A 72089-nucleotide genomic window follows, 5' to 3' on the forward strand; every position below is an offset into this window, starting at 1 on the left:
GATAGAGCGGGAGAAAGCACACAAACGTGGCCAGATGTTAACGTTAATGAGCAGGCGGACAGCTACGTGAATGCTCATTGTACTCTTCTTTTAACTTATAAACTGCTCTTTTAAATAGTATGTGGGGGGTGGTAATGCGGGTCAGGGAAGGCCAGGAGCAAATGAATCCAGGAGCAGTGGGACAAAAGCAGCGATATTTGAAAGCGATAGGAAAACACCTCTCAAAATGACAGCTCAGGGCGGATCCCTGTAGGCGTCTCCAGTCAAGTGGAGGAGTGACCCCGCCCATAGCTCCCAGAAGCCCGCGCGGGCCTCCGACAGTTCGGCAGCTTCTTCCTGGCGGGTGGGGTGCCGCCATGGAGGGCGATCCTCCACCGGTGGAGGAACGGCGGCGGCTGCAGGAGGAGCTGTCCGAGTTCGTGGAGAGCTGCTGTCGGAGGCTGGAGGAGGTGACCGCGTCCCTGGGCTGGAGTCTGGATCGGATGGATCCCGGGAAGGAGGTCGCGGCAGAGGTAAGCAGTGCGGTGTCCCTTTGGGAGCCCTGGGCCTGCGGTCTTCTCTGGTGGTGGAGGAATCCACGCTGGGGCCGCGAAGGGAAGGGCGTGGGAGCCCTCGCCCGTGTGCAGAGCCGCGTTGGGCTCCTGGGACGGGCTGGGAACGCCTCTGACTCCCCGGCCGGGCCGGGGGCTGGGCGCTTGAGGGCCCCCGGAGCGTTCCTCACCCACCTCCTGTGCGGCGTACCTACCGGGGAACTTCGGGTTTAAAGAAAAGGTGAAAATGCTCTGGGTAAGGAGGGAATAGCAGGTCTGGTATTTATGTAGAAAATACCTGAATGGGCCTCAAAATGCTTGTAGCAGAGGTGTTGGCGGTTTGCTTTGTCATCCGTCACGTGGATTCCGCAGTTGCACCAGATTCCGTGTCTGGAGAGCTTGGGAGTTCAGTTCGCCTTTCTCTGCATTAAAATTGTGCGCTTCTGACTGGGACACTGCTGATTCTAGAATTATTAAAGAATATTACTAATAGATGGTGACTAGGAAGTCTTCTGGACATTATAATTGTTTTGAAAAAATGTAGGGAAGCGTATTAGAGTGACAAATTCTGATTTTTTTTTAAGGTGTGGGAGGAAGGAAAGTGTTCCAATGTGGGGTAATTCATGATGTCTAAGTTCTGAGTTTACCATGCTGGAATAATTTCTTTCAGATTTAAATTACATAACTAATTGCCAAGAGGCATTGTTAAGTATATTTGATTCATATTGGGTTGGCCAGAAAGTCTGTTTAGTTTCTATAAAATAAAAGACACATTTTCAATAACTTTATTGATTTGGGTATTTTGAGTATGTCAGCTATCTCCTGCATGGTATAATGATGATCATTCTCAATTAATGTCTCGATTGTATCACTGTCAACTTAAGCTGGTCTATCTGACCGTGGAGCATTCATTGTTCAGCAAGAAACGAGGAAACTTGGCAAATCACTTTTGACATGTTCTATTAGTCATAGCACCTTCTCCACACACTGCATAAATCTTTTTTCTTTTTTTGCATTTCAGTTGCGTTTTTACCTTTCTTGAAATAATAAAGCACAATACTGAAAATGTTGTGTATTTTCTTCCATCTTCAATATTAAAATGGTTACACAAAAATTCACCAATTTGATAAGCTTTTTAAAAAATTGCACCCTGACATGACAGCTGTCACAATCAATCTTAACAAAATTGTTTCAAATGAAGTTAAAGACAACTAAGCACTATTAGAGCCATTGTGCAGAAAAAATGTAACAAACTTTTTGGCCAACCCAATAGATTTTTTGGCAGTTATCACTATATAGTGAAAATTGAAGCTGTAAGTCTTCCATTAAGTATATATCAAGTGGCAGAAGGCTACTGGTTAGATCTACATGAAACACCAACATTTAAAGGGGGTCAGATGGTGGTATATACACACAATGGAATATTATTCAGCAATAAAAGAGAAGGAAATCCTGTCATTTGCGACAACATGGATGGACCTTGAGGAAATTATGCTAAGTGAAATGAGTCAGAGAGAGACAAATGCCATACGATTTCACTTATGTGGAATCTTAAAAAAAACAAAACAAATTAATAAGACAAAACAGAAACAGACTCAGAGAGAATAAGCTGATAGCTGCCATAAATTAAAAAAAAAAAGAAAATATATGTGTAACCCAGGTATATATGGTCCCTCTGGAAAAAAATAGTAAAGAGGAATAGGTTGAACAAGGAAAACCTTTTTAAAGGTGACCAGGTAGAAGGAACCAGAGAGTATCAGGATGACAGAAATAGACAATTGGATTGTAAGCATTCACATGTAAGGACTATGACATGTGCTTTGACTATAATAGTAAGAAGGTTGTTAGTGACCTGCTGACTGGTAGATGAGGTTGTTGAGGCAGTGAATGTGAACAAATCTTTCAAAGCTGGGCTTTGACAGGGTAAAGAGAGAGGGCAGGGTCTATAAGGGGAAGATTTAAAAAAATTTTAATATGCACATATGCTCAACCTGGGTATTGGGAGAAGTTTGCAGAAGAGGACATAACTGGATAGTACCACTTAATTAAGTAGTAAACATTTAATAGTATAATTATTTAAATCTTTAAATATTATGTATCTTTTTTCTTTGATTCTATTTGGTTTTTATAGGAGGAAGTTGTGATATGCCCTTATGATTCCAATCATCACATGCCTAAATCATCTTTAGCAAAGCACATGGTATCGTGTAGGTTGAGGAAACTGGGCTACACGAGAGAAGAAGAGGTACTGTATATTTATTATGTATATGTCATGTAATCCATGCATTCATAAATTCACAATATATAGAAGCTATAGTGTGAAGTTTTCTCACACTATATTTCTCACACTATATGTTAAAAATAATAGTCATTTGTGGGGTAGAATGGTACTAGCCTAATTTTGCAAATTATTGCAAGAGCTATTTAATTGATACTAATTTACTGCTGATTTATGTCAAATCTTAAAATAAGTTAATCATCTGATCCTTGAGAACACTAAGTTTTGTTTTACTTTTTACTGTTTAGGATGAAATGTATAATTCTGAATTTTTTTATGAGAATGTAAAGATACCATCAATCACTTTGAGTAAGTATTAATAGATTATAATTTTAAAATACCTTACTATATATCTGTATTGATAATTCATTTTGAGTTATCAAAAGAATAGACTTTATGATTAAGTACACTTTATACCTCAAGAGAATGTAGGACTAATTAATGTGTGGTGAAACTAGTTTTTGTAATCTGAAATTTAGAGACCAGGCTTATATTAATAGTTAGTGAAAACCTGGCAAAGCTTTGTGCAGTGGGACAGACACATTTCTTCACCATTATAACAAAAATCTGGCCATACAACAGTTTGAAGATAGGACTGAAGATGGAAATGTGTTCCAATAGGTTGAAATCTTGGGCTCTAAAATCAGAAGGGCCTGATTCAACTCTTGGTTTTGTCACTAACAGATGTGAGGCTTTCAGCAAGGTTTATTAACCTGTTTGTTGCCTAAATTTCTTTATAAAATTTAGAGAGGGGGTGATGTAATAGCACTTTTGTGAGTATTAAATATGATATATGTAATAGTCTTAGAATAACACCTACCTGGGATTCAAGAAATGTTAGGTATTATTGGTTTTGAAAATTTGTAGCTGCTACTGCTTTGTGCCTGATTATAATGTTTTCTGAACCACCTGAACTCTGGTTACTTACTGGGATGTAGACAGATCTGAAAGAATTCTGTATGCAGTGATTTGAGTATTTTCTCTCTTAAAATTCTCAAAGATTTCTTTATCTAAATTAGGTTGGAAACCAATTGGTAATTTTGTGGACACTGATGATTCATATTGTGTTTATGGATTTTTTGACAGATAAGGACTCACAATTCCAGATAATTAAACAAGCTAGAACTGCAGTTGGAAAAGATGGTGATTCTTATAATCAAAGTAAGTGGCATCATAGTTTGAGCTAATTAATGAGGCAAACTAGTTTTCTCCCACAAGCACATTAGTAATTTTTAAGAAAAATCTTGTGAAAACAATTACATGGAAAAGGTTAAGTTTTACATTTAATATTAGACTATTATGCTTGGTGTCACCTTCATTTGTTAGATATTTTCTGCTCAAATGCATGAATTTCACTAGAACACCATCTTTAGCTAGGGCTTCATGCTTTGGAATTACCTGATAGGTGAGATTGCCTTGTAGATAATTTTTAAACTTACAATTATTTAGTAAATAAATCCTAGTTAGTGAGACTGGTTCACCCTGGGATTTCCTCTCTCTTTTGAGAATTAGCCCATTGTTAAATGTAAGAATATTGAAATGCAGTATAAAAGGAAAACTTAGGCTAAAAGATATTAGTCTCCACAGCTGTCCCTAAGAATAAAGCACAAATACAAAGCGTTACATACAGTTTCAGAGGGTGTGTGGATCCATTCATGCCCAGCCTTGGAGTTGGGTTAAGAGTTTCTGCCTGGGACTTACTTAGCAGAGACTAGGTTAGAATTTTTAAGTGTGAGCTTTTAGGAAATTGAAAGAAAACTGGAACCATTGAAAACATAGAGGTAAACGAGTAAATAGAGCTAATAGATGTTTTAACCTGGATATAAAATCCAACCTAAACACGACTGGCTCCTTTTATAAGGATTTGAGTATTCTTTTGAACCTTCTGAAGGTAGCTTTCCCTGGACATCTTACCTTTTTTCCCCCTCACTCTTCTTTCTAGCTGAATTATATTCACCAGCCCATTGTTACAATTTGTTTTCTCCCTTGTTGAAAGTCAGGGTCTTAACCCATTTTTCTAAGCCAGTATCTGGGCTTGATTTCTCCCTAAATTGCACTGTGGCTTTGGAAAGAGGAAATCTCATACCCTTAGTCTACCTTACCTTGGTTTCTCACAATAGCCAGATGCACATTTCCTGTTTTGAAGCTCCCGTTTTTATGTACTTATTGTGCTAAATTCCACATTTTTCTCTCTGAGAGTAACATTTGACTTTCGTTTTATTTGAAAAGAGAAGAAGCTGTGATCAGTCAAGCCTTTTTTGGGCCCCTATTATTGGTTCTACTCATTGCTGTTGCTCAGTTAATCAACCAATTAAAATATAGAGGATTTTTTTTGTGTGTGTTTTTGAATGGATTCATTGTCATAGGACTTTTTTTGGCCTTACCTAGTTAGATAGATATACTGAGTTTATATGAGAGCTTAAAAAGAGCTCAGAGATCATCTAATCCAGTGTTTGCTTTTAGAGATATGTAAATAAACCCCATAGAGAAGATCAGGTTCTGGTGTATTTGTTCTAAAGGTCCTCAGTACTTTATATTTTAAAAGAGTTTTTTTCAAAGCTCTGTTGCATGTTTTATTACTTCTTCACAACAAACTTGTGATAGGTTGGAGGAGTATTTTCCCCTCCATAGTAGGTGAAGCAGTAGAGGGACGCCTAAGGGAATGAACACTCGTGCTAGATAATAGGAAAGCTGGATCAAGAGCCAAGTTCTAAATTTTGGCACAAACCTTGTATTGAGTTATGCTGCATTCTGTTAGAGACTCTACATTCAGTGATATTTGTGGAGTCTAGATTTACTCAAATGTATTCATTATTTATGTCATGATTAAGTAGAAGAATATCATAAACTTCAAATCTGTACATAGTATTTCTGTTAGTACTGCTCATTGTTTATTCTCCTTTGGGTAAGCCTGTTTTAAAGAAATAAAGTAGCTGCTTGGTCTTGTACAAAGGACAACTTTTCTAAGGTTTTGCTTCCTTATCTGTAATATAAAACTATCTCTGGTGTTATTTAGAGCAATACAGATAACGAATGCTAAACTAGCCTTGACTAATCATTGGTAACTGTTTTTGTCTAAGTAGTTTAATTTCTAAGCAAATTAATGTATTGAAAGCGATATTAAGATAGTGAAATGGGTGAGAATTTATATATATATGAGTACTTCTCTAGAACATTTTCTAATATTCTGAGTTTTTTATTTATATAACTGAGTAATAAGGCAGATTTGGACATTGTGTTTAGTTCTTTACAAAACCAAAGAATTACTTTGAATCCATACCTTCAATATATAATTAAGAGGAACTTTGATTTGATTTTGAGTTTTTGGCACTAGCTTAAATTAAGATTTAATTGTTAAGAATTAACTATTTTTATATGATCTATAACCCTCTTTTTAAAACCTTTTTTCATCTTATGTACAGTTCTGCAGTTTCTCAACAGAGATTTTTTTTTGTGGCTTACTTATGTCTTAGACATTTTACCATAATACAAAAGTGATATATTTACTTTGAAGGAGGATGACTAACATGAACAATTTTACATTTTCCCATATAATTAATATTTTGTTTGTTATTCACTAAGTTATAAGTTTTTTGTATATTTGTTTTCATTTCATTGATTTTATTAAGTCTCAGTTTGTTAATCGTTGTGAAAGCTTAAATAACCATTAGATCTACGTATTTTTGAATATAGTTACTTTGGTTGATTTTATAACTAAAATATTAATTTTAATTATAAACAATTATTTTATATTTAGTGGTTTATCATGTTCCTTCAGTATTAAAGATTCAAGTTGCCGTACCTTAGTTTCATGACCTATACAATTGACCCTCGAACAAAATGAGTTTGAACTGCACAGGCCCATTAATAAATACATGGATTGTTTTCAATAAATACAGTTGGCCCTCTGAATCCATGAGTTTCACATCCACAGGTTTGGTATCCAAGGAGGATGCCAAACCAGTAATTTTGATCCACAGTTGGCAATCCAGGGATGTGAAGGGTGGACTGTCTGCATTGTTCTACGCCAATTTATATAGGGCTCTTGAGTGTCCACAGATTTTGGTATACATGGAGTTTCCTGGCATCAGACCTCCTTGGATACTGAGGGCCGAATGTAGTTAAATTTTTGGGGAGTCAAGTTATACAAGGATTTTGACTGCATGGGGAAAAGCAGGGTTGGTGCCCCTGACTACTGCTTTGTTCAAGGGTCACCTGTACTTGAGTCATGGCCATGACTTAAAGATCAGGTACTATGGCTACATAACCCTAAAAAGACAGGATTATAGTGGTTCTAGAGCTAATCTGTTCCTACCACTTGTGAGATTTTGACAAGTCATTTTGCTTCTGTGGGCTATACTTTCTTTTATCTCTAATGTTAAGAAATTGACTCCATATGAATTCTTCCTGAAATTCTAAATCTATATTGAAAACAATACCTCTTGTTAATATTTAATATTGTATTTCATATGTTTAAGATGCCCTATGATGGCGAAAGTGACTAACAAGCAAGAATTGAGAAGTAGAGTTATTAGAAAGTTTCAGTTTGGGGTGACAAAATGTTCTGGAGATGGATAGAGGTGATGGTTGCACAACAATGTGCAGGTACCAGTGCCAATGACCTGTACACATGAAAATGGTTAAAATGGTACATTTTCTGTTATGTGTATTTTACCACAATTTTTTTTTGAAAACTGCTGTCCAAAAAAAGTAGGTAGAAGGTCACAGAATTTGTATGATTACAGCACATTGAGATGTACCCCTAAATCATAGAAACTTGTGTTTGAAAATTGGCACTTTATGGAAATGTAAGCTTATTTAATTGTGTTTACCCATTTTTTTGGTCAGAAATATCTGTGCTCTGAACGATTCAAATGCAGTTTGTTGTTTAACTTTTCCTGTACTTTTTCTTTTTCAGTAATTGGGGTGAGTATAAAGAGGAATTAGGAACCTGAATGTACTCCTTATTTAAAGATATGCAGTATCCTTTTTGCAAATGATATCCTTTTAAAAGTTTCATTCAAATTTCTAAACTTTAATTCACTGTCAAAATATTACAGTCTTGATTTGGAATTTTAGTTGAATTTTAAGGAATTTAAGTATCAATCTTCACCATACAGAAATTTAAGATGAATAGTGACAACTCCAGTATATTTCAAGGAGGAAATTATATTTCTTTGTTTGAAAATAATAGTGGAGCTTGTTTATAATACAGTCATGCACTGCATAATGACATTTTGGTGTACAACTAACTGCATATAAGACGGTGGTCTATAAGATTATAATGGATTTTAAGTTAAGGTTTGTTTGCGATGTTTGTCCAAAGAAAAGGCTGGACCCGACCAGGATGTTGAATTTACTGCTAGCTCTGGATGGTTTAAATAGACAGGGAAGTTCAGTATGTTGTCTACCTGACCTGCACCCTGCCCCTGGCTGGGGTCTGCAGTTATTGAAGGAGTGAGGAGAGCCCAGGAGCTCCCTGGTCCCCCTCATACTCATTCCTGCAACACACTCCAACACATAAACTCAGCTCCCTTTGTTCCCTTTCTCTTTTATCTCTCTCTCTTCCTAGTCCCATTTCAACCCCCCTCCCGCCCCTGTCTCTTTCTCTTTCTCTTCCCTCCTCTCTCGTCCCCCTTTTATTCTCATCTCAAGATTTGTCTGTGTCTCTTTAGGTCTCTACTTCTGCTATCCCTTTCTCTCCCCTTCTCTTTCTTCTATTTCTCCCTTTTCTGCCATCCTCCTGGTGTCTACTTTCTCTCCCTTGGTGCCTCCCTCCACAGCCCACCCCCTGCCTCCCCAAGCCACACATATACTTTATCTTTTATACAGTATTTTCACTCTACCTTTTTTAGGTTCAGCTATGTTTAGATATACAAATACCATTGAGTTATAATTGCCTGCAGTATTCAGCACAATAATAACATGCTGTACAGACCTATAGCCTAGGAGCAATAGGATATATCACATAGGCCTAGTAGGCTATACCTTCTAGGTTTGTGTAAGTACACTCTTATAATAGTCTTACAATGATGAAATTGCCTAATGAGGCATTTCTCAGAACCTGTCCCCATCATTAAGTGGCGCATGACTGTACATCAGTGTTTTCTAATCTTTTCTCATTTTTCTCCCAAACTTATAACTTGTATTCAAAGGGTTAGGTTTATTAAAGCTAACTTATTTTTATATAATGAAATGAAATGTTTTAATATATGGATGCACAAAAGGGCTTTTTCTAGTAGACGTAGCATGAAATTGATTGACTTGGAAGGGAATCCCTCTTCCCCAAATTAAAAATCCTTTGACAAGTACAAATGTCCTTGTGTTGTTATCTTTATAGCTGTTAAACCACAGACTCAGATTCAGTGAAGCTATCCTCTTAATTTGTAGACAAATGTAAAGTAATCTTTTGTGTGTGTGTTGTAATGCTTAGTTCATAGTATGCTTTTATTTGATTTTTTTTCTTGTATCTTAGGAAGCCAACGAGGTTAAACTTTACCAAATATAAATATCTGGGAAGAGCTACTGATATTACGTTGTTCTATGAGCCAGTTATTACTGTAGGGTAACCTAGCAAATATTAAAAGGATTTATTTGGTAGCTCATGTTCTTTGCATTAGTGAATACCAAGTTCTGGGACTATCATTTTAAATTGCTTTATTTACAGTTACAATAATTTTTTTATTTCTTTGAGAAAATTTGAATCTCAAAAATTTTCTTCAATGTTTAATACATCATATCAAGGTATTGTATATACTTTTTTCCATTAATGAGCAGATTTTAGAAAGTTCTGTAACTTTGTGGGGCACTGCTGTTAACTTTTTCAGTTAACTTATTAGTTAAGCCAATATGCTTCTTTGGAAAATCAAACCAAGTTTACTCTCAATTTAATCTGTCTTTCTCTGGTCTGAGGAGGTGTGGGATTTCTGTTACCTAACTGGTTTTTTGGTCCCTAGCTCGGAGTCATTGCCCAAATGGGATATATTTTGAATATGGAACAGCTAGCTTGATGTCTCATGTAAAAATGTTTTTAAATATATTTTTCATATTTCCATAATTTAGTTTCAAAGGAACTATAAAGTTTGTTACCTATTAATATTTTCCCCCCAGCTTTTATGGGAAAAAAACATATAAGTAGAAATGAAGTTAATATGTACTTTTATAATATGGCCAGCCTTTTAAAAATTGTTACCCAAAAAGTTTCCTTGTGAGCACATTGTTTTACAGTAATTACTGCCTGCCTTCATGAGATCTGTCTTAACTTTGTTGGGGAGAATAGCACACATCTACAATATCCTCTATGTGGATATAGCATTCAGGATAGAGTCATTGTTTTTCATTTATCACACAGATTGATATTTTGTAATTTAAGGATTACTGTGAAAAAAAATCGTGTTAACACTGCATTATTATAGTGCATGTTTAAAGATTAGTAGTAGATTTTAAGTCTACATTGCTTCATGTATTGTTTATTCTTGTGGTTTTATTTTTACTTTAGGGATTTATTCTTCATTACCTGTTGAAGTTCCTCTGAATCACAAACGATTTGTTTGTGATCTGACCCAAGCTGATCGTCTTGCCCTCTATGATTTTGTAATTGAGGAGACAAAGAAGCAGCGCTCTGATTCTCAAATTATCGAAAATGACAGTGATCTCTTTGTAGACTTGGCTGCAAAAGTCAATCAAGGTTTGAGATGAATATCATGGTTTTATATTTCTTAACTGTCACTCCATTTTTTCAGTATTATTAAGATGATTTTTTCAGGCTACTTTGAGTATGAATAGGATGGTTTTGTATTGTTTGATATTTACATGAAAAAATGTTTATTCAGTACATGAAATTTTGCTCTGATTTTTACATTAAGCATAGCTTCCTCCTGTAAGAAGCTTACATACAACTGTGCTGTTGCTTTCTTTAATCTATGTACATAAACGTTCTTGTGTTTAATGGCTACAGAAAAGGAATGGTGTAAAACTTAGCTCACTTACATCATGTGCAATTTTTAGAATACTTTGGTGACCTACATTGAAATATGTTGAAATGTGATTGTGGTGTTCCTTCCTGATAATTTATAACAATTTAAAAGTTTCTAAGGATATAATTACTTTATTTTATTCTTTTATTAGATAATAGTCGAAAAAGTCCAAAATCTTACCTTGAAATTCTGGCAGAAGTGAGGGATTATAAAAGAAGGCGCCAGTCCTATAGAGCCAAGAATGTTCACATAACCAAGAAGTCGTATACTGAGGTAAGCTTTACACAGCCTTGTAGAGTTTTGTTGAGAGCAGACATTTCCCTTAGGTAGTTTTCTGAGACTGTTCTAAGGATTCCCACAGTTCCTTAGACATTTTCTGGAAAAAAAAAATGTCTTCAAGCTGGCCACACCTGCTTTGCATTTGTTCCATCACTTTCAGACCTACCCTCTATCAAAGGCTTTTTAGGGTATAAAAATCTTATATAAATACCTACTTTTGAGAAAGTGGTAGGAGGATTTTGACTTTCAACAGACCTGGGCTTAAGTTTTGATTCTGCTGTTTGTCATTGGTTGTTTGACTTGGGCAAGCTATTTGAGCATTTTAAAAATTATTTTTTAGGCCTAAGTAGTGTGGCTTACTTGGTTGGAGCATTGTCCTGTGAACCAAAATGTTGCAGGTTCGATTCATGGTCAGAGCATGCCTGGATCATGGGTCCAGTCCCTAGTCAGGGTGCGTACAAGATGCAACTGATTGATGTTTCTCTCCCACATCCATATTTCTCTCCCACTCTTTCTCCCTCCTTTCCCCTCTCTCTAAAATCAATAACATGTCCTCAGGTGAGGACTAGAAAGTAAAAAAAGAATTGTTTTTTCATCACAATAATTGATTGAAATTATACATGTGGATAAAAATAGCACAATAAATAGCTATTTTTTCCTTTTTAAAATATATTTTATTGATTATACTAGTACAATTGTCCCATTTTTTCCCCTTTATTCCCTTTCATTTTGTACATCCCCCTCCCACCAGCATTTCCCCAACCTTAGTTCATATCCTTGGGTTGTAGCGTACATATAAGTTATTTGGCTTCTACATTTCCTACATTATTCTTAACCTCCCTCTGTCTATTTTGTACCTACCATTTATGCTTCTTATTCCCTGTACCTTTTCCTCCTATCTCTCCCCTCCCCCTCACTGATGATAACCCTACATGTGATCTCCATTTCTGTGATTTTGTTCCCATTCTAGTTGTTTGCTTAGTTTGTTTCTGTTTTTGTTTTTTTAGGTTCAGTTGTTGATAGTTGTGAGTTTGTCATCATTTTACTGTTCGTAGTTTTGATCTTCTTTTTCTTAGGTACGTCCTTTTAACACTTCATATAATAAGGGCTTGGTGATGATGAACTCCTTTAACTTGACCTTATCTAAGAAGCACTTTATCTGCCCTTCCATTCTAAATGAGAGCTTTGCTGGATAGTGCAATCTTGGATATAGGTCCTTGCCTTTCATGACTTCAAATACTTCCTTCCAGCCCCTTCTTGCCTGTAAGGTCTCTTTTGAGAAATCAGCTGACAGTCTGCTGGGAACTCCTTTGTAGGTTACTGTCTCCTTTTCTCTTGCTGCACTTAAGATTCTCTCCTCATCTTTAATCTTGGCTAATGTAATTATGATGTGCCTTGGTGTGTGCTTCCTTGGGTCCAACTTCTTTGGGATCCTCTGAGCTTCCTGGATTTCCTGGAAGGCTATTTCCTTTGCCAGATTAGGGAAGTTCTCCTTCATTATTTGTTCAAATAAGTTTTCAATTTCTTGCTCTTCCTGTTCTCCTTCTGGCACCCCTATGATTTGGATGTTGTAATGTTTAAAGATGTCTTGGAGGTTCCTAAGCCTCTCCTCAATTTTTTGAAATCTTTCTTCATTCTATTATAGTTGAATGTTTATTTCTTCCTTCTGGTCCAAATCATTGATTTCGGTCCCAGTTTCCTTCCCTTCACTGTTGGTTTTCTGTATATTATTCTTTATTTCATTTTTCATATCCTTCACTTCTTCCTCTGTTTTGGGACCATACTCAACCATTTCTGTGAGCACCCTGATTACCAGTGTTTTGAACTGTGCATCTGATATTTTGACTATCGCTTCATCACTTAGTTCTGTTTTTGGAACCTTGATCTGTTCTTTCATTTGGGCCATATTTTTTTGTCTTGATAGGGCCTATTACATTGTAAGGGGTATTCACCAGGGTAGGGCAATGCTGATTGCCCTGGGCAGGGCAGGGCATTGCCAGGGCAGGGCAACTCTGATCGCTGTGTTGTGGTGCTGTATGGGGGGAGGGGTCAGAGAGAGAACAATGCCACTTGCTTGGCTCTCCACAGGCTTTCAGTCACTTCCTCCGCTAACCAGAAGCAAATTGGGCCCTCCTGGTGCTGATTCCCAAGTGAGAGGGTTTGTGTACATTCTAGGACCCTGTGGGTCTCTCCAAAGAACTCTCCTGTAAGGCTGGGAGTTTCTCCTGCCACTGCAACCTGTATAGGTTTTTCCAGGTAGAGGTTTTAAGGCCTTTTTTTCTGGCGCTGGAACCCTGGTCTGCACAGTCTTTCTTGCTTCCTGGTTTATCTGCACACAGCATGTGGGACTGCTGGGTCCGCCAGCCACCACCTCGCCTCCTCGGCCCTCCAGCTGCCACCTTATTGCATGTCCTCTTTGCCCCGGCTGCTCATCGCTTACCCTCCTACTGGTCTGGATGAATGTGTCTTCTTTAACTCCTTGGTTGTCAGACTTCCATACAGTTTGATTTTGTGGCAGTTCTTTTTGTTTTTAAAATATTTGTTGTCCTTCTTTTGGTTGTGTGAGAAGGCAAAGTCTATCTACCTATGCCTCCATCTTGGCTGGAAGTCCAATAAAAAGCTATTTTTTGGGGGGGCAGAAATTTTAGTGTGCTTTTATGTACTCTACTAAATAGGCTTAACAAGTGAATGTCTTGTTTTTAATTTATATAATTATATAGTGTATATTATAAAATTGTATAATTAATTACATTAATCTCTTGATATATATCTAGATTTACATTCAGATGTTATTTAGTGGATAGAGTTGAATTTTTTGGTACATGAATTACCTTGCCCAGACTCTAAATAATTTTCTCATTGAATTATTCCTACATTATTGTTCCTACATTATTTCTCATTCTCTCTAGGATTTAAAAGATTTTCCACAGTCTGGCCTCATGCTACCAAGCATTTTCTTTTGCTTTAGTCAAGCATGTCTCTTAGACTGTATCTGAGTACACAGCTTTATTCTCAACTACATGTCTTAATACATGTTCTTTTCTCATTTGAAATGTTCTTTGTTTTGCTATTTAAATCTTTTTTTCTATTTTGTAAGTTCCAGGTGCACACTTTATATTTTGACATCTGTAGACACTACAAGTGGTCACTGCCAAAAGTCTAGTTAGCATCATCACCACACAGTTGACCCCTTTCCACTTTTCACTTACCTCCCAACCTCCTTCCCCTCAGCAACCACCAATTGGTTCTCTGTAACAGTGAGTTTGTTCTTGTTTATTTGTTGTTGGTTTTTTAAAAAATATATTTTATTGATTATGCTATTACAGTTGTCCCATTCCCCCCTTCATTCCCCTCCACCCTCTCCCATCCACATTCCCCCCTTTAGTTCATGTCCATGTGTCATAAGTTCTTTTAGCTTCTACATTTCCCATACTATTCTTGCCCTCCCCCTGTCTATTTTCTACCTACCATCTATGTTATTTATTCTCTATACCTTTTCCCCTCTCTCCTCCTCCACTCTCCTGTTGCTCACCCTCCATGTGATCTCCATTTCTGTGGTCCTGTTCCTGTTCTAGTTGTTTGCTTACTTTTTGTTTTTGCTTTTGTTGTAGGTGTAGTTGTTAATAATTGTGAGTTTGCTGTCATTTTATTATACATGTTTTTTATCTTCTTTTTCTTAGATAAGTCCCTTTAACATTTCATAAAATTAGGGCCTGGTGATGATGAACTCCTTTAACTTGGCCTTATCTGGGAAGCACTTTATCTGCCCTTCCATTCTAAATGAAAGCTTTGCTGGATAGAGCAATCTTGGGTGTAGGTCCTTGCCTTTCATGACTTGGAATACTTCTTTCCAGCCCCTTCTTGCCTGCAAGGTCTCTTTTGAGAAATCAGCTGACAGTCTGCTGGGAACTCCTTTGTAGGTTACTGTCTCCTATCTCTTGCTGCCTCTAGGATTCTCTCCTTCATTTTTACCTTGGCTAATGTAATTATGATGTGCCTTGGTGTGTTCCTTCTTGGGTCCAACTTCTTTGGGACCCTCTGAGCTTCCTGGACTTCCTGGAAGGCTATTTCCTTTGCCAGATTGGGGAAGTTCTCCTTTATTATTTGTTCAGATAACTTTTCCACTTGTTGCTCTTCTTCTTCCCCTTCTGATATCCCTATAATTTGGATGTTGGAACGTTTAAAGATGTCCTGGAGGTTCCTAAGCGTCTCCTCATTTTTTTGAATTCTTGTTCCTTCCTTCTTTTCTGTTTGGTTGTTTCTTTCTTCCTCCTGGCCTACTCCATTGATTTGAGTCCCAGTTTTTTTCCCATTACTATTGGTTCCCTGTGCATTTTTCTTCATTTCACCTAGTGTAGCCTTCATTTTTTCATCTAATTTGTGACCAAATTCAACCAATTCTGTGAGCATCCTGATACCAGTGCTTTGAACTGTGCTTCTGATAGGTTGTCTATCTTTTGGTCACTTAGTTGTATTTAATGTGGAACTTTGATTTGTTCTTCTGTTTGGGCCATTTTTTTTTTTTGTCCTGCTGCGCTTGTTACATATGAGGGGCGGAGCCTTAGGTGTTCACCAGGGCTGGGCAACCCAGTTGCTGGGTTGTGACGCTGTATGTGGGGGCAGGGTCTAAGAGGGAACAATGGTGCTTGCTCTGCTGTCTGTAAAGCTTCAGTCCCTTCTGCTGCTTCCCCCAAGCAAACGGCCCTTCTGGTGCTGATTCCCATGTGGGTGGGCTTGTGTACATTCTAGGACCCCATGGGTCTCGAACGAGCTCTCCTGTGAAGCTGGGAGTCTCTCCCTGCCCCTCAACCCCCACAGGTGTTTTTAGTCAGTGCCCTGAGGCTCTATTTCCTGGTGCCAGGACCCTGGGTTGCACAGTATGTCTCACTCCCCAATTTCGCCTGCTTTATCTGCGTGGGAATGTGGGACCACCTGGTCCGCCAGCCGCCTTGCACACAGTGCCTTGCTTCACAATTGCCACCTTGCTGGGTCTGCCTGTTGCCACCCCAAGCTGGGGGTCTTTCAGCTGTGGCCTGTGTGCCTAGGGTCTACCTGCTACGGTCTTGTACACTCAGGATGCCTTATGCGCCCAGTGCCACCATTTTTTGTGCTGCGACCCCTCTCTGCCTGCCTGCCCAACTCTGCCCTTTCTACTGGTCTGGATGAATGTGTCTATTTTAATTTCTTGGCTGTCCGACTTCCATACAGTTCAATTTTCTGTCAGTTCTGGTTGTTATTTTGTTTCTAAATTATTGCTGTCCTTATTTTGGTTGTGTGAGGAGGCACAGTGTGTATATGTACACCTCCATCTTGGCTGGAGGTTGTTGATTTTTTAAAAGATTTCACTTATGAGTGAAACCATATGGTATTTGTCTTTCTCTTTCTGATATATTTCACTTACACCCTCAAGGTCCATTCATAGTATTGCCAATGGCAAGGTCTCATTTCTTTTTTATGGCTCAGTAGGATTCAGTGTATGTGACATCTTTCTTCATTTATCCATTCGTGGGCACTTGGTTGTTTCCAAATCTTGGCTGTGCTGCAATAAGCGTAGTGGTGCATATATTTTTTCAAATTAGTGTTTTTATATTCTTAGGACAAATATGTAGAAGTGAAGTAGCAGGGTAATATGATAGTTTTATCCTTAATCCTTTGAGGAATCCCCATGCTGTTGCCCATAGTGGCTACACCAATTTATAGCCTCACCAACAGCAGGATGAGGTTTAACCTTTTAATTCATATTCTATCTGACACTGGTTATTTCTTATGTTTTTGATAGTAGTCATTCTGATATCTATGATATCTCATTATGGTTCTGATTTGTATCTCCCTAATAATTAGTGATATTGAGCATGTTTTCCTGTGCCTATTGGCCATCTATATGTCTTTGGGAAAATGTTTGTTCACATCTTCTGTCCATTTTTTAATTGGGTAGTTTGTTTTTTGTTGTTGAGTGGTGTGAGTTTTTGGTATATTTTGTATATTAGCCTCTTATTAGATATATGATTTGCAAATATTTTCTACCATTCAGTAAATTGCCTTTTCTTTTTAATGTTGGTTTCCTTCATTGTGCAAAACTTTGTAGTTTTCTTTGTTTATATTTGCTTTTTCCCTTGTGTTTGGAGAGCCACAAAAACATTTCTAAGACCAATGTCAAGGAGATTACTGCCTATGTTTTCTAGGAATTTTATGGTTTCAGGTCTTACGTTCAAGTCTTTAATCCATTTAGAGTTAATTTTTGTGTATGGTGTAAAACAGTTGTCTAGGTTTATTATTTGCATATGGCTATACAGTTTTCCCAACACAATTTTTTAAATAGACTGTTCGTTCTTTATTCTATGTTCTTGGCTCTTTTGTTATAAATTAATTTGTGTGTGTGTGTATATATATATACACACACACACACACATATATACATATATATATGAGTTTATTTCTGGGCTCTCAATTCTCCATTGGTCCGTGTGTGTATGTGCCAATACCATATACTGTTTTGATTACTATAGTTTGTAATGTAGTTTGAAATCAGGGAGCATGATACCTCCAGGTTTGTTCTAATTTCACAAGATTGCTTCTGCTATTCAGGGTGTTTTGTGCTTCTTACAAATTTTAGAATTATTTGTACTGGATCTGTGAGATATGCCATTGGAATTTTGATAGGGATTCCATTGCATCTACAGATTGCTTTGGGTAGTATTGACATTTTAATGATATTGATTTTTCAAATCCATTTATTTGTGTCTTCAGTTTCTTTCATCAGTGTCTTTATATTTTCATTGTACAGGTCTTTCACCTTCTTGGTTAAATTTATTCCTAGGTATTTTATTCTTTTTGATGCAGTTGTAAATGGGATTGTTTTCTTAATTTATCTTTCCAATAGTTTGTTATCAATGTGTAGAAATGCCACATATTCTGTATGTTGATTTTGTATCCTGCAACTTTACTGAATTCAGTCATTAGTTATAACAGTTTTTTGGAGTCTTTAGGGTATTTTATATATAGTATTATGTCATCTGCAAGTACAATTTTAGTTCTTCCTTTCTGATTTGTATGCCTTTTATTTCTTTTTCTTGTCTAATTGCTGGGGCTAGGACTTTCTGTATACTATGTTGAATAAAAATGGTGAAACTGGGCATCCTTGTCCTATCTCAGAGCAAAAGTTTTCAGCTTATCACCATTGTATATATTTGCTATGTGTTTTTCATATATAACCTTTATTAGATTGAGATACTTTTCCTGTGTATTCACTTTGTTGAGGGTTTTTATCATAAGTGGATGTTGAAATTTGTCAAGTTCTCTTTCTGCATTTATTGAGATGATTATATGATTTTTATTCTTCATTTTGTTAATGTGCACATTGATTGATTTATGGATGTTGAACCATCCTTGCATACCATGAATAAGTCCCACTTTATTGTGATATGGGATCTGTATTATTGAATTCAGTTGGCTAATATTTTATTGAGGATTTTGTATCCATGTTCATCAAGGATGTTGACTTGTACTTTTCTTTTTTTGTGGTGTCCTTGTCTGGTTTCGGTGTAGATAATGCTAGCCTTGTAAAATGTTTTTGGAAGAGTTCCTTTCTTTTCTGTTTTTTAGAAGAGTTTGAGAAGGATAGTTATTAAATCTTGAACCTTTGGAAGAATTCATTAGTGAAACTATGTGGTCCTGGGCTTTTATTTGTTGGGAGGTTTTGGTTATTGTTTCAGTTTCTTTACTAATAATTGGTCGATTCAGGTTTTCTTCTTCTTTATGATTCAGTCTTGGAAGATTGTGTGTTTCTAGGAATTCACCCATTTCTTCTAGGTTGCCAATTTGTTGGTATATAATAGTTAATAGTAGGTCTACTATCCTTTGTGTTTCTGTGGTATCAATTGTAACAATTTCTCCTACATTTCGGATTTATTTGAACCTTTCTTTTTTTCTTGGTCAGTCTAGCTAAGGTTTTGTTCATTTTGTCCCTTTTTTCAGATAACCAATCTTAGTTTCTTTGATTTTTCTTTCTGTTTTAGGTTTTTTTTTTTTAGTCTCTATTTTATTTATTTTCTCTCTGATCCTTATTCCTTCCTTACTTCTACTAACTTTGGGCTCCTTTTTTTCTTTTCTAGTTTCTTTAGGTGTAAAGTTAGTTTATTTGACATTTTTCTTGTTTCTTGAGTTAGGCCTATATTATGAACTTCCCTCTTAGAACTGCTTTTGCTCTGTCCCTTAGATTTTGGTATGTCATATTTCTGTTTCCATTTGTCTCTAAGTGTTTTTTGGTTTCATCTTTGATTTTTTTGATGATACATTGGTTGTTTTTTAGCATGCTATTTAATATCCAGGTTTTTGTCGTTGTTCTTAAGTTATCTTCTTGTAATTCATTTATAAGTTTCATACCATTGTGATTAGAAATGATACTTGATATGATTTCAGTCTTGAATTTATGGAGGCTTTTTGTGGCCTAATTTGATTTATATTGGAGAATATGTGCACTTGAGAAGAATGTGTATTCTGCTGCTTTTGGATGGAATATTCTGAATATATGTGTTATGTCTATCTGGTCTAATGTGTCATTTATGGCTAATGTTTCCTCATTGATCTTTTGTCTAGGTAGATGAGCTATCCATTGCTCTAAATGGGGTATTAAAGTCCCCTACTATTATTGTATTGCTTTCAATTTCTCCCTTTAGGTCCATTAATGTTTGCTTTTATATTTCAGTGCTCCTATATCAGATGTGTATATATTTATCAGTGTTATATCCTTTTGCTGAATTGATTTCTTTATCATTAAATAGTGTTCTGCTTACTACAGTCTTTGTTTTAAAGTCTATTTTATCTGTGTATAACAACACCAGCTTTATGTTTGTTTCTGTTTGCATGAAATATTTTGTTCCATCCTTTCACATTCAGTCTGTGTCCTCACTTCTGAAGTGAATCTCTTTCACACTCTTGTTTCTTTTTTTAAGATTTTATTTATTTTTAGAGAGAGAGGGAGGGAAGGAGAAAGAGAGAGAGAAACATCAATGTGTGGTTGCCTCTCACACCACCCCCTACTGGGGACCTGGCCTGCAACCCAGGAATGTGCCTTGAACTGGCGACCCTTTGGTTCACAATTGGGTACTCAATCCACTGAGCCACACCAGACAGGGCCACTCTTGTGTCTTTTGATTGCTGAATTTAGTTCTTATATTTAAAGTAATTATTGATAAGTATGTATTTATTGCTACTTTGTTAATTGTTTTCTGGCTGATTTTATATTTCTTCTCTATTCCTTTCTGGCTTTCTTTAGTGTTTTGTTTAGGGTCCTTTCTCATTTTCTTTTGTGTGTTTTTGTTATGTTTTTTCTTTGTGGTTACCATGAGGATCACTTTGAATGTCCTATGTATATGGTAGTCTCTTTTAAGTTGATAGTGACTTAAGTTTGAACACATTCCAAAGCTTTACATTTCCTGCCCATGTTTTATATTTTTAATGGCACATTTTATATCTTTCTGTGTTTTCCTTAATTATTTTTAGTTAATTTTACTTTATCTTTTAACCTTGATATTTGCTTTATACATGATTGATCTGCTACCTTTACTGTATATTTACTTTTTCAAGTGATATTTTTACCTATGTATGTTTTCTTATCTATTAGTGCCTTTTTCACTTAGAAGAGTTTCTTTAACATTTCTTGTAAGGCTGGTTTAATGGTGATGAATTGTTTAAGCTTTTGCTCATCTGGAAAGCTCTTAATCTCTCCTTCAAATGTTACTTTTTACCTTGCTGGGTAGAAAATTCTTGGTTGGAAATTTTTTCCATCAAACACTTTGATTATGTCATGCCATACCCTTTGGCCTATAAGTTTCTGGTGAAAAAAATATGCGATAACCTTATAGAGTTTGCCTTATATGTAATAAGTTGTTTTTCTCTTGATGCTCTTAAGATTCTCTTCATCCTTTACTTTACTGTTTGAATTATAATGTGTTTTGATGTAGTTCTCTTTGGGTTCATCTTATTTGGAACTTTCTTGGCTTCCTGGATCTGGAGTCTGTTTCCTTTCCCAGATCAGGAAATTTTTTTCTAATTTTTCTTTAAAAAACCTTTTATTATAATTATAGTTTTTATTTCTCACCTGAGGATATATGTATTAATTTTTGAGAGATGAAGGGGGTGACAGAAAGAGAGGGAGAGAAAAAGAAACATCTATGTGAGAGAGAAACATTGATTGGTTGCCTTCTGTACGTGCCCCAACTGGGGACTGAACCTAAAACATGGGTATGTTCCCTGGCCGGGGAATCAAACCTGCAGTCTTTTGGTGCACGGGACGATGCTCTAACCAACTGAGCCACTCAGCCCAAGCCCTTCAAATAGCTTTTATGGCCCTTTCTTTCTTCTGCTTTTGGGACCCCCTATAATGTGAGTGTTATTCCACTTGATATTGTCCTAGAGATAACTTAAGATATCTTCACTTTTTAAAATTCTTTTTTCATTTTGCTGCTCCGAGTGCCTTTCATTGCTTTCTCTTCCTACTCACTGAGTTTTATTTCTATTTCATCCAATTTGATGTTTAACTCCTCTAGTGTATTTCCAGTCCAGCTCTAACTTTGTTTGGTACTCTTTTATGTTTTCTACCTCTTAAAGTTTTCACCATACTCATCCACAGTTCAGTGAGCAATTTTATGACTATTACTTTGAACTCTTTATCAGGTAGGCTACTTATCACTGTTTAATTAAATTTTTCTGGATTGTTTTGTTATTTGGTTGGAAACGTACTTGTTTCCTCATTTTGCCTGACTCTCTGTATTTGTCTACATATTAGACAAACCTCTCCCAGTCCTGAAGGGGAATGGCCTTGTGTCGGAGACGATCTCCTCTCCTCAAGCACAATCCAGATTGTGCTGTCCTCTCCAGAAGCACAGTCTCCTCTTTTCCCCAAAGCCAGGCACTCATCCTCAGCCAGGGTGCATCCTTTGTGTGGGTGTGCTTACCCTTGGCCTGTGGCAGAGACAGCTGCAGTGTGAGATGGGCAGGTTGCAGGATATTCTTCTGGCCAGGCTGTGGTACAGCTGCTACATGGGTAGGGTAGGCTGTGGTGTGCTTTCGTGACTGGTTATAGTGTGTCTACCACTTGGGGTGGGCAAGGCATGGGTTCTTGCCTGGCCTGGTAGTAACATGGGGTGGGAGGATCACTCTACCCATGCTGGCAGGCCAGAGGAATGGCACCCAAAATGGCACATACCAGCTCTGTCAACAATAATGGGATGAAATTGCAAAAATGGTGCTAGCCGGTGCTTCTGCCCCTGGGGAAAGTCTTTGCAGGTTCTTGCCTCTCTAGCACCCAATTTAAGTTTTCTAAGTGAGTCTCCCTCATGTTCTAAGCCTTTTCATAGTGTTGCTTTTGTGCTGGATCTCAGGGTGAGTAGGTCTGCACAGGATCCCTTTAAGAGGAGGTTCTCAATTCCTTACTGTTCTGTGTTTCTCCTGGACTTAATCTCCATTGATTTTCAAAACTAGACATTTTGGGGGCTTGTTTTTCTGGTGCCAGATCCCAGGGTTGGACTGCCTAATGTGGGCTATAATCCTTTCACTCTTCAAGGCATGTTTCCATATTTGTTTGGATTCCGTCTGTTTGTAGGTAGGTCACCATGCCTTGGTGAGACCATGTCTCTGCCTCTCTCTTACCCATCTTGATACATCTTTATCAAGTGAGTTTTTATGTTTTCACTTTTTTAACTTTTTATCTTTTTTATCCAGTGATGCATCTTTTTTAGAAATACTTTTATTTTCACTGTTTAAAATCTTGATATCCACTGTTTCCATGAGGTGTAATTGACTCTAAGCCATCCACCAACTTATTGCACTTATGATCTATACCACAAAGTTTAGCACTTAATTTTATGCTGTTCTTTTTTGCAATTAAATTATCCATTTTAGACTTCTCTCTCTCAGTAGACGTCTGGAACCATGTTATAATACCATACCGATTCTTACAGTCCCTTAAATACTTGGTTGTACATAATTTGTTTCTTTTCTAGTCTCACACTTTGCGATCAAGCTTGTGGTGCTGCGTGCTAGTGTTCTTTATAATTTTATGGTTTAACTTTATATTATGGAAATATTCAAGTGTATACTAAAGTGGATGGAATAGTCTAATGAGCCCTTAGGTACCATCACCTAGTTTCAACAATTATCTACATAGGATCACCTTCTTTCATTTATGGTCCCATTTACTACCTTTTCCCCCTGCCCTGTTGCTTGGTAATTTTGGAAACAGATCCCAGATATCTTCCATCTGTAAATACTTTAGTGTTTATAATTTTTTATTGATTTATCTCTGATTGGGCTTTTTAACATTTTATCCATTCCTAGTTTCATTTATGTGATATAATTTTTGTTTGCTCTAAAGTAGAACCTGAACTTTGACAAATGTCAGTAAAAATTTGTTACATAATATAGTTACTATGCATACCATACTACTCTGGGGTATGTAAAGATAAATGCACACAGACTCTACCTGTGAGGAGCTTGTTACAGTTTAACAAGTAAAAAAGAACTTTCAAAATACAGATTGTGATTAAGTGCTAAAATGAGGTAAGATCGGAGTGTGGGGGAGGAAGGATCAATTTTTTAAAGGGAATGTTGGTATAGGCTTCAAAGAGAAGATAGTATTTGAGAGAAGGGGAGAAGCAGCAAAAGGGGTAAAGGAATGCCTGTTTATTGGCTCTTTCCATGTGGTGGCTCTGTGGAAACCATGTCCAGTGACACTTGGGCATAGAAGTACTAGTCAGGGAGTCATATTAGGGAAGTGCTATAGCTGGAATTGGAATTCAGGTATGTGTGACTCATGTCGCTCCCTGAATTAGACATTGACCTATCTTCGATTTTCCACAAGAGAATGGTGGATAAGGGTTTTCCATGTGGAAGGACTAGAGTTCCTAAGAATGGATAAAAGTATAGGAGTTTTCCAGAGACCCATTAGTAATCCAGGGTGACTAGAATTTAGGGATTTTGAAGAAGTATCCAGAAGGAGATATAGCTGGCTTCTACTGTGTGGTATAGTGAAATCATGGAAGGCTTCAAAGACTCTGTTAAGGAGTTTGGACATTAAGGAGTTATTTTATTTCAGGGGCTGATGAAAATTTCTTAGAGGTGGAGAGTCATAGTGAAGTATAGTGTGTGCCTTGGAGATTGCCCTTGTTTCCCATACCTTTCTTCTTAAAACTTTCCTGATTAGACATGAGGGAAACAACTGTAATTTTCTATTTAAGTTTCACCTAAACAGTGACCAGCCCTGTGCTTAATGATGCCATAGGATAAATAGGGAAAAGAAGAGTTTTAAATGGTTCGTAAGTGGTTGATTTATAGACTCATTGGGAAAGTATCTGAAGTGACTATAATGTTTCATGTTTTGTCTGTCATCTTGACTTAATTATGAGGTTTTTTAAAAAGAGTTTTATTTGTAAATAATCTCAAACATAGAAACAAATTGCAAAACTAAAATAGTATAAAGAACTCCTGTGTCCTTTATACAAATCACCTATTGTTAACATCTTGCTCCATTTGCTTGTCATTTGTACTCTCTTTATCATTACATTTTTTGCTTTCTCTCTTTCTCCATCTGTACATTAATGTTTTTCTTAACTGTTTAAAGGTTCCATACATCATACTCCTTTTTCCCTAAATACTTAATATGTCTTTCCTAAGAATAGGGGTATTTTCTTACATAATCATAGTATAGTTATTAACTTCAGCAAATTTAACGTTGGTATAATTTCACCTACAATTCACATTCCAATTTGACTGTTGCCTTTTTTATGTTTTCTAAACTCTGCACATTCCACAGTCCATTGTATCATAGCTTTTAATAAATATTTTGTTGTCAGCAGAGACTTTTTTCTTGCATTATAGTCTTAATTTTTTGAACAGCTTTCTTATCTGAAATTCTGTGCTTAACTCTCCTCAGGTGATTCGGGATGTGATAAATGTGCACATGGAAGAACTCAGTAATCAGTGGCAGGAAGAGCAGGAAAGAGCAGAGGATGATGCTGAAAAGTATGTCATTGTGTTTACTGGTAAAACTGCTCTCTTTTTAAACTGTTACCTGTAATTGTTCAACTGAATTTTAGCATTTCCAAGGCCATTAGTAGCATGCTATAATTCATCAGAATGCTTATTGTTTCTTGTCATTGCTCAGGATTATTTACAACTGAGTTGTAAAACATGTTATAGAAACTTTGTTTCTTTGATTGCCCTTTTGTATGGAATGTTAGATTATACATAGTTATCATTGGTGTGAAACAGAATATTGGACTTTAGGCTGGTCCATACTGAAGACCAGTGGTTAAAACTAACTGATTAATATTCTTTTCTATGTTTCAGGAATGAAAGGCGATCAGTTTCAGTAGATTCACGGCAGTCTGGTGGAAGCTATTTGGATGCTGAGTGTTCACGACATAGAAGGGATCGGAGTAGGAGCCCACATAAACGAAAAAGAAATAAAGATAAAGATAAAAACTGGGATTCAAGAAGAAGAAAAGAGAGGTAATCCATCACTGTATCATCCAACATTGACTTGTTTACCTTTGAAGAATAGATAGTTTCTTCTGCTATAGACCATGCTGAAAACCATATAAGAGTAAATTATGGTAAGGGAAGTAAATAGTCCTGTTTCAGTTACATAAACACAGCTGTGGTGACATAGTTGTCTATATGCCCAATTGGATATACAGGTTTCCCTGTTTTCTTACTTATTTTCTAACTAGAGCATATGAAAGTAATGTCTAGGTAGAAAGTTACCTGTGTTAAAAAGGTGTTTGCTTTTTTTCCTCCTCTTCCCTCCCTGCCTCCCTCCCTCCCTCTCTCCTTCCCTCCCTGCCTCCCTCCCTCCCTCCCTCCCTCTCTCCCTCCCTCCCTGCCTCCTCTCCCCTCCCTTTTTCTTGCTAATTCCTCAGGTAAAGGGTATATAGTGTCAGGGAGAAGATCCAAACTTTAATCAGTCAATTTTGCCCTTATTTGTATTCCTGATAAAATTTTGATAGCTGAGAGATATGAACTAATAGTAAAATAATAAATTTAAAGTGATTGAGGTCTACTCCTATATTTTAGCTCCTTACTGGACATCTGCTGAGATCTGAAGCGCAGTGGGGCTATACCTGAACTTAACTTTTTCTTTGCTCCTTTTTCCCCAGTATTTTTTATCCTGGTTAGTGGATGATCATTTGTTCATTTAAACCAGAAATCAAGGAGTCATGTCAGATACTCCTTTTTTATTACTTACCATCTAGTCCTAATTGCTGTCAGTTTTACCTGAGGGCACCTAATATACACCTTCTCCTCTGTCATTATTGCTGTCCATCTGGAAAATGATGGTAGTTTTCCCAATTGTTCTACCTGTCTCGAAGCTTGTCCCTTATGGATTTATCCCTACCCTACTGCTTGAGTGAATTTTCACCTCTTAAAACTCTTCAGTGGAAAAATTCACTCTCCTTAGCATGGCTCTCAAGACCTCCAGGATCAGGGCATCTACCTGCCTGTACTTCTGTTTTGCCACTACCCATGAAACACATAGCTTATGCTTTCACCAGCCTGAATTACCTGCCTTTCCTCATCCACACTGTGCTGTGTCTGTGCCTTCCCATGACAGAACATGTCATGTTCTGCTGCCTCATTTTTTTTTTAAACCTGCTTGGTAAACTCCTCATCTTTTGAGACCTAGCTTAGTTATTCCCATGAAGCCTTTTTTTTTTTTTTTTTCAGTACAAATAGAGCTGATCTTTTCCTTTTTCTTCCCTGTCTAATTGGCACATACTTTCTATTGAACTTAATTACTACTCTCCCTATGAGGCTGTGAGTTCTTTGGGGGCAGGCCCATGTCTTATTTAGTGTTATGTGCATAGTGCTCTTCTAATAACGGGCTCTCAAATGATATCCTCTCTCTCCTAGGCCACTGGTGATCAGGAATAAGTAAGGCTTATTGGTTTAATAATTTCATTCATCTTATTATATTTAGTTCATTGGTTTAAAGGTAGCTATGATTCAGTCCTCTTATAAGAATAAAATATTTGCTTAGTAATCCCTTTTGATTTATATAATGAATAATATAACACATTTTTACAAATTAACTGTTGATTAGCTATCAGAAATCATATTCTTTAACTCCTTTCTGGTATTAAATAAATTTTGACATGTCTTATCAATCCCTGTGACTTAAATAGATTAGACAGCCTCGAAATCTGAACACGAATAATTTTCTTTTAAGAGAGGATAAACTGAGTATTAGCAGGACATATTTCTCAATAAGCTAATTTTTGATACTCCCCCTGAGATAGAATGAATTGTGAGGCATTGAGATAGCCAGGATAAGGACATCAGACAGTTTCTGAATTTCTTCTATTACTTTAGTATTCTGTTTGAAATGAATTCTCTGGTCATCAACCAATTACATACATCCAGAGTTAATTTTAGACCTGACTGGTGTAACTCAGTGGGTTGGGCATTATTCGGCCAATCATAAGGTCACTGGTTTGATTTCCTGTCAGGGCACATGCCTGGGTTGTAGGTGTGCGAGAAGCAGCCGATCAGTGTTTCTCTTGCACAGCACTGATGTTTCTCTTCCTCTCTTTCTCCCTCCCTTCTCCTTTCTCTAAAAATAAATGAATAAAATCTTTTTTTTAAAGGTTAATTTTAAAGCAGATGCCAAAGTGCAGTTTTTAAAAAATCCATTTTGTCTATCTCCATCTCAATTTTGTCCCTTAGATTTAATGATGCATTTTCCATGTTTACTCTTAAAAAACTCACTGTTTAGTTCTAAATGCATGTTTTAGTTTGTTCTGGTTTATATCTGATGTGGGTATACTACTGATGAATTATTATTTTAAAGCTCTTCTATTAAAATGTCCATCATTTATGATAGTTTTTTCACCCCTTTCATTTCAGGGATGGGGAAAAACATCATAGTCATAAAAGAAGAAAGCAAAAAGTATAAATGAAGTATTTGTGCAAGTATTAATTATTCTGATGCCATGATAACCAGTATGCTGATAATTTCGTTATAATTGCTTTGAGTAGGAGAATGTGTTTATATGAATTGTTCAGTGCTCAGATCATTATTTTTTAGTATGTGCTTATGTGTGAAACCATGAGTACACTATTATGCCCAAAACTTGTTTTCCTTATATTTTAATAGATGATCGCTTCCTATTACTCATTTTATTTTTTTCTTTCTTGATAATTTAGCAAAAAATTCTTTAATTAAAGTCAATACTTGAATTATATAAATAATACATGACTCCATTCTCATTGTAAAAAACTAAACCTTACAGCCCTGACTGGCGTGGCTCAGTTGGTTGAGTGTCGTCCTGAAAATCGATAGGTCGCCAGTTCGATTCCCAGTCAGGGCACATGCCTGGGTTGTGGGCCAGTCCCTTGTTGGGGTGTGTATGAGAGGCTACCAACTGATGTTTCTTTCTCTCTCTTTCTCCCTCCCTTACCCTCTCTCTAAAAATGAATAAATAAAATCTTTAAAAAAAATTAAACCTTACAGAGAAGGCTAAAGCCCCCTTGGAACACCCACTGCAATCTCTGGGGACACCCCAGTGGTAACTACTATTTACTACTGCACTGGTGACTTGCAATAGGGAAAACCCACCTAATATCTGTTAGGAGGGGGAAAGGCCTGGCTAAATAAAATACACTATAGTTATATAACAGATTACTATATTGGATATAAAAGAAATAAACATTATCTACATTAACATGGATAGATTTCAAAAACATAATGTTAAGTGAAAATAGCAAGTTGCAGAAAAATGTGTACAAGTTATATCTTTGTACAAAACAATACTATATGTTTTCAGTGGCTGTATATGTATGTAAATATATTTTTAAAGGTTCAAAAGAACCCATATCAAATGCACAACAGTGATTTTTTGGGGGGACGGTATAATTGGGATAGATGAGGGGTGGCAGTGAGGATTGGGAAGGTGGTCCAAGGAAACTTTAGTTTTATCCATAATACATTAATTATTAAAAAGTAAGGTATTCATGTTTTACTTGTTAAATTGTCATCTTCTTTTTTAAAATGCCTTCTGAAAAAACTGTCATTTTGTGTTTTTTTGTAAATTAAATGTATTGAGGTACTGTTTACATAAACCAAAATGCATCTATTTTAAGTGCACATTTCATTGACTTTGACCAACTTATACTGCCTATATAACTGTCACCTCAATGAAGATAGTGAACATTTGCATCAGCCCAAAAAGTTCCCTTAAAACCTTTCCCACAATCTATTTTTCTACCCCCAGCTGCAGGCAACCCCGGATCTGCTTTGTGTTAATGCTGATGAGATGTATCTTTTCTAGAATTCATATAAATGGAATAGTACAATATAAACTCTGCCTTCCTCTATTCCACATATGTTTGCGATTGGTGCGTGTCGTTGTGTCAGTAGTCTGCTCCTTTTTGTTGCTCGTAGTATGTTCGATCACGTGGTAGACCATTCAGTGAAATTTTGGCATTAAATGTTAAGCATCTCATATCTGAATAGCAATATCTAGAATATTGGAAATCTAGCTTAAAGATCCCAAACTAGGTTTCAAATACAAATTGAACCTTAATTTTTTCAGTATGTAATTGACAAAGACAGAAAGGTTGACTTGATTTAGATCAGATTGGCTGTTAGGCTTCAGATACAGAAAACAGCTGTCAGATTTATAAGTTGGAAACAGGTCACTTGCCAATATGAAGTCCTACTACTGCCATTGCACTTAATTTCCAAATATCTAAAATTCAGATTTAAAATTCTTAAAAACAAGGACTTTGGAGTTACCACAATGTTCAAGTATATGAAGTTGCAGCTTTTGTAGGTCAAAATGATTTGAATGATCTCAACAGTTTCATGTAGTATAACTTAATTTACAATTTTGTTTTTCTTTATGATTTTAATGATTTCACTCACTGGGAGAAACAAAAGAGTAAAATTAAAAGGCAAACTTGGGTTTTTAGTAGAAGAGAAATCAGTGAAAAGAGGGAGTGGAATGGTCAGATTAGGGAAAAATAGGATAGTATGAAAAAAGATTATCTAAAATATAACCAGAGTTCTTTAAGTCCAAAATTTTAAGTATAATAACTAATACAACCCAACCAATGAAATATAGAATTAGATCATAAGAGGTATTTGTTTGATCCTTGAATGTATTAATTTTCCATGCTTAGTAATTTGTTTTAGACCCCTTCATCAATATAACCCCCATGCCTAGCATATAATAGTTAATTTGTTATTTTAAATTTTGACAAGAGTTTTGCAGACCCTTGTCACCTAATATCTAAGTATTTATTCATAAAGTGCTAATATTAATGACTACTATATAACTGCTATCCATCTTACCCATCCACTAAGTCTTAGCTCAGATGATATCTTCTGACCTACGTTTCTGATCTTCTGACTGTATATTTTCCCTCTTGAACTCTTTTAAAAGCACTAAGGATAGAAGTTGCTAAGCACTTACTATGTAGCAGACTCTGTTCTGAGCTTTTTTAATTGTAAAATATACATAAAATTTAACATTTTCACCATATTTAAATGTATAGGTTCAGTGGCATTAAGTACCTCCATATTGTTGTACAACCATTGCCACTGTCCATCTTCAGAATGCTTTTATCTTCCCCAACTGCAACTCTGCAGCTATTAAACAACTCTCTGTTTACTCCTCCTAGCCCCCTGTAACCACCATGCTACTTTCTATCTATGAATTTGACTATTCTAGGTACCGCATACAAGTGAAATTACAGAGCATTTTTTTTTGTGCCTGACTTATTTTCCTTGGCATAATGTTTCCAAGGTGCATCCATGTTATAGCATGTGTCAGAATTTCTTCTTTAAAGCTAAATAATATTTTATTGTATTTGTGTGTGTGTATATATGTCTACATCTTACATTTTGTGTATCTATTCATCCATGGGTGAAACTTGTGTTGCTTCCACTCTTTGGTTATCATGAGTAATGCTGTTGTGAACATGGGTGTAAAACATCTGTTTGACTCCCTGATTTCAGTTCTTTTGAGTGAATATCATATTTTTCCATGTATAATGTGTACTTTTTTTGCTCAAATTTTTGAGGGAAAAATAAGGACGTGCATTGTACATTGGTAGTACTAATTCTGTATCTATATAAATGTTTTTAATTTTTATTTTTGCTCATGCATTAAAAGTGTAACTATAGAAAGCAATAACGATATCCATGTGCAAAATAATACCCCGAAACACAATGATCAGTTTTGTTTCTAAATATAAAAATTAAACCAAAAGATTTTTTTCCTGAAAGTTTGGGCCCCAAATGTGGGTGCACATATACATGGCAAAATACAGTACCCAGAAGTGTAATTGCTGGGTCAAAAGATAAGTCAGTTTAATTTTTTGAGAAATCACCATACTGGTTTCCACAGTGTTTGTATATGTTACACCTCTATCAGCAATACACCAGGGATCCAGTTCCTCCACATCCTTTGCAACACTTGTTATTTTCTGGTGTTATTTTGTTTTTTTGATAATAGCCATCTTAATGGGTGTGAAGTGGTATCTCGTTGTTTTGATGAGCTCTTTTTATTAAACTTACTTTATTCTCATAAAACACCATTCTGAGGTGTAAATACTAACTATTACCACCATTTTAGAAATGAGAAAACTAAGGCTCATGAGTTAAGTCACTTGCTCTACTTCTTGAAGAAAGTGGCGGAGTTAGAATTCCAATCCAGGCAGTCTTGCTCCAGGGTTTACTTTCAGTTTCCCTCCCCCTTATATTATACTTATGTACTGGTACTTATGTATAACTTTGATCTCCAACTAGGTTTTTAAGTTTTTTGAGTGTAAAATACATGATGATTGTCTTTGAATTCCCAAAGTGCTTAGTATAATTCTTAAATGATGGAGATGACAAATATTTGTGGATGAGGAAATTCAGGCAAAGAGATGCTTAGTTATTTCCCCAACATACAAACAGTCAACAAAGATTGGAATTAAGAGTCCCTGCTCTTACTGCTATATACACCACTTTATTAACTGTGAACCCTTTTTAGTGTTCTGACATGGTAGTATGTGTCATTTCATAGCAGTCTCCATATCCATCAGAGTTCTCTGAACTCCTTTATCAAATCCAGAAATACTGAACATCTCATCACCTCCTATTTTATTAAACTCAAATAGATCCATAAATAAACTTGTACTGTGTCTTGATACCACTTAGTTACACAATAAAGTTCATTGCATTGATCAACTTTATGTATCAAGATTTCACATGAAGACATGAAAATATCTCACAGCACCTAAAATGAAGACTCCTGGACAGTTAAATGCTGGATTCCTGGTTGAATCTCAGTCTACATAAGGAAGTTGGAATCAGCTGAGGAGCAGCTCAGACCTGGTTTATCTTCCTGTCTACTGCATCCCATCTCCTGCTCATCCTGAGGAAGAGGGTGTGGGTGTGGTTTCAATCTACCCTTGGAAAACTGCTCCTTGAAGTTCAAGAGAGGAGGCTTCTCAGATATTTAAGCTACATTGGTACTTAAATTGACAGATTAAGGCAGCTGCTGTGCAGAGCCCAGGGCACTGACTACATTCAGTAAGAAACTGAACTCATTGTTTGGTTTTACATTAGATCAGTGATCTCTAAGTACTTTTCACTTTGGATTAAGGCTGATTGGATAATCTCAAATCTTTTAGTGAAAGTTGTTTTCAATTGTAAATTTGAGATAAAATATTTTAAATTAGCATTGAAAAATACTTTATTTTTTAAAGCTAAATAATATCACCTATGTATTCTATAGTACAGAAATATTAAAACTATAAAATTGTGCCTAGAGTCTACTGAGGTACCTTTTTTCTTTCTTTTTTTTTATGTTTAGTGCATTTATAAAGGTCAAAGAGGTCTGGTGTAAAGCTTTGTTAAATTCTAAAAGTAGAAAAATAAAGTCCATTCATAGTTGAATATGTTTATGTGGCCAGTTTCTTTTTGTGTATCCTGCTTTTGAGTCACTATACTTAAGCCAGCAGGTGTGTTACTTATTAAACAAAAGCTCTTTTGAACTACATTAGTTTTATTACATTAGTGATTGAACTTCCTACTCTGGTAACATATTTGGGAGTTTGGTGTTATAGGAAGTCCTCACAGCTTCTGGATACTTTAATGGGGACCAGCAATGTTTAGTGACCCTTTTCAGAAAATAAAATATATATTTTGTCAGACTTAAGCTGCAAACTAGATTCATTTTTACTGAGCAAGCTGAGTCACTTTCCCCTTCAAAACGCAAGGCCACCTAAGAGAAAAGATGATGCCTGAAAAGAGAATGTAAACTCCTCATTTTTAATCTTTTGGTTAATAATACAAGTCAGTAGCCACTTCCAGTTTAAAGAGTTGCTACATATACCATATGGACCATATTGAGTTAGGAAAGGCTGCAGGCTCTGGGAGCCCAACCTTAATCACCCCTTGTGGCACCAAGTAAGGGTTTTGGAAATGGGTTGATTGAGTGCTATATATTTATTTATTTATTATTTTTTTCTAAGATTTTGTTTGTTTTTAGGGAGGGGGGAAAGGAGGGAGAGAGAGGGGGAGTGAAACATCAATGTGTGGTTGCCTCTCATGTGCCCCCTATTGGGGACCTGGCCCACAACCCAGGCGTGTGTCCTAACTGGGAATCAAACTGGCAACACTTTGGTTTGCAGGCCCGCACTCAATCCACTGAGCTACACCAACCAGCCTATATATTTATTAAGTTAATTTTCCACAGTAATCATGGGGCTTTAAGCCATAATTCCTCTTCTAGACTGAGAAAGATAATGGAGCTTTTAGGAATTTATAGAGAGATGAGGCATGAGCCTGGGCTTTATTTGGTATTACTGTTTAATACAAACAAAACACTTTTAAGTAATAAATTTTTCACACATTGGAAGGAATAGCCTTGATCAAAGGGAGCAGTTAAATGGATGAGTCATAGATAAAATAGAGTTATGCCTCTTCACTGTGTGACCATGAGCAAGTTCTTGATCTCTTCATACCTCCTAATCCTCATCTGTAGATTGAAAATAACAGTGCACTCTCAAAGGGTTGAGGTGAGATTTAGAGGTAATGAATGTGAATTGCTACACATAATGTTTGATAGAAGGCAAGTACTAAATACCTGCCATTATAACTTGTAACATACAAGCTCTTTTCTTTTTCCTATGCTTCCTATGTTTCCCTTTGCTGATGGATCAGCCTAGAAACCTCTCCTTGCACCAACAGAGAATTCTTTCACACTGTATTAGAAAACATGCCATACATTATGGAAAACTCCAAGGTATTGTGTAGGGGGTGATGCAGACTCTGGCTAGTGGGGCCCATGTGTTGTGGCTCAATGAACAAATTCACACGGACTACAGAAGTCCTGTGGAGAAAAGGGACGGCACAGCCACTCTCAAGTTAGAGAGAGGGCCCGGATCCCTGCCTGGACAGGCTTTTATTGCTTCTCTGCACAAATTACATTGAGGATGGTCCTCAATTACTGTGCACATGTTCACTTTAGGTGATTACCTTTTACAGATAACAAAGGAAAGGATGTTGCAGACCAAGGGGGAAAGTGGTTGAACTGGTTACACTCCATACTTGGGAAGTTTAGCACAGACTTTAGGAAGTTATTTTAAAGACATGCAGTAAACATTGCCTGCCTAAGCTCAGGATGAGGGAATTTTAGCAAAAAGCAAGCCTCAAAGCAGTCTAGGTACAATGCAGGCCTGGTTCCCCATGGGAAAACCAATCCATGGGCCTGGTTCCTGTGCGCCGACTTGCTCCTGCTGGTTTTCTGAATCAGGGGCTGGGCTCCATTTGCCATTGCCATGAGAATTGGTTCTCTATAAGGTCGTACTTCACATTACCTACCTCTTGGGAATATGCAAAGCTGGTATGCATCCTGAATGGCCAATCAGTGTTAAAATACTGAAATACTTCTAAACTGCTTAGCAAATAACTGCTGTCCTGAGCCTCTCCTCCCTCCTCCCCATCTTTGCCCTGGGAATACCAGACCCTCTCCTCAATACTACCATGATCCAGCAAATAAAATGACAATGTTTGGTGCAACTTGCTTGGAGTATCCTGCTCCAGGACTAAAGCTGGTTGCTGGTGGTTCTGATTAATTGGTTACTATGCAGTCATTCTCTCCCTAAATAATATTAACATGGGACATACTATTCCATTTCTCTCTTTGCCCTGAATGGTGGTCCTCTGTGTTGTGTTGTGGGAATATTGATCATGGACATGGTTACACACACTTGAATCAGCCAAAGCTGTATGTAGACAACAGTAGCACAAAGTGCGGAAGGGGAATTACAAGTATACTGTTACAAGGTTCTCAAACTATACATAGGGTTGTGTATTACTTGAAGATAGATTATAGTAATTAAGAGTGTATATTATAAACCCTAGAGAAGCCACTAAGTAAGTAAAAGAGAAGTATAACTAATAAGCCATAGTAGAAAGGAAGTGTAATCATTAAAAACAATCTAAAAGAAAACCAAAAAAGGAGGGAAAAGGGAACAGAAAAACAGATAATACAAATAAAAAACAAATAGCAAGAAGGCAGTTTTAAACAAACCATATTGACCATATTAAACATTAAGTGTAAATGTTCTAAAACGAGTTAAAAGGCAGAGATTGTCAAAACAGATGAAAAAAATTCTAGCTATATGTTGTATATAAGAAACCCACTTTAAAGATACAAATAGGTTAAAAATAGAAAAATGGCAAAATATATATTATGTTAACACCAATCAAAAGGAAGCTATTTTATTATCACATAAAGTAGACTTCAGAACAATAAATATTAGCAGGGATAAAGAGGAAAATTTCAAAAGATAGAGTTCAATTCATCAACAGCACACAATCCTAAATTTGTATGCACCTGGCAAGAGAGGTTCAAATACATGAAACAAAGACTTTCATGACTGAAAGGAGAAATAGGCAAATTCACAGTTTATAGGTGGAGATTTCAACAATTGGCCCTTAATAAATCATAGTACAAATAAACAGCAAATTAGTAAAAAGACTTGAACACTATCAACCAACTTGACTTAACTGCCATTTATGGAACACTCCACCCAACACTTTTCAGAATACGTATTTTTCAAACGTACATGTGATATTCACCAAGAGAGCCCATGCTGTGGGCCCTAAAACAACTCTCAATATGTTTGTGAGGATTGGAATTATTCAAAGTATGCACTTTGACCACAAGAGAATTAAACTAGAAAGCAATAACAGATATGTATCTAGAAATCCTTAAACTTTTAGAAATTAAGCAGTATACATCTAACCCATGGGTCAAAAGTAAATCATAAGACAAATCAGGAAATATTTTAAACTGAATCAAGATTTAAAAAGACAACATATCAAATTTTATGGGACCCAGCTAAAGCAGCACAGTGGTACCGCAGTGCTTGTCATTAATTTGTTCTGGAACTCATGACAAGTGCCAAAACTAATGAGTACTCAAGCACAGAGTGCTGAACCATTCTTTTCTCATCAAAATGTGACAAGTACAGGGTTTGATGAATTCTGAAGCTGATGAGTACTGAGGTATGACTGTATTTAGAAGGAAATTTATCGCATTAAATGCTAAGGAAAAGAAGAAAGGTTTCACATTAATGACTGATCTTTCACCTAAAATACCAGAAAAAAGAAAATCGGATTAAGCCCAAATGAAGAAGAAGGAAGGAAACAATAAAGAACAGAGATCAATAAAATAGAAAACTACAAAGCAATAGAGAAACAGAAATGAGACAAAAGCTTGTTCTTCAAAAAAGTTGAATAAGGTTCTTCCAGCCAAGATGGAGGCATAGGTAGACACACTGTGCCTCCTCACACAACCAAAAGAAGGATGACAACAAATTTAAAAACAAAAAAACAACCAGAACTGACAGAAAATCTAACTGTATGGAAGTTCAACAACCAAGGAGTTAAAGAAGAAACATTCATCCAGACCGGTAGGAAGGGTGGAGATGGGTGGCCAGGTGGAGAGGACTCATGGCAAGGTGGCAGCTGGCGGACAGGGCAGTCCCAAATTTGCATGTAGATAAGCCAGGAAGAATGACTGGGGGGCAAGATAGGCCACCCAACCTAGGGTCCCAGCATGGGGAAATAAAGCCTCAAAACCTCTGACTGAAAACACCTGTGGGGGTTGAGGTTGTGGAAGAAGCTCCCAGCTTCACAGGAGAGTTCATTGGAGAGATCCACAGGGTCCTAGATGTACACAAACCCACCCGCCCCGGAGTCAGCACCAGAAGTGCCCAATTTGATTGTGGGTAATGGGGGAAGTGACCGAAAACTGGTAGAGAGTGAAGCAAGCAGCACTTTTCCCTCTCAGGCCCCTTCCCCACATACAGTGTCACAATGCAATGATGTGGTTGTGCCACCCTGGTGAACACCTAAGGCTCCTCCGCTTACTATGTAACAGGCATGTGGAGACAAAAAAAAATTGGATCAAATGAAGAACAGATCAAAGTTCCAGAAATAATACAACTAAGTGATGAAGAGATAGCCAACCTATCAGAGATGGTTGAATATGGTCCCAAATTAGAGGAAAAAATGAAGGCTATGAAAAGTGAAATAAAAGAAAAAGAGCAGGGAACCAACAGTGACAGGACAGAAACCAGGACTCAAATCAATGGTTTGGAGCAGAAGGAAGAAAGAAACATTCAACCAGAGCAGAATAAAGAAACAAGAACTCAAAAAATGAGGAGAGGCCTAGGAACCTCCAGGACATCTTTAATCATTACAACATCCAAATCATAGGGGTTCCAGAAGGAGAACAGGAAGAGCAAGAAATTGAAAACTTATTTGAACAAATAATGAAGGAAAACTTCCCTAATCTGGCAAAGGAAGTAGCCTTCCAGGAAGTCCAGGAAGCTCAGAGAGTCCCAAAGAAATTGAACCCAAGGAAGCACACACCAAGGCACATCATCATTACATTACCCAAGATAAGGAGAGAATCTTAAAAGCAGCAAGAGAAAAGGAGACAGTTACCCCACAAAAGAGTTCCCATAAGACTCTCAGCTGATTTCTCAAAAGAAAACTTGCAGGCAAGAAGGAGCTGGAAAGAAGTATTCCAAGTCATGAAAGGCAAGGACCTACATCCAAGATTACTCTCTCCAGCAAAGCTATCATCTAGAATGAAAGGGCAGATGAAGTGCTTCCCAGATAAGGTCAAGTTAAAAGAATTTATCTTCACCAGGCCTTTATTATATGAAATGTTAAAGGGACTTATCTAAGAAAAAAGAAGATGATCAAAACTATGAACAGTAAAATGACAACAAACTCACAGCTCTTAACAACTGAACCTAAAAACAAAACAAAAACAAACTAAGCAAACAACTAGAACAGGAACAGAACCACAGAAATGGAAATCACATGGAGGGTTAGCAACAGGGGAGTGGGAGGAGGACAGAGGGGCAAAAGGTACAGAGAATAAGTAGCATAGATGGTAGGTAGAAAATAAACAGGGGGAGGGCAAGAATAGTATGGGAAATGTAGAAGCTAAAGAACTTATGACATAGGGTGTGCAGGGAAGGTATGCAGGGTGGAGAGGAATGAAGGGGGGAATGGGACAACTGTAATACCATAATCAATAAAATATATTTTAAAAAAAGAAGTGTATCTGAACACATAGCTAAGAACTATGTCTGTGAACATGTGAGAGCACACTGGGTCCCCCTCTCATGACAACTTTCACACCAGAGTCACAGCTTTAAAGGCCAGGAGACATTGTCTGTTGAGTGCATAGACAGGGAAAAGGTTATGAAGCAAGCAGGTTTGACCAGCTATCTTTATGGGATTGTGTGCTTTATCATCCCTATAATAATCAGGTTTGTTCCTGAGTGAAATTTTTTTAAAAAAGGGATAGTGATCTGAAAGCTACTAGTAGGTGACAACATTTCAGCAATAGTGTAAGACCATGAATATTAAGTTCTACTTATCCTTTGAAGCTCAGTTCAAATGTCACATCATCTCAGCCACCTGTTGTATTCTAAAGGGCACAGGTTCTAATCTGAACTCTATCACCATACTGTGTAACCTTGGACAAGTTACTTAACCAGTCTGAAGTTCAGTTTCTTCATTCATCCATTCATTCCACAAATATAATCAGTTTCTAATATGTTCCAGGTGCTCTTCTAAGCATTGAGGACAAATCAGTGGCAGGGTCTGGGGGAGGTGGACAAAGTAGACAAGGACACTATTCTCAAGAAGACACTATTCTAACAGTAGATAAGAGACAATAACATATGTAGTATATAAGGTTAGTGGTGATAAGCGTTATGAAAAACATTAAGCAGAATACGGGAACAGAAAGTGATTAGGGTTGATATTTTTAAAATTTTATTGAATTTATTGGGGTGACATTGGTTAATAAAATTATATGGGTTTCAAGTATAAAGAAAAGAAATATTTCAAATAAACAACCTAGCTCTACATCTACAAGAACTGGAGGAACAACAACTAACAAAGCCCAGAGCAAGTAGAAGTAAGTAATCAAGATCTGAGCAGAATTAAACAACAAAGAGACTTAAAACAATTCTAAGGATCAATAAATCCAGGAGCTGGTTCTTTGAAAAGATGAACAAAAGTGAAAAGCCTTTAACCAGACTCATCAAGAAAAAAAGGGAGAGGACCTAAATAAATAAAATCAGAAATGAAAGAGAAGAAATTATAACTGATACCACAGACACACAAAGGATTGTAAGAATTTACTACAAACAACTATATGCCAAGAAATTTGAAAACCTGTGTGAAATGGACAAATTTCTAGAAAAATATAATCTTCCAAACTGAATCAAGAAATAGAAAGCCTGAACAGACCAATAACAGCTGGTGAAATTGAAATAGTAATAAAAAAATCCCCAGGCCACAAGAGCCCTGGACCAGATGGTTTCATAGGAGAATGTTACAAAGCATTTAAGGAAGAGCTAACTGCTATCTTTCTCAGACAATTCCAAAAAAGCCAAGAAGATGGGAGACTCCCAAACTCTTTTTGTGAGGCCAACATCACCCTAACCCCAAAACCAGACAAAAAGGCAGAACAAAGAAAACTACAGGCTAATATCACTTATGTACATAGATGCTAAAATCCTTAACAACACATTGGCAAACCACATTCAGCAATACAATAAAAAGATCATGCACCACAATCAAGTGGGATTCATCCAAGGGATGCAAGGATTGTACAATATTCACAAATCAATAAATTAATACATCACATAAACAAAAGCAAAGACAACAATCACATGATCATATCCATAGATGCAGAAAAAGCATTTGATGAAGTACAGCATCCATTTATGACAAAAAACATTCAACAAAGTGGGAGTAGAGGGAGCATTCCTCAACATAATGAAGACCATATATGAAAAACCTACAGCCAACATCATACTCAATGGGCCAAAACTAAAAGCTTTCCCACTAAGATCAGGAACAAGACAAGGATGTTGCTTCCACCACTTCTATTTAACGTAGTATTGGACACCCTAGCAACAGCAATCAGGCAAGAGAAAGAAATAAAAGGCATCCAAATTGGAAAGGAGGAAGTAAAACTGTCATTGTTTGTAGATGACATGATAGTGTACATAGAAAACCCTATAGACTCCACCAAAACAATTACTTGACCTAATAAGTGAATTTGGCAAAGCAGTGGGATATGAAGTCAATATTCAGAAATCAAAGGCATTTTTGGACACCAACAATGAAATATCAGAAACAGAAATCAGGAAAAAAATCCTATTTGCTATAGCAACAAGAAAAATAAAGTACCTAGGAATAAACCTAACCAAGGAGGTAAAAGATATGTTCTCAGGAAACTACACAATACTGAAGGAAGAAATTAAGGAAGATGCAAACAAATGGAAGCATATACCGTGTTTGTGGATTGGAAGAATTAACATCATTAAAATGCCCATAGTACCCAAAGCAATTTATAGATTCAATGCAATCCCTATTAAGCTACCGATGACATATTTCAAAGATATAGATCATACATTACAAAAATTTGTATGAAATCATAAATGACCCTGAATAGCCACAATTCTGAGAAAGAAGAACAAAGTAGGAGGGATCACAATACCTGACATCAAACTGTATTGCAAGACCATTTTAATCAAAACAGTCTGGTACTTGCATAAGAAGAGACATATAGACCCAATGGAACAGAATGGATAGCCCAGAAATAAACCCAAGTCTCTATGGTCAATTAATATTCAACAAGGGGGCAACGGTATAAAATGGAGTGAAAAAATCCTCTTCAACAAATGGTGTTGGGAGATCTGGACAGCTACATGCAAAAAAATGAAACTCAACCACTACCTTACACCATACACCAAAAATAAATTCCAGATGGATAAAAGACTTAAATATAAATCATTATACCATAAAAGTCCTAGAGGAGAACATAGGCAGGAAAATCTCAGATATTCCACACAGCAATATTTTCAGTGATATGTCCCCTAGAACAAGGGACATAAAGGAAAGAATAAACAAATGGGATCTCATCAAAATAAAAAGCTTCTACACGTCTAAAGAAAACATCAGCAAAATGAAAAGGGAACCAACCATGTGGGAAAATATATTTGCCAATGATACCTCAGACAAAGGTTTGATCTCCAAAATATATAAAGAACTCACACAACTCTACTCCAGGAAAACAAACAATCCAATTTAAAAATGGGCAAAGCACCTGAACAGACACTTCTCCAAGAAGGGCATACAGAGGGCCTAGAGACATATGAAAGGATGCTTAGCATCACTAGCCATCAGGGAGATGTAAATTAAAACTACAATGAGATACCACTTCACACCAGTCAGAATTGCCATCATAAACAAATCAACAAGCAATAAGGGCTGGCAAGGTTGTGGAGAAGAGGGAACCATAGTACACTGTTGGTGGGAATGCAGACTGGTGTGGCCACTGTGGAAAAACAGTATGGAATTTCCTCAGAAAACTAAAAATGGCACTGCCTTTTGACTCAGCAATACCACTGCTGGGATTATACTCTAAGAATTCTGAAATACCAATTCAAAAAACCTATGCACCCCAATGTTCATAGCAGTGCAATTTATAATAACCAAATGCTGCAAGCAACCTAAGTACCACCAGTAAATGAGTGGATAAAAACATTATGATAGTTTGGAATACTATGCAGCAGAAAGAAATGAGCTCCTATCCTTTGTGACAGCATAGATGGATCTGGAGAGCATTATACTGAGTGAAATAAGCCAGGCAGTGAAAGACAAATACCATATGATCTTACCTATAAGTGGCACCTAATCAATAAAACTAGCAAGTAAAATATAACCAGAGACATTAAAAAAAAGCAAACTGACAGTAACCAGAGGGGCAGGAGAGGGGCATAGTGGGAGGGACGAGAAAGGGAAAGGTTGTAAAAGAACATGTATAAAGGACCCATGGACAAAGCCAAACAGGGGAAGGATTGAGGGTGGGAGATGGGGTGGGTGGGGCTGGGGAAAGTTGTGACAGGAAAATGAAGACAATTGTACTTGAATGACAATAAAAAAGGAAAAATAAACATAAAATACATAGGTATCAAGTTAACAAAATATGTGCAAGAAATGTGCACTGAAAACTAAATCTTGATGAGAGAAAATAAAGAAGACTTAAACAAATGAAGAAATAAATGAAGAAATGAGAAGACAATATTTTAAGGTATCATTCTCTCTAGATTAAAAAACAGATTCAATATAGTGGCAATAAAGACCCAACAGACTTTTTTTTAAAAAAAGCATAATACATTTTTATTGTGATAGGCATACATAACATACACTTTTCCATTTCAACAGTTTAAAGTGTACAATTCAGTAACAGTAGGTACATTCACATGGTTGCACAACCGTCTCCACCATCCACCTCCAGCACTTTTTTATCTTTCTAAACTGAAATTATATCCTTAAGCAATCACTCTCTATTTCTACTTCCCCAGCCCCCAGAAACCACCAAGTGTTCTGTCACTATGAATTTGACTGCTCTAGGTACCCCATATAAGCAGAATGATACAATATTTATCTTTTCGTGTTTGGATTATTTCCCTCAGCATAACGTCCTCAAGGCTCATCCATTCTGTAGTATGACAGCAGGGCTTTCTTTCTTTCTCTTTTTCTCATAGGAATTGACAGCCTAATTTAAAATTTTATATGGAAATGCAGTGGACCTAAAATAGAACATTTTCTGGAGGAAAAAAATGACAAAGTTGGAAGACTTATACTATCTGATTTCAAGATTTACTATGAAGTTACACTTACCAAGGCAGAGGGGGAGGATAAACACAAATAGAAAGAAAGAGCAAATCTGGAAAGAAATGCATGGATATGTGGTCAATTACTTTTTCACCCGCTGCCAAGGTAATTTAATGAGAAAAGAATAATACTTTCAATAAAGAGGCTGTAAAAACAGTATGTATGGAATACAATGAACCTTAATTTTACCTCATGAAATATACAAACATCAGCCTGAAGTAAATCATTAATTTACATGTATAAGCTAAAATGTAAATTTTCTAAAAGAAAACAGAGCATAAACTCTTTGAGACCTTGGGTTAGGCAAAGATTTCTGAAAGGTCCCTGACTGATGTGGCTCAGTTTGTTGGGCATCATCCCACAACGTAAAAGGTCACCGGTTAGCTTCCTGGTTAGAGGCAATCGATTGTTGTTCCTCCCTTTCTCCCTCCCTTCTTCTCTCTAAAAATAAATAAAATCTTTTTTTTAATGTTTAACCTTATTTATTTGTTACTCTTAGAAGACCTCATTTTTGGCTGGACTCAGAGATAGAAGCTCTCAGAGAGGACAGCCTATGTCTCTTGGCAATTTGTTCCTGGCATTTTTCTTTGGCCTCCTTCATCCTCTTAGCCAAAAGTTTAGCATACTCTGCAGCCTCTTCCTTATTTTTCTTAGTGCATTGCTTCTTCAGAGCAATATGCTGATGTTTGTGTTGTAGGACATGTGGAGTAACAAGACACGATCTTAGGTGTTTTGGTTCTAGGTTTCTTACCTTCCTTGTTTAGGGGCTTTCTCACAACATATTGAAAGACATCATCTTTTTTAGAGAGGTTGAAAAGTTTTCGGATTCTGCTAGCTCTTTTGGGCCCCAGGCGACGAGACACAGTAGTATCAGTGAGATCAGGAATATCTTTCTCCCCCTTTTTTACAATGACCAAGTTGAGAACACTGAGATTGGCATCCACAATGCAACCCCGAACTGATTTGCGCTTTTGCTCTCCAGTCCTCCTTGGTCTGTAACAGCAGTGCCCCTTGCTCAGCAGCAGGTGGACTCGGCCATGGGTCAGGACACCCTGCTTCATGAGGAAACCTTGTTTGTCGTTCCCACCACTAATTCGAACAACATAACCCTTCCACTCTTCACCCAGAGTGTCAGCAGCAAATTCTGTGGCCATATGCTTCTCATAAAAAGTACAAAGTTTGCGTTCATCGTCCACTTCAATGAGTTTCTGACAGCCAGTGGCTGGGAAAGTGATGTTCAGCTTCATCTTGAAGCAGCCTACTGCCTCCCAGGCGCCAAGGAAAAGAGCTAAATAAAATCTTAAAAAAAAGATTTCTTAAATAGGACACATAAAACATGAACTGTAAAAGAGTAAATCACCGTCCTGGCTGGTGTGGCTCAGTGGATTGAGTGCCGGCCTGTGAACTGAAAGGTTGCCTGTTCAATTCCCTGTCAGGGTACATGCCTGGGTTGCAGGCCAGGTTCTCAGTTGGAGGCATGTGAGAGGCAACTAATTGATAAATCTCTCCACATCAATGTTTCTCTCCCTCTCTTTCTCCCTCCCTTCCCTTCTCTCTGAAAATAAATAAATAAAATATTTTTAAAAAATGAGTAAATCACTAAGCTGGATTTTATCAAATTAAACTTTTGTTTGTTAAAAGACATTGTTAAGAAAATTAAAAGGCAAGCCAGAGAATAGGAGTGAGTATTTACAAAACATATTGCAGGCACAGGACTTGTATCTAGAATATGTAAAGAACACTAGAAACAAATAACTTCCCCAGAGTGGACAAAAGATTTGAGTAGACACTTCACCAAAGAAGATATGTGAATGGTAAATTAGCACATGAAAAGATGCACAACATCAAATAAAAACCACAATGAAATAGCACCACACACCTTAGGACAGTTGAAATTAAAAGACATGTTACCAAAAGACTCTTATTTATTGCTGACAGGGTTGCTTAATAGTATAATCATTTTAGAAAATGGTCTGCCAAGTTTTCCCCTTTTAAGTTAAACATACACTTATACAATCCAGCTTTTTTTCTCCTAGAGTACTCCTATATTGTTCCTATATTACTAAAGATTAAAGAAAACATGTTCACACTAAGGGTTGTCCATAAATATTCTGAGTAGCTTTATTCATAGTGGCCCCAAACTGGAAAGAACTCAAATGTTTATCGACTAGTGAAAAGACAAATTATCTATTTATGCAACAGACTACTACTTACCCATAAAATGAAATGAATTACTGATCCATGCAACAATGTGGATGAATCTCAAAAGCATAGTAAGTGAGAAAAATCACACATAAAAGATTATATACTAAAAAAAAGATTATATACTATGTGATTACGTTTATATAAAATTCTGGAAAAGGTAAAACTGTAGTGACAAAAAGATCAGTGGTTGCTGGGGGTGGGGAAAGAGGACTTCAGAGTAGCATGAGGAAGCTTTTTGGGATGATGGACATGTTCTATACCATTTTGGGGGTGTCAATTACATGACTGAACACATTTATTAAAACACCAAATCATACACTTAAATTGCTGAATTTTGTTGTGTGCAAATTATACCTCAGCAATGAAAAAAATATATATGATTGCCTCTCCCCTCCAGGAGATTTCCAGTCTACCTAACAAGTCCATATAGGCTTCTGAAAAAAATGTACAGCAATGTATGAGTAGGAGTCAGGTGTAGTTCAATGTTATTCTACTGGAAAGCTGGGAGTAAGGATGAATAAAGAGAGAAACTAGGAGGTTCGAAGATGGCGGCTTTACTCTAGGCAGCGTGTTTCTCAGCTTCTGTGAAGAGGAGGGAAACTCGCGGTTCAGTGGAGAAACAAAGCAAGTGGACTAGGTTACCGAATCACTTTTGAAAGCAGGACATCAAAAATTATTGCAATCATTGAAAAACCAGACGGTAAGGAGACTGCTTCAGGACAAAAGGGACCCAGGGATCAGATCGGGGACTAGGGGTGTGCAGTCCCCAGGCCCGGTGCTCCCGGGTCTGCCTCAGGGCTCCCGGGAGAGGGGAGTTGCTGCTCCCTCCCCCAAATATGGGGGGTTGAGCAACTCCAGGGGAGAACTTGTTGCTTGAAGGCACAGATTGGCCAGTTGGACTGGGAAAAAATCGCCCAGGGACTATGAACACCCATCCAGAGACCTGGGAGAAGTGAGGGCCTCCAGCCGGCATGACCAGGGGCAGCCTTGGAAGAGCACCCACACCCCTAGCCAGGTGGGAGTGTGGATCAGTGGAAAACCCAGAGCCGGAAGGACTTGGGCATTTTCAGTTCTCAGGAGCCAGCAGTTCTTATTTGGGGAAGTGCACGCCCCATCAGGAATCCTGACTTGCACGCTGTGGTCCTGAAGGGATGCGGTGCTTAGTGCCTTCCTATAGTCCGAAACTCAAAAATTTCCAGCCAGCCCAACCAGGGGCTGCTGGGAAATGCGCCCTCACCCATAGCCTGGTGGGAGTGCGGATCAGTGGAAAACCCAGAGCCGGGAAGGACTCGGGCGTCCTCAGGTCTCGGGAGCCTGCAGTTCTGATCTGGGGAAGCACTTGTCCCATCGGGAATCCTGACTCGTGCACTGTGAACCTGGAAGGGTCGCGGTGCTTAGGGCGTTCCTAGAGCCCGAATCTCAAAAGTTTGGTGGAGGGGTGCGCCCTTTTACGACTCCCAGGGAGGGCACAGTGAATCCCAAAACGTCGCAGGTGCCTCCTGAGATCATAGAGCTGGAACCCTGCAGGGACCCCAGAGTCCGGAATAATGTGGCAGTGAGCTCTGGAGAGCGAGTGTGCTCTGGAGCACCCAGGGTTCCTGAAAGACTTGCTGAGATCTGGCTGGGAAGAGAGAGAAGCATTTCAAAGGTCCTTCAGCCAGCTGAAGCCAGCAAGATCAGAAAAACTGGTCTGGCCAGTTAGAAACCAACAAGAGGTTTTTTTTTATTTTGTTGTGTTTGGTTTGGTTTTGTTTGGTTTTTGGGGCTGTTGTTGGTTGATTGATTTTATTTTGTGTTTTAAGTGACATTTTATTTTTCAATTCTTACTATTTTTATATCTCACAATCCCTTATGTTTCTCTTCCATTCATCCTAATAATATTCTTTCCACTCCAAATTTATCTCTCTTGCACTCCATCTTCTGCTTTTCTTTCCTTTTTTTTAATCTTGCAAGTTACTGTAAATTTGTATTATCTTTTTCTCACCTTTCCGACATTTTTTATTTTAATAATATTTTGGTATTATTTTTCTTTCTGTATAATCTTCTTTGCTTGGCTGGTTATACTGTCATTTGATAGGGTCCCCCTGGTATCTCAGTCACAGTGTGTTGATAATTTACTATCCTTCATCTGTGTTCCATTAATACACCTCTCAAGGTTCTATACTCTTTATTCTTGTTATCTAGATCTCATTGATTCTGCCACAAGACTGTCACTTTAATATTACTGTTAATAAGACCTAGTCCATACAATTGTAAATACTACTCAATACCCCTACCTGATCTCAGCCCACTTTGCAATTTCCTGAACTATACCATTGTGGGGGTTGTCTCTATTCTTTTACACACTACTCCTATATACTAATCTTTAATCCAAACCTACCTTAGAATCTGACCTCCCACAGCCTCACAGCTTTCTAGATCCAACTATCAATCCTCTCATCCCCAATACGAGTCTTACCCTGTTTCCATCCTTCTAAAACGTGGATAGTGGGGTGGAAGATCACGGTTAACACTATAAGGAGCCAAAGGATAACCCATCTCTTCTCTACTGGCTGCTCTAATGTAAATATCATAGTATACTGTCTTGCTGTCTTAAACCATTTCACCTTACTCCTCCAACTGATCACAAAAAAAGAGTAGGGGGAAGCTGTGAACACCAGGATACACGAAGGAGATTGCACCACTGAATCTCACAAGTATCCTACCACAGAAGTTCACACCATAAATACAGGGAACCAGAACAGATCAATTTAAGAAACAGAGGCTAACAAGAAGAAACCCACGAACAATGAGAAAACAAAGAAACAACCCCCAATTGAAGGGAAACGAGGAAGCCTCAGGAAAAATGCTAAATGAAATAGAGGCAACTCAACTATCAGATAGTGAGTTCAAAACAATGATTACCAGGAAGTTCAATGAACTCACAATGAGCTATCAGAAATTAGAGGGAAACTACATCAATCTCACTGCAAACTATATAAACATGAAAAAGGAAATAGATACTCTCAACAAAGGCCAAGAGGAAATGAAGAATACAATTTCTGAACTGAAGAACACAGTAGAAAGAATGAAAAGCAGGATCGATGAATCAGAAGATCAGATTAGCGAGCTGTAGGACAAAGTAGAAAACAACATCCAGAAAGAGCAAGAAAAGGAAAAGAGGCTCAGAAAGAATGAAGAGGGATTAATAGAAATGCAAGACAATATGAAACGTAATAATATCCATATAATAGGGGTACCAGAAGGAGAAGAAGAAGAACAAGGAATTGAAAACCTAGTCGAAAAAGTAATGAAGGAGAACTTCCCTAATTTGATGAGATAAAAAGTCACACAAATCCAGGAAACACAGAGAGTCCCAATCAAGAGGAACCCAAAGAGGCCCACCTCAAGACACATCATAATTAAAATGGCAAAATTTCAAGACAAAGAGAATCTTAAAGGCAGCAAGGGAGAAACAGGAAGTAACATACAAGGGAGCCCCAATAAGGCTAACAGCTGACTTCTCAATGGAAACACTTCAAGCCAGAAGAGAATGGCAAGAAATACTCCAGGTAATGAGAACCAGAGGTCTGCAACCAAGGCTACTTTATCCAGCAAGGCTCTTAATCAAGATAGAAGGCCAATAAGAAGCTTCCCAGACAAAAGAAGTCTAAAAGGATACACCTCGACCAAACCAGCTCTGCAAGAGATTCTAAAGGGACTGCTTTAAGGAAGGGAAGGAAAAGAGAGAGAGAGAGAGGAACACATGTACATAAAAGACAATGAATAAGTACCTATCAAAAATAACCTTAAACGTAAATGGATTAAATGCTCCAATCAAAAGACATAGAATAGCTGAATGGATAAGAAAAAATGACCCACATATCTGCTGTCTACAAGAGACCCACCTCAGGATAAAAGACCTACACAGGCTGAAAGTGAAGGGCTGGAAACAAATCTTCCAAGCAAATGGACAGGAAAAAAAAAGCTGGGGTAGCAATACTCATATCAGACAAAATAGACTTCCAAAAAAGGTCTATAAAGAGAGACCCAGAAGGTCACTTCATAATACTCAAGGAAAGAATCCACCAAGAAGACATAAATATTGTAAATATATATGCACCCAACATAGGAGCACCCAAATACATAAAGAAAATCTTAGAGGACTTCAAGAAAGATATGGACAGCAACACAATTATAGTGGGAGATTTTAACACCCCACTATCAAAAATGGACAGATCTTCCAAACAAAATATCAACAAAGATTTTGTGGCATTGAACAATAGCCTTGATGAAATGGGCTTTACTGATATATACAGAGCCCTCCATCCCAAAGAAGCTAAATATACATTCTTTTCAAATGTACACAGAACATTTTCAAAGATAGGCCACATGATAGGACACAAAACAAGCCTCAAGAATTTCAAGAAAATTGAGATCACACCAAGCATTTTCTCGGACCACAAGGGACTGAAACTAGAAACCAACCCCAAGGGAAAAAACCCCAAACACTCAAAATCATGGAGATTAAATAGCATGCTATTAAACAATGAATGGGTCAAGAATGATATTAGGGAAGAAATCAAAAGGTTTCTAGAAACAAATGAAAACAAACTCACAACAACCCGAAACTTACAGGACACAGCCAAGGCAATCCTGAGAGGGAAGTTCATAGCGATACAGGCCCACCTAAAAAAGCTAGAAACATTCCAAACAAACAACCTAACCCTATGTCTACAAGAACTCGAGGAACAACAACAAAGACAGCCCAGAGCAAACAGAAGGAAGGAAATAACCAAGATCAGAGCAGAATTAAATAACATAGAGACTAAAAGCACAATTCTAAGGATCAATGAATCCAAGAGCTGGTTCTTTGAAAAGATAAACAAAATCGACAAGCCTTTAAGCAGACTCATCAAGAAAAAAAAGAGAGAAGACCCAAATAAACACAATCAGAAATGAAAGAGGAGAGATTACAACAGATACCACAGAAATACAAAGGACTGTAAGAAATTACTACAAAGAACTGTATGCCAAGAAATTTGAGAACCTAGGTGAAATGGACAACTTTCTAGAAAAATATAATCTTCCAAAACTCAATGAAAAAGAAGCAGAAAGCCAGAACAGACCAATAACAACAAAAGAAATTGAAGCAGTAATCCAAAACTCCCAACACACAAAAGCCCTGGACCAGATGGTTTCACAGGAGAATTCTACAAAGCATGTAAATAGGAGCTAACCCCTATCCTTCACAGACTATTCCAAAAAATCCAAAAAGATGGGAGTCTCTCAAACTCTTTTTATGAGGCCAACAGCATCCTAATTCCAAAACCAGATAAAGACACAACAAAGAAAGAAAACTTCAGGCCAATATCACTGATGAACATTGACGCTAAAATCCTCAAGAAAATACTGGCAAACTGCATCCAACAATACACTAAAAAGATCATACATCATGACCAAGTGGAATTCATTCCAGGGATGCAAGGATGGTTCAACATTCGCAAATCAGTAAATGTAATACATCACATAAACAAAAGCAAAGACAAAAACCACATGATCGTATCAATTGATGCAGAAAAAGCATTTGATAAGGTACAGCACCCATTCATGATAAAAACACTCGGCAAAGTGGGAATAGAGGGGGCAATCCTCAACATAATAAAAGCCATATATTAGAGACCTTCAGCCAACATCATACTCAATGGGCAAAAATTAAAATCTTTTTCACTAAGATCAGGAAAAAGACAAGGCTGTCCACTTTCATCACTTCTATTCAATATAGTACTGGAAGTTTTTGCCACAGCAATCAGACAAGAAAAAGAAATAAAAGGCATCCAAATCGGAGAGGAGGAAACAAAACTGTCACTGTTTGCAGATGACATGATAGTATACATAGAAAATCCTATAGGCTCCACCAAAAAACTGCTTGACCTAATAAATGAATTTGGCAAAACAGCAGGATACAAAGTCAATATCCAGAAATCAAAGGCATTTTTGTATGCCAACAACGAAACAGCAGAAGCAGAGATCAAAGAAAAAATCCCATTTGAAATAGCAAAAAGAAAAATAAAATATCTAGAAATAAACCTAACCAAAGAGGTAAAAGACCTGTATTCAGAAAACTACATAACACTCAGGAAAGAAATCAAGGAAGACACAAACAAATGGAAACATATACTGTGTTCATAGATTGGAAGAATTAATATCATCAAAATGTCCATACTACCAAAAGCAATTTACACATTCAATACAATTCCTATTAAAGTACCAATGGCATATTTCACAGACATAGAACAAACACTTCAAAAATTTATATGGAATCATAAACGACCCTGAATAGCTGCTGCAATTTTGAGAAAGAAGAGTAAAGTAGGAGGGATCACAATACCTGACACTAAACTATACTACAAGGCCACTGTAATCAAAATAGCCTGGTACTGGCATAAAAACAGGCACATAGACCAATGGAACAGAACAGAGAGCCCAGAAATAAACCCAAGTCTCTATGGTCAATTAATATTTGACAAAGAAGGCAGCAACATTAAATGGAATAAAAATAGCCTCTTCAACAAATGGTGTTGGGAGAACTGGACAGCCATGTGCAAGAAAATGAAACTTGAGCACCAACTTACACCATATACAAAAATAAATTTAAGGTGGGTAAAAGACTTAAATATAAAACGTGACACCATTAAAGTCCTAGAGGAGAACATAGATAGGAAAATCTCAGATATTTCACGGAGAAACTTTTTTACTGATGTGTCCCCTAGAGCAAGGGACATAAAGGAAAGAATAAACAAATGGGACCTCATCAAAATAAAAAGCTTCTGCACAGCTAAAGAAAACAGTATCAAAATTAAAAGAGAACCAACTGTATGGGAAAACATATTTGCCAATGATATCTCAGACAAGGGTTTAATCTCCAAAATATATAAAGAACTTACATGACTGCACTCTAAGAAGACAAGGAATCCAATTAAAAAATGGTCAAAGGACTTGAACAGGCACTGCTCCAAGGAGGACATACAGAACATCCAAAGACACATGAAACGATGTTCAATATCGCTAGCTATCAGAGAGATGCAAATTAAAACCACAATGAGATACCACTTCACACCAGTCAGAATGGCCATCATAAACAAAGCAACAAACAACAAGTGTTGGAGAAGTTGTGGAGAAAAGGGGTCCCTAGTGCACTGTTGGTGGGATTGCAGACTGGTACAACCACTATGGAAAGCAGTATGGAACTTCCTCAGAAAACTAAAAATGGATCTGCCTTTTGACCCTGCGATTCCACTGCTGGGACTCTATCCTAAGAATACTAAAACACCAATCCAAAAGAACCTGTGCATCCCAATGTTCATAGCAGCACAATTTACAATAGCTAGATGCTGGAAGCAACCTAGATGCCCATCAGTAAATGAATGGATCAAAAAACTATGGTACACTTACACAATGGAATTCTATGCAGCAGAAAGAAAGAAGGAGCTCCTACCCTTTGCAACAGCATGGATGGAGCTGGAAAACATTATGCTAAGCGAAACAAGCCAGGCAGTGAAAGACAAATACCATATGATCTCACCTTTAACAGGAACCTAAACAACAAAACAAAGAAGCAAGCAAAATATAACCAAAGACACTGAAATAGAGGACAGGATGACAATGACCACAGGGGAGAGTAGAGGGAATTTCAGGGGACATTGGGAAGGGTTCACGGGAACAAACTTAAAGGACACATGGTCAAAAACTAGGGGGAGGGTGGTAATAGGAGGGAAGTGGGGAGGGGTGGGAGGGGGGACTGGGTTGGGAGTAAAAAGGAGAAAACTGTATTTGAACAATGATTAACATAAAATTAAAAAAAAAGAAACACTGAGATACTCACAAAAAAAGAGAGAAACTAAATATAGAAAATTTAGGTATTCAATAGAAAGAACATTTTGGGCATATCCCTGAGGGTCATAGGTTTTGAGTCTATTGGAGATGACGTACAAACCTAGTAGTTCTGATGATAATCCCCAAAAAGCAGAAAGAAAAGAACTCTAAAGGCAGCAAAGGAGAAGGGATGGCAGTTGAGCAGGATGCTGCGCCCTGGAGAGGCAGAAGGAAGGAAAAGAGAGTTTCTTTCCCATTACTGGAGTTGAATGTGGACAACCCATTTCAAAAGCAAATAGCGATAACAGCCCCACTTCCCAAAGAACATTGTTACAGGTATAAATAGTTTATTTAATTTCTTTGGAGAAAAGGTTAAATTTGAAGCCAAGGAGGCAAAATTATACCTTTGCAGAATAATGGTTTTATCAAGAATAGATACATTTCCCATAATTTTTTGCCAGGTTAGAATGTGACCGTATGCACAAGGCAAGTTGTTCTGTAATGTTTGTGAAAAAAAGACTCTGTCCCTTTAGATAGTTCCTTTTATTGGAGGTGATAATTATAAAAATTAAGGGGGATGTTGGCAGTGAGGGGGCTATGGGTGTGGGAGCAGAGGATATGTAGAAACTTTCCATACCTTTGCTCAATTTTTCTGTGAACCTAAAACTGTTCTAAAAAATGAAGTGTATTTTTTAAAAAAATATTATTGGCAAAAGTGGCTTTGTTTGATGGGAAAAACTGAGATTCAGGATTTAAAAAAAATCTAGGAGATAGGAGGCTTCTGGGTAATATGTAAATATAAATGGAATAATTTGCCATGCTTTTCTGGCTCCAACCTGTTTTTTTTTTTTTTAAAGGAAATCAGTGTTTAAGAGTCAAAATGGAGAAAGAAATCTAAATTTCAGAACACTGGGCCTTCTGAACTGGGAGGAGTTGGTGAGCTGGATTCTCTGATGAAGGGAATGGCTGCTCCCAGGCCCCTCCTGTGGGGCCTGTGGCCCAGCCAGACTGGTGGTGGTGGTGGTAATAATACCAATAGCAACAAGCAATAATGACTGTCACTCATTGGGCACTTGTTCTGAGTACAATGAACCTAACATGTATTATTTCACTTAAACACAGCACACCCTTTGAGGTAGGAGCTATCATTCCCATTTTACAGATGAGGAAACAGAGACTTAAAGAGTCCCAGTAATTTTTTCAGGACTGCACAGCTGTTAAGTCTCAGGAAAGGGATCCGACACCCAGGAGGGTCTGCCTTTGGAACCTCTGCTTCTAATCCCTGTACTTACGGCTTCCCTGTTGCAATCATTTGAAAGTGAGCTCTTGCATTGCTTTAGTCCAGAGTCAAAGTAGGTTGTGATCTAAGGGGACTGGCCCAGAGAGAGGGGCTCAGCAGCTGGGAAGAGCCTCGGGATGAGGTGCCCCTGTTAATGAAGGTGGGCCGAGTGCAGCTGATTGGAGAAGTTCCCTGCTCAAAGCCATATATTTAGATGCCTCCACCTCTTCCAAATTCCTACCTTCCTCATATGATCTTCAAGGAAATAAGTGGTTTGCAGGTGTGCAGTTGATTCACACACATTTCAAAATAGTATGTGTGGAAATAGGCAGTTATCATACTCCACTGTTTGTGACCATTGTTCAAAGCCTTTCCCATTTGGAATTTAACCTTCTCTGGGCATTATAAGTGTGAGGGGTACAGCAAATCCTGCTACACCAGGAAGAGCTGATTTACAAAAATGGCAATAGAACCCACTAGAATGTAAGCTCCAAAGGGGAAGGAATTTTGTTCTATTTGTCAATGTAAGTACACAACCTAAAACATGTAAGATGTGTTGAATAAATGTGTTCAATGATGATGATGAAGAGGATGATAATAAACAATGTGTATTTAACTCTTTAAAGTACTAGTTCATCCAATATAGTACTTGAGCAGGAAGGAAAACTCCCCCCACCCTCATTAATGGAAGGGGGTGAGAAAAATGAGTCTCAGGAATTTAAGAGGGTTATCTTAACTCAAATAGCTAATTAGGAATAGAAACAGCCCGAAGCTCAGTTCCCCCAATTCCTACCCCAAGCTCTTCCTTACCATTAATCAGTCTTATAAAAATATCTTATTTCTAGCCATGGTGGGTTATGCTTTTATCACAGTGATTTCTACTTTGGAGTTACCAGCTCTGGGGTTCATAGGAAACCTGGTCATTTTCTGTGGTTGGTTTTGACTATGGTGAACTACACGGGTGGTGATGGGAGGTACTGCCACTGCAGAGTGACAGCTGGCTGTGCTCATGTCTCTGTGAACAGAGTAATGTCCTACTGCACTGATTCTAACATACACATCTTTCTGTCTCATTTTAATATCTCTATAGGTTACGATCATTATTGACAAGAATAGAAGTTGGGTTTTCCCAAGGAGAATTTGTGCTTGCTTCTGCCAGTCCCCCAGGTGTCCCATTCTGTGTGGAGGATGTCCTTTAGTTGGTGTCCCAGCTCTATTTGGGTGTCTCTCATTAGACTTCTTAGTGCTGTGTTAGTGCTACATAAAATAATGGACTCTCGTGATTGATGCCTCTAAGACTCAATGACATCTGGTAGCTTCCCATTATTCATGAGGAACTTTGCACACACATCTTAAATCAGGTTGCCTGTGGACAGTCTCTGAGCTGAGATGTGATGCAGGAAATTCATGGAGAAGTGCTCTTGACCTGCACCTGTAGGATGGGAAAGGCAGTACAATTGGCCAGAAGGAGAATTTAACTACAATGCAGTCAGGACAGAGGCCTTACCTGATCGGAGAGTGGGTACAGATTCTGGGACTGAGATAAACCTCCAGAGATGTCCCCAGATGAGGCAAGTGTGGAGCAGGCCTTTATACTCCCACATCAACCATCATTGGATATAGGTTCCACCCTCCATCTAATGGGCTGTTACTGAGTGGGCTGTAACCTTGGGTGGGGACTCCCTGTGACAAAGGGAAATTTGGAAGATCATCTCAGATGGAAGCCATCATCAGTCATTGCTGGGGAAAAGCACCTTCATTCTGAAGGGGGGATCTTGGTGGCATACCTCAGCAAGCATTGCAATCTATTATCCACTCTTTGCTCTGTGGGAGGTTCCATCCTTGCAAACCCCCACTGTGAAGATGAGCAAATTGAGGCTTGGAGAGATCAGGCAGTTCATAGGAGATCTCATAACTAGTAGCAGAGGATTCAAATCCAATGCTGACACCAAGACCCAGGTCTTAATTACAGAGCTTTGCTGCTAAGCGTCTGGGGCATGCGTGCTGGACTCTTAGTATTCATATTATGTTCTTAGGTAAGAAAGAAAGTGGACAATGTACAATTTCCAGCCACAGCAAGTATTTTCCCATTGGAGTGAAAAAATCAGTAAAAATAGCATTTTATCAAAAATAAAAATAAAAATGCTGAAGAGATAACAAGGATTTAGATTACTGTGTTGCAGTGAGGGGTGCAGAGTCGAGGCAAACCAGCTTATTGCTGAAAAATGTGCACAGCCTACACCTGTGTTTTATGATCCATGAAAGGTGGTAGAAAAATAGGCTTAGTCCGTATTTTGGAGATCCACTGAGGCCTGAGGAGAGAATAGTTTGCTCAGGATCATGCAAAGTGGTGACTTGAGGCCCAGGCATGGATGTGTCACTTCACCCTGTGCTCTCCACGTGGATCCCAGGGGACATGTAACAGGAAGGTGTGCTGCCATCCCCCTTTAACATGGAGGTGAGCAGGGCAGGTGTTGGTTAGATGAATCATTCTCTTGAAGAAACAAATATCATGAGTCTTGAAATTGTTCATGAAAAGCAAGGAGTAAAGCACTCCAGAAAATTCCTGAAATGACTAGGGCTTTGTTAGGTTCATTAATCATTAGGGAGGAACAATGCATTTTCAGGAAAAAAATAGTTTTGCAAGGAATCTTCACAAGATCCATAAAAGACAGTTGTCTCAATTGAAGAGGACTTTCTTTTGCTTCTTTCATTGAGGAATTTCACTGTCTCAGCTACTTTACAAAACCACTACTTCAAAAAAATCATCTGTACTGTTGCATAGATAACAGTGGCAAACATTCCTGTTTGGGGACAAAAGTCACCCAGGAAAGAAGAAACAGTTTGGTCCTCCCCTTTTCTTTGATACTCTCCTAAGTTATGTTGGAAAACATATACTATTCATGTTGTCTTTCCAGCTGGAAATGTATCGAGCACTTCATGGGTGACAAGCACAGGGCTAGGTTTTTTACGCCAGCTGCCTGGGTGGAGTGTGGTGGACTGGCACTCATCCAACCTCCCCTCATTTGCTTTTCTAAACTTAGAGGTTGGAGGCCAAAAGCCACGTTTCTGGGTTCCATCACACAAGGGTTCATGACGAGATGGCCGGCCAGTCAGTCAGATGAACTGGTGGGCCTTCTGGCAGGCAGAAGTGAAATGGGGAAACTTGCTTCTGCCTCCCCTGCTGCTGCTGGTGAGCAGGATGAAAGAGTTTTTCTGCAGCAGCTTGAGCAGGTATGCCAGGCAGGAAGCAGGATATGTAGTTTGTGGGTGGGGTTCTTGGAGAGATTTCCTGGTCCTCTTTGAGCCTAGGGCATTCGTCCCCAAAGCATTGGTGGTAGTGGCTTACTTATCATTGGATCTTTGCTAAGCTGTGTGACTCTGGATCTTTGTCACTGGGCATTTTCCTGATTTCCCAGCTCCTGTTCAGGGCAGAGGTGGCAGTTCTCTTGGTGGGCCAGTTCTGGGGTGTTGTTCTGGGAATTATTTCTGAAAACCCAGCTCGGTCCCACTCCTCCAGCCCTTTCAATGATTTTGTAAGACCCCAATCCCTCAATGTACATTGTCTTAGCCCATTCAGGCTGCAGTAACAGAATACCATATAGTGGGTGGTTTAAACAAGAAACGTTTATTTTTCACACTTCCACATGCTGGCAAGTTCAATATCAAGATGCTAGCAGATTCAGTGTCTAGTGAGAGCCTACTTCCTGGCTCATGGACAGACAGCAGTCTTGTTGCTGTGCCCTCACATGGTGGAAGGGGTGGGGGAGGTCTCTGGGGTCTTTCAGGGCATTAATGCTGTTACAAGGCTCTACCTTCATGACCTAATCACCTTCCAAAGGTCCAGTTCCTAATACCACCACATTGGGGTTAGGTTTCAACATATGAATTTGGGTGGGAGGAGGGGCAGAGGAGCACAAATGTTCAGTCGACAGCATTCATCTCACTTTGAGGATGCCTCTTAGACTTGAAATGTGGTAGCTTCCCTTTATTAAGTGCTTTCTATTAATGGAGGCACTTTGCATTGATGTCTTGAGTTAGGTTCCCTGAGAAATAGTTTACTTAAGAGAGGGAGAGTGGTTTTTTTGGTCAGTGTCTGATTAGCAGCGGACGCACTGCTGCATGTGACCTTTACAACCAGCACAAGAGGCAAGTGTCACAGGCCCAGGTCACAGCTGAAGAAACAGAACTTCAAGAACAGAAGTGACTTGCTCAAGGTCACCAGCGTGTCTGTGGGGAGGTAGGTTGTAAACCCAGGCATGTTCCCTGCACACTCTGTCCTACTGTCTGGAAAACGTGCGTGGGTTGCTTGGTCACCCAGATGTTTGCTCATCCTGTGTGTTTCTGGTAAATGTATTTATGAGGGGAAAAATGACAGTAAACTCATCTTCTCAATTACTCAATTTTATATTTGCATTTGAAAAGTATCTTTTAAATGTCATTTCTTCTAAGTTTTCTGCTATAAGCATCTGGTCTCTTAAATCTTCTGCAAATACATTATATTCATTTCTTCTTGACTTAAATTTGTCTTTCCTTTTAACTAAGCACTGCTCATTCTTTAAGTGCCATTCCAAAGGTTTTCCTGGTTACTGCAACTCTCACATTTCACTGAAACCTTAAAACACCACCTCTATTATCTCATTAAACACCTAATGGATATTTTGATGTTTATATTTTTTTCCTGGACTGTAAGCCATTTGAGCAAAGGAACCATTATATCAATAATGATAATAATAATAGTATTGGCATAATTATAGGGCACCAATTTCTACCAACCAGGCATGTATATTATTTATACTTCTCCTAACAATACTGCACATTGTATATTATCTTGTTATTTTGTCACTTGTAATTTTTAATCTTGTAGGAAGGGGTCTTTCAGACTTAAACGGGTTTGTCAAACATCAACCATCAGAACCACCTGATCACATTCCCCTCCTCTCCACCTCGTGGGGATGTCCACACTCACTACTTCTGGGTTTTTCATGCCTACCTTTCTCTACTTTTATACCAAAAATGTGCCCCAACTCACATACTTGCCTGTCCTCTATGTTCCCTCTGTCATTAGCTTGATCACTCAACAGTACTGGGGGGCAGCCTTGCTCCCCTGGGTCTCTGCTGCTCCTTTCACTCAGGCTCTGTGTCCTACTGTGTGCATCTCCACACCTTCTCCGTTCTTCTGTTCAGGGACATTTGGGTGCCCCTGGTGTTTGCCGCTGCAAACTACTTTCCTAGAACATCCCCCACTGTCTTCTGGAAAACAAGGGGGCCTTTCTCCAGAGCTGGACCTCTGGAATCACAAGTCACAGGACAGATGTTCTGACTCTGTTTTCCAGCAATGAGAGCACACCCCCTTCGTCTGTGAGTGTCCAGAATGGACAGGAATCCTGCCCCACTTAGCCACGGCCTGGACTGAATGTTGGCATTCAGGGGCCCGGAGGGGAGAGCAGGGAGACATGGAAGAGGTGGGGGAAGCTGGGGGAAGAGGCCAGGCCAGCAGAGGGAAGGCGGCACTCCACACTGGCTCTCAGGTGAGGGTGTGACGTAGGAGCATATCTGGAGGATGGGGACTTGCACTGTAGACGGTGACATCACGGAATCCACAGTGAGGTCACTACTGGGCCGTGGGACATGGAATCCAACAGAGGATGGGTGTCATTTTGAGATGCTTTTATCTCGGTCCCATCACTGAACCCACAGTAAGGACAGCTGCAGTGGCCCTGAGAACTCTGTCCTGAGCCCCCTGCAGCTCCATGCTCTGGCTCTTGTTCAGTGGGGTCCAAGGTTATCACCTCTGGGAGGAATGTCGCAGCAGCAGCAGCAGGAACCTTAGTCCTGGTTGCCCATGTTCCCCCAGGGCCTCGGACAGAGAAGGCTGACCCTCCAGTTGGTGGTGGCCATGATGGTGCTGGGCTGGGCTGCCTGTGACCATCCTCAAGGCAGAGCCTAGACAGGCCTTATCTGCTCCCTGGCGGGGGAAGGGCCAGCCTGTTTCAGAGCATTGGTTCTGTGAGGACAAGACCCCAGCCAGCTGTCTCCTGGATGAGCTGTCCCCTAGCTGCTCAGCCCTGTTTTTCTGTCCCCACTGGTGGGGGCAGCTAGAAGAAACGCCCCTGCCCTGTGATGAGGGGCTCCATTTTCTCCCATTCTTCCCTTCTGATGCCTGCACCCCATTTGCTCCTGTCTCTGTCCCTCTGCAAGGATAAGACAAGGCTCCTACTTCCGGGCCTTCAGCTGTTTCCACAGTAGACCAGCTGGTGTCTCTGCTTCTGCAATTACCACATGGTAGGACCCTGAGGACCTGCTGGTGGCTGCTCCTCCCCTGCTGTGCTAGTCTCCTCCTCTTTGTGGGGCGGGGACTTCTGTCCTGGCCACTTTTGCCTCCTGGACTTTCAGGCTTGGGGGTGGCTGCACTCTCAGGGCCCGCTGCAGGGACAATTGCCACCCCTGCTGCTGCTCACATGGTGGCCCCTTTGGCCACAACTGCAAACTTGGTGACTGCAGAAGGAATGCATTAAGGGTGGCTTGGCTGGGCATTTCATGAGCGGATTATGTGAGTGGGGCATATGGAGTCCCTTCTCCCTCATGCTCTCCGCCAGCATAGCCAGAATGGGTGGTCTTAGACATCTCCAGGAGCATGGGACCTTCATATCCCTGCCATGGAGCTGTTGGCTACTCCCCAGAGGAGGAGAAAGAAATGAAATAGAGAAGACAGAAAGGGAAGCCAGAAGCATCTCCATATTGAGAGCATATGAGGGAGATCCTTTGAGGTTAAGTGCATTGTCTTTAAGGAGAAGCAGAGTTTGCCACCCCAAAACATGCCTTTTTTGGGGGTATTGATTATTTTAAGCCAGCTAGTCTCAAGAAACAAAAGACCACAAAACAAAACAAAAATGCTTTGACCTTCATCTTACTGCCTGAAAGAATTTAGATAGAGTTCTGCTCCAGGAAAGGAACTTTCATCATAGATACCTGTAGTTCATTACGAATTCATGTGATGGACACAGAGAGGGTCTTGCTAGGTCTTCTCTGTGTTCCATTGTTAAAGATGGCCGAGCACACATTTGCTTACCAAACATTTGCTTTTCCACCTCCATGTAAATTGCTTTCCTGCCCTTTGAAGTCCTAATGTACTATTCCACTCTACCTTCTCCTCAGCTCAGTATGACATATAAGGCCTCAGTGCCTGATTTGTCCTCAGGTCTCATATGTTTATACCTATTAAATTTGGTAATTTTCTTTTGTTAATCTGTCTCCTGTCAATTGGGTTATTAGACTAGCTAGAAGAATTTAGAAGTATAGAGGAAAACTATTTTTTCTTCTCCACAGCTGTTTAACGTAAGGGTCCCTCTACAGCATCTGCTCAAGGGGCATTCAGGTCCTGCTTAAACAGCAGAAGAGGACAATTACAATTCCCTATGAAAACCTTTGGCTGGTCCTGGCTAATGTGGCTCAGTGGACTGAATGCTGGCCTGCAGACCAAACAGTTGCTGGTTCAATTCCCAGTCAGAGCACACATCTGGGTTGTAGGCCAGGTCCCCAGTTGGGGATGTGTGAGAGGCAAATGAACAGTGTTTCCTTCTTATATCAATATTTCTCTCCCTTTGTTTCTCCCTCCTTTCCCTCTCTCTAAATATAACTAACTAACTAACTAACTAACTAACTAACTAACTAAATAATCTTTAAAAAAGAGTTTAAAAATCCCCTTGGCTGCTTCCATTTTACATACTCTGCCATCTTTTTTTGAACAGATTGCTAGAAGAGAGACTGCGGGAGAGTCAGGGGATATGCATATGTTACATGTTGATGGTGCACACACACACACTACTGATTTTCAGAAAAGTCTATGCACAGCAGTCATAGAGAGACAGAGTGCAGCTCAAACAAAGGAAGGACTTTCTCATGGTTAATGATGTTCCACAACAGCTGAGCCTGAGCTGGGGCAATGCATGCTCAGAAAGAGCATGGATGCCCAGGGTGTTGTGGAGACCACGTGGGGAATAAGATTAGAGCAGCTGGGAAGTTCAGCTCTATGGTCCACTCGGGAGAATTCTATGACACTCTCCAAAGGACAACGCTAAACACAGGTGTGTATGTGAACATGGCAGTCTTTCCTGCATGGTGGTGCTGAAGATCCCTGGGGAGGTGTTAAGTATACCTGCCACACTATCACCAGGACTGTGTGATGTGAAAGCACCCATCCACTGCTCAGGGCTCTTTATTTTCAAGATAGTTCTACCCCTGGCCTTGATCTCCCTGTAGAGGTGAAACACCACAGCCCCAGAACAGAAGCTGTGGGAGCTGCCCATCTCTTTCTGAGACCTTGACCCCACTGCCTAGCTATGCTTATCTTCTCCTGCCTGCTGTGACCTGTCTAATTATACACCTTTGCCTCAGCCCCCAGAGCTGCCTCCTCAAGACTGAGTCACAATTCTTCCATTTAAAATGCATCATCACCTGCACTGGGGCAGGTCCGCCTCAAAGGAGATGAATGTAAGAGTGAGTTGCACAGCAGTACATTATCTTCACTTAATTGATGAGAAAATTGGGGTTCAGAGCCACAGCTTTTCTAACTATGTGTCTTCATGTTTTAGATCTCCAGGTAAAACCAGAATTCCCTACAAGGGGCTGGAGTGACCTGGCTGGCATAGCTCTGATCCTATTGTCACTGCAGAGAAACTTGATTTCTTTAATATGATCTCTTCTCCTTCTTTCCTTTTGATTCAAACTGGCCCCATTCAGTACCCTGACTCACCTGCTTCTTTCTCTCTTCCATATCCACTCCCTTAAGTATTAAGCCCTCAGGACAATGAGGCCCTGACTGGCATCAAAAAATCTTAGGCATAAAGCCTCTGGCCTGCTGACCACAGAGACAGTTTCAAACTAGAGATGACATCTAGGCTTCGATCATGTTTCAGCTCCAGGTTCAGAAAAGCTTCAAAACCAGACAAAAGGACACTATGGCTGACATCAGGACCAGAGGCATTAATTTCTCACTGCCTACCTTAACCCAGACCAATCAGCAGAGACATGACCCTAACTCCCTAGCCACCATGATTAATGATCTCCCCCATCTCCCTCTGTATAACCTATCTTCTGGAAGTGATTGGAAAACCAGGTCTTTCAGTATTAGCATACATATCTCTGGTGTGGATCACTTCATAAAAACAAACCCTTACTTTTTTTTGCTGCAAGCTCCTGTTGGTATGTTATTGGGCTTCAATATGTGCAGCAAATGGACCCCTTTAGTTCAGTAACACTATCATGGGTTGTTGGTAAATACTTTATGAATGACCTTTGGTCATTATGTTGTTGTGATCTCATGTGCTACTGTACGGGAAAGCCAGTATCATCTCAGGATCCCGGTTCCTGAAAGCTGGGCCTGTGTGATTTGGCACCACTTCCCAAACATGAGCAAAGGAGCCTATACTGGGGGCTCTTGTAGGGGGTGACACTTGACCTCTGACCACCATTATGCATGAAAGGATGTAACACTAGAAACAATCGCCATGACAGGTCAAAAGAGAGATTGTGGAAGAAAGGAAAAATCATTTTTGTTTTTCTGTTGTTTGAACAAGGGTCCCTACGTTTTCATTTTGCTTAGGGCCCTCCAAATTATGTGGACTCTCTGCTCTTAGGACTCATGGCCTAATAGTTTTATTAAATAACTCTAAGACGCTATTTGTTTATATTAGAGAATGTGAATACATAAAAAAGGAGATGAACTGCCCTCTCTTTGCTCTTTTATTTCCACTTCCTGGATTAGCATTTTTTTTTTAAAATCACTCTTTTGATTTATTAACATTCTTTACTGTTTATTTGGCAATGAAACAAGAAATTCTTTCAGGAGTTAAAGGCTAACATGGTCAATGTTATGAATTTTCCTGTTGGAGTTGGCCCTGCCTGGTCTCAGGAACCTGGAACCCCCTGTGACTTAGGCTGAGTGAGAGACCTCCGAACCAGGAGCCACTAAGGAGACAAAACTTATTTCCCTGGCATGAATGCTGCCTGTTCTGTGTCTGACCTCCTAAGCTTGATCAGTTAGCCAATGATGGGTAAGATTTCCCATGGAGGGAATTGCCTAAGACAGGTATGATCACGAGGAGGCCTCAGGGAAGAGACTCGGGGCTGTGGAAATGAAGGGGTGATGGACATCAACCCCTGCCCCCTCAGCTTTGTCAAAAGAGTCTAAGAACAGGACTTAGAACCAAGTCCTTGTTCTAAGTTGTGAGAATTTCAAGTCTCCTGGCTGCCTTTGTCTCCTCTGTTGACTCAGGCCTGCAAAAATAACAGGGGTGGTGCAGCCCAGGCCAGAGTCGGCGGAACCCCGGGGTAATTAGGCCTGGGGCATAGAATATACAAGATCTTGTGAGATCTGCTTTCTGGAGGATGCTATTGAATTAGAATTTGAAGGCACAGGCAGGAAACAAGACTAGCCTTTTAGGTCCTGTAGTGATAAAACCCCAAACTTTGCCCAGAATCCCTAGAAGGAGTTCTGCCACCACCTTTGAAAATTACCTGCTTGTTTGATCTTCCCTGCCAGACTGGAATCCACAAACTGTGTCTGTATTCTTAATAAGAACCTACTGAAGCGGGGGTTTGGGGCGTTCTCCACTAGAGAGAGTGGCTGTTTCATCCCTATTTCCCCACAGGACTTGGTTGTCCCTGTGTATGTTTTTCTCATGTTTCGATGAGCATCCACAGCAGGGATGGATACTGCTGGCCAGTATCCTCCACATTTTCCTTTTGGTGCAGAGTTTAGCAAAATTACAGATACTTAGTAAATGTTTCTTTTCATGGTCTTTCCATTTAAGGGTGGCCATGAGTTATGAGTTTGCTATTTTTTTCTTAATCCTCATCTGAGGGTGTGTGGATATGTTTCATTGATTTGAGAGAGAGAGAAAGAGAGAGAGAGGGAAAGAGAGAGAGATGAGATGTGAGAGAAAAATATTGATCAGTTGCCTCCCATACATGCCCTGACTGGGTTGAACCTGCAACCTAGGTATGTGCCCTGACAAGGAATTGAATCCAAAACCTTCTGGCGAATGGGATGGCACTCCAACTGACTTAGCCACCCAGACAGAAGGAATTTACTATTTTGAAGAAAAAGATACAGAGGTTAAAAAAAAGTCAGTTTTAATTAAATGAACTATGTATAATTTGAAATGCCTTTCAAGTTATGGTTTTCAATACTGTTTTTGAAACCACAGATCAAATTGAGCACCCTACACTGGAGCATTGCACATTTATAAGAACAAGCCCCCGGGGTCTCATTGTCACAAAACCCCCGGTAATTCAGATAAACTTGTCTGGTCCAGTTTCTACAGGACAACTGCCCTGATCTATTGGCTTAAAGCAATCAAAGCTTTACATATTTCATTCCCCCTCCAGGTTCTTAAAAAATTCTGATTTTTGAGACAATTGTTTGACTAGGGTTTGGGGAAGATGAGGAAAGAATTTTCTAGAAAAACAATTATTCTCTTTATTCCTTAGAGAAAAAAGGGGTGTATAATGAACAGAGAACAAAATTTCTCTTGATAAAAGACCTAGATGAATAACAATGGTATGTTTTTGTGTTTATCAGATGAGAGCGGGCACATGTAGGGTGGTGTGGACATAGATGGTATGTTTGTGTATTTTAAAAATACACATTTAGATAGCTTAATTTTAAAATTATTTTAATGTTGAGTTTTACTTTCATGTCTTTATTCTTTGGTCCTCTAGGGAAAAAAGTAATGATTCATGAGGACTCTTGGTTATCCTTGTTTATTAGGCAATTCAAGATTTTATTAGCCATTTTACAGTCGGTTTACATTTCCTGCCTCTCCTCCCACTGCCTGGTTTACTCTCATTAACATCTCCATCATAAGTAGGAGCAGGGGATTAGAAATGAAACAAGCAAATTCATTGTTGCTGTGATCAGCTCAGGGCATAATTTTGAGATGCACTTAATGTATTCAGTGTCCTTGTTGTTGTTAATGCTTACTGACTGTAAGATGAAATGGAAACCAAATCTCATAATTGGATGGCAGTCAATCACACTCCAGTGAAAGTTTGCATGAATGTTGGGTTTTTAAACTTTGAAACATACCTATCATCATAAAAGGGAAGAAGTTATTTACCTTAAATAATTAAAAATCTAAAATGCCAATGATGGTAGAGTAAGTTTTGAGGGGGAGGGTTCTGATATCAGTAATCATCCTACCCTTGCCTAGGCTGGCTCTAAGCCTGCTTTAGTCATTCTGCGAGTATCTAGGAATTGAAGGGGTACTGCAGTTTTGTCACAGGTGGGCACAGGTAACCAAGTTCTTGGTGATCGCTGACAAAGAATTGAACCAAATACACAGAGTTTATAGCATAAAGAGGAAGAGAGAGAGAAGATTTATTAAGCAATAGTACACTCCACAGGACATGGGAGCAGGCCAACTCTGAGCAGAGATTGACCTCAGGGGCTGGAAGGATTCTATTCTTATAGGGTGGATCCCTCCTGGATAGTTTTGGTGGGCTTTTATTGCTCATGTACAAGGAGTTGTATTGCTTTAAAGCTATTGCACATGTGGTCTCCTGTGATTTTCTTTATAATGCTATTATAATGAAGCAGGGGTCAGGTAGCATCTTCTGTGCAGGTATATTCATGAGTCACCATGATTCAGTGCTTTCCCAGAAAGAGAGAACAAACAGTCTTAGAACAGGGTCTCAGTCCTGTATGGATGTCCTTTATCTTAGCCCTGGGGCACCTCTGGAGTTTCCTCTTTCCTGACTGTCTCCTGCCTCATTTTCTTCTCTCAGTTATCAGTCCATTTCTGTGAAAGCACTAGGATGGAAGTTGGGGGCTGACTTAGCTGCAGGAGCATCAAGAAGTAGAGAGCTCTTCTCAGAGGCAGCGGGACCCAAAGCTTGCCTTGTCTGAGCATGGAGGGTCCCCTCCTTCCTTCATGATTCCTAGGCTCTAAGAGCCCATGGTGAGGCCAGCTTTCTATCATCCTGAAAGCTGAGCCTGAATCATCTCCTCACCCTATGTCTGAGGGTGGAGATTGTGCCAGTTTTTTGGTTTACAGGCCAAACGGGTCTGGTGAATGGGGTGGGGGCAAGGGGAGGCAGTTGGTACTGGAGGTAACCAAGAGAAGCTTAGCTTTGGGACCTGGGGGTGGGGTGGCCAGAAACTCTGAATGGGGGGAGTCAACCTTCTCCAAAACTGAGTGTTAGCTATACAGTATTAAGAGATGTTGTAGTGTACTATAAAATGTACAAGTCAAACAGCAGACTTGGGATGTTATCCCAATTCTTTAACTAACTACCTGGGGCTTTAGGCAAATAATGTAACTTCCATGAGTCTTTCTTTATCTGTAAAAAACAGGGAATGTCTGAAAACAGAGAATGTCCAAGACCCTTCTCAATAATATAAATCTTGGGTGCATAGTCCTATTAGGGAACAGTCATTATTACTGATTACAAATACTGTAGAATTAACAGAGTGTGAAAAAAATGATAATGTGGTTTTGTTTATGTGGTATAATAAAGACTATATCTGGTTTTTATCCTCAGTTCCTAGCACAGAGCTCCAAAAATCCTTGGAATTTCCTGAGTGACAGTTACGCTAATGAAGTGACTCCAGGTGGGCCCCTGGATAGCTTCAGGATGCTGGGGGAAGGGATTGGTGCTGGCCCCCAAAAGACCAGCTGTGTGATTAGATGGTTGGAACTTTGGGCCAGCCTGACCTCCGTGAATGGAGCAGTACTGGAGATGGAGTTCAAACATATTGCCAAAGATTTATTCAGTCATGCTGATGCAGCAAAACCCCAGTAAAACCTGGATGCTGAGATTTGGTAGCGTGCTCTGTGAGGTGGCAGAATCCAGATTCCATGAGGGGAAGGCATGCAAGTTCTCTATTCCCTCTATTTCCTGTGCTTCTCTTCATTTGGCTGTTCCTTAGTTGAGCACTTTATAATAAATCGTACTCAGAAGTAAAGTTATAAGTTAGTTCTGAGTCATTCTAGTAAATTACTTGTCCTGTGGAGGTTGTAGGAACCTCAAACTATGTTGCTGGTTGATCAGAGGTACAGATGGGGACCCCACTTGTAGCTAGTGCCTAAATGTCACAGGTGGGCACAGGTAACCAGGTTCTTGGTGATCGGGACAAAGAATTGAACCAAACACCCAGAGTTTATAGCAGAGAACATGGGAGCAGGCCAACTCCAAGCAGAGACTGACCTCATGGGTTGGAGGGACTCTATTCTTATAGGGCGGATCCTTCCTGGCTAGTTTTGGTGGGCTTTTATTGCACATGTACAAGTAGTTGTATTACTTTAAAGCTACTGCCCATGTGGTCTCCCATGATTTTCCCTGATTGGCCACCAGGGAAGAGGGTCCCACAGTGCTACCGTATTGATGCCCCCTTCTCATAGGGTCCCCCCGTACTAGGTTCACCTTTCCCTTCACCAGAGAATTATAGCTCTCCATGTTAGAGATTGGTGAAAAAGAAAGGAATTATTTATTCAAGTTATACAGACTAAGAGTAATGACTTAATGTCTTTGTCAAAATCCCATAGTCCCTTAAAACACCCATAAACACACACAGGCCTTCCTTCTCCCCACTTTGCCCGGTCTGGGATACCATATCTCAGGAAAAGAAATAGAAGTCCATGGCTCAGGCAGACCCCCGGTTTTTCCCAGCAATCCATGCTTGGCTGGCAGGCCTCCCTCGGTTCCCAGCACCATCAGCTGTGCTGCCCGGATCTCCAGCTAAAGCCCCGTGGTGGCTCTTTGCTGAAGCCTCATGGTGATTCTTTGCTAAAGCTGCATGGTGATTTTTCTCATGGCTGTGGGGGGGAGGTCCCCCCACTCTGGCCAAAAGTGCATGGTTTTTCTTACATGGCTGCAGCCATGTGGTCCTCTTTGCACAGTGGATGGCTGCAGCTACCTGCTCTTCTCTCCAATGGCTGCCAAGTCTGGGTTTAAATATCCTTCCAGCTTTACTGGGCTGCCATCATGAGTCTGCGCTAGGGTGGCCCCATGTAGTGGAGCCCTCCTCTCCAACCTCTCACGTAGGCACTGTAACTAGGGGAAGTTGCTTCCCAGTTACGTCTTTGGGGGAAGTTCCTTCCATCCTCCTGGCTTGGAGCAAGGCCACAGCTATTTAACATATCTATGTAACCAGTTAAAGGTTATAGATATGTTAAATGACCACAGAAGAGGTTAGCTGCAAAGGTTAGTTGCTATACAAAACAGCTCTTAGTAGCCCTGCTCCATGTGTCCCTTCCCCCAACTCACACATGTGGTGGAGGGTGAAGACATCCTATATATCTTTCTAATATTTCCCGGACACCTTGAGTTCTGGACCCCGTTACAAATCTTTCTTTTGGGGGTCCTCTGGCTGCACCCTCCTACATAAAGAGTGAACAGTTGTGGAGGACTGAGCCTGTGGACTGTGATGCTAATCCCAGGTAGTTCGTGTCAGAATTGTGTTGCAAGACATACAGTTGGTGTCAGAGAGTTAGTGTCAGAACACTGTTTGCCTAGAATGAATTATAATAATTTAAATGGGCTTCCATCCTTTATGTTGTATTGCCATGGAGTCAAATAATAATTGTATTTGTAATTGAATATGTCAACTCATATTACTGAATATAAAATTGTTTGATCACTCCTAGCCTGTTCAAGGAACCTGACGTTTACAGTTTATTACTTACTTATTTTGGTCACCTATTCACATGGTACGTTCATGACTTATGTGTTGGGAATAAGCAAATTAAGAACTAAATTTCCTCTAATAGACAAGAACCACATTGTAGCTAAAAGGAAATGATAAGGGAGACACAGGGCAGTTAAGCAAACATCCCGTGTCTAGCTGACGCTCTCCCCTGGATAGGCTAGATAAGCAATGCTTTGTAGTTTTTAATGAGAACATAGAAAACTAGCTAGTTAGAGCCAGGAGATTACTAGGTTAATGAACAAACAGCCTGCCTTCCCGCCTTATGCAAGAATGCTTGGTTTGAAATTCCTGCACGCGGTCTTTGTAAGTGAATTGCTAACTGCCACGTCTGCTTCTGTGTAACGCTTGCTTGCCCCCCCCCCCCATATAAGAATGTAGTTGTACGCGCTCGGGGTGGCTTTCGTTTGCAGCTCCTTGTAGGCACTGTGTCGCTGGACACTTTGAGAGTTCGCCCCTGCGCAGGTTAAACTTGGCCAATAAAGTAACATCTTTGATACCCTGAAAGTCTCCGATATTGGTTCTCGCGTGTGCTGGATGCTACATATGGAGGCCCCAGCGAGATCTCCCTTATTGGTGGAGTTTTGGTTCGGAGACCAGACGGGCAGCTCGAGCCGAGTAAGTATTCGCTGAGGATCCTCTTTTGGTTTCTGGTTTCTGGGCTCTGGAGCAAATAACCCTGAGGTAGTAGTTGGGACGCTGCCGGTAACCTACCCAGGGACCTCCAGAGGCGGGACGCCACCCCTGGAATTTGGTTTTGGAAATTAAGTAGTGACTGGTCACGTCAGGTTCCCTTCCCTTTTGCGCTGCGCCTCGCTGTGATTGAAATATTTGAGTGTGTGAGTGAACGAGCTCGTGAGTGACTGTGTTTGTAGCCCCACGGGGAAACCTACAGGGCATGAGAGGGCCCTAACCTGCGGATCCTGTGTCAGATCATACGGCATAACGGTTGGCAGTCTAACCCGGACTCTGATCGGGCAACCTTAGCCAAGATCGATATCACCTCACAGGAGGGCAGGCCAGGCGGGAGAGCGACTGTGTTTTGTGTCTTGTTTTGTCTGCATGTTGTGTCACAAGTTGACTTCTGAATTACATGCCTAATTCGTGTGTGAGGGATATTGCCTTGTCTGTCGCCTTGTTGGTTTGTATTATTTGTCTCTTCTGCTATCTCCCGGACCTCATCAGAATGGGCCAACAGGAGTCGGTGCCGGGATCCCCACTTGATTGTCTGTTAAGGAATTTTTCCGATTTCCAGCGGCGAGCACGAGGGTATGGAGGACCCCCACCGGATCTGGAATTTTTAAGAACACTAAGCCAATTAGAATGGCCCACCTTTGATGTTGGATGGCCCTCGGAGGGGACTTTTGACTTGCCCACCCTTTTTGCTGTTTGAGCCACAGTATACAGGGTTCCCCATCCAGATCAGTTCCTCTATATAGATGTCTGGGTCGACATTGCCACCTAGCGGCCCAGATACATCAAGAAGTGTCAGGGTAGAAATCAGAGAGGGAGGCGGGCAGTGTGCCTAGCATCAACGGGGAATAAGGCGAAGGGGAGGGGAACTGAGACCCCGGTCACCACATCAGGTGGGCCCCCGGGATGGTCGAGGCTGTACCCTGTCTTACCAGGGCTGCTGGAGGACCATTTAGATCCTGTGAATGCACCCCTGCCTTATCCCTGGAAGGAGGAGCCTGA

At 39.2% G+C, this 72089-nt stretch overlaps 2 protein-coding genes across 2 annotated transcripts; one reads left to right on the top strand and one right to left on the bottom strand.

Moving 5' to 3' along the window:
• Positions 1-306: 306 nt before the first annotated feature.
• Positions 307-33009, top strand: SNRNP48 (small nuclear ribonucleoprotein U11/U12 subunit 48). Its single transcript, XM_028512859.2, has 9 exons — positions 307-512; positions 2662-2775; positions 3057-3117; positions 3895-3969; positions 10307-10495; positions 10936-11057; positions 24994-25082; positions 25410-25571; positions 27966-33009. Exons 1-9 carry the CDS (start codon positions 357-359, stop codon positions 28012-28014), a joined length of 1017 nt encoding a protein of 338 aa, XP_028368660.1. The 5' UTR covers positions 307-356; the 3' UTR covers positions 28015-33009.
• Positions 33010-43815: 10806 nt separating this feature from the next.
• LOC114497410 (40S ribosomal protein S6-like) lies at positions 43816-44630 on the bottom strand. Its single transcript, XM_036026538.1, is given in 2 exon segments — positions 43816-44063; positions 44065-44630. Coding segments are annotated over 2 exon segments (741 nt in total). The 5' UTR covers positions 44595-44630; the 3' UTR covers positions 43816-43852.
• Positions 44631-72089: the final 27459 nt, after the last annotated feature.

Source organism: Phyllostomus discolor, chromosome 5 (genome assembly GCF_004126475.2).
Source record: "Phyllostomus discolor isolate MPI-MPIP mPhyDis1 chromosome 5, mPhyDis1.pri.v3, whole genome shotgun sequence".
Lineage (NCBI taxonomy): Eukaryota > Metazoa > Chordata > Mammalia > Chiroptera > Phyllostomidae > Phyllostomus > Phyllostomus discolor.

What these genes read in the sequence shown, in the direction of transcription:
- SNRNP48 (XM_028512859.2), top strand. Translation starts at nt 357, where the DNA reads ATGGAGGGCGATCCTCCACCGGTGGAGGAACGGCGGCGGCTGCAGGAG. An exon ending in GGAAGGAGGTCGCGGCAGAG is followed by an intron (nt 513 to 2,661) that starts GTAAGCAGTGCG and finishes TGGTTTTTATAG; the next exon opens with GAGGAAGTTGTGATATGCCC. An exon ending in GGCTGCAAAAGTCAATCAAG is followed by an intron (nt 10,496 to 10,935) that starts GTTTGAGATGAA and finishes TTCTTTTATTAG; the next exon opens with ATAATAGTCGAAAAAGTCCA.